This window comes from Astatotilapia calliptera, chromosome 17 (genome assembly GCF_964374335.1).
Source record: "Astatotilapia calliptera chromosome 17, fAstCal68.1, whole genome shotgun sequence".
Lineage (NCBI taxonomy): Eukaryota > Metazoa > Chordata > Actinopteri > Cichliformes > Cichlidae > Astatotilapia > Astatotilapia calliptera.
In genome coordinates, this window is record NC_137438.1 from 11163478 (window position 1) to 11233647 (window position 70170).

General features: G+C 39.4%; 5 protein-coding genes and 1 long non-coding RNA gene across 17 annotated transcripts in view; 2 read left to right on the plus strand and 4 right to left on the minus strand.

Moving 5' to 3' along the window:
* Positions 1-1660: 1660 nt before the first annotated feature.
* On the plus strand, positions 1661-8044 carry glrx2 (glutaredoxin 2). Of its 9 annotated transcripts, none has more exons than XM_080291935.1 (5): positions 1691-1733; positions 1884-1920; positions 2860-2926; positions 4225-4401; positions 7429-8044. In XM_080291935.1, the coding sequence occupies exons 3-5, from the start codon at positions 2861-2863 to the stop codon at positions 7591-7593; spliced, it is 408 nt and encodes a 135-aa protein (XP_080148061.1). In that variant the 5' UTR covers positions 1691-1733; positions 1884-1920; position 2860; the 3' UTR covers positions 7594-8044. The 9 variants fall into 9 exon arrangements, with proteins under 9 accessions (XP_026004037.1, XP_026004034.1, XP_080148061.1 ...); XM_080291934.1 differs by having other exon boundaries at positions 1698-1733; positions 1824-1920; XM_080291933.1 differs by having other exon boundaries at positions 1706-1733; positions 1824-2015.
* Positions 8045-8777: 733 nt separating this feature from the next.
* On the plus strand, positions 8778-21317 carry uchl5 (ubiquitin carboxyl-terminal hydrolase L5). Its single transcript, XM_026147234.2, has 11 exons — positions 8778-8983; positions 9392-9455; positions 9532-9637; positions 10184-10309; positions 11597-11658; positions 11857-11987; positions 12241-12304; positions 12393-12495; positions 19966-20079; positions 20218-20316; positions 20943-21317. Exons 1-11 carry the CDS (start codon positions 8908-8910, stop codon positions 20985-20987), a joined length of 990 nt encoding a protein of 329 aa, XP_026003019.2. The 5' UTR covers positions 8778-8907; the 3' UTR covers positions 20988-21317.
* Positions 21318-25059: 3742 nt separating this feature from the next.
* On the minus strand, positions 25060-27228 carry rgs2 (regulator of G protein signaling 2). Its single transcript, XM_026147235.2, has 5 exons — positions 27073-27228; positions 26881-26958; positions 26456-26517; positions 26090-26256; positions 25060-25946 (listed from the first exon to the last, which is right to left on the minus strand). The coding sequence occupies exons 1-5, from the start codon at positions 27162-27164 to the stop codon at positions 25752-25754; spliced, it is 594 nt and encodes a 197-aa protein (XP_026003020.2). The 5' UTR covers positions 27165-27228; the 3' UTR covers positions 25060-25751.
* Positions 27229-36777: 9549 nt separating this feature from the next.
* Positions 36778-39328, minus strand: LOC113009307 (regulator of G-protein signaling 21-like). Of its 3 annotated transcripts, none has more exons than XM_026147528.2 (6): positions 39190-39328; positions 38885-39081; positions 38528-38587; positions 38162-38223; positions 37842-38008; positions 36778-37674 (listed from the first exon to the last, which is right to left on the minus strand). In XM_026147528.2, the coding sequence occupies exons 2-6, from the start codon at positions 38962-38964 to the stop codon at positions 37486-37488; spliced, it is 558 nt and encodes a 185-aa protein (XP_026003313.1). In that variant the 5' UTR covers positions 38965-39081; positions 39190-39328; the 3' UTR covers positions 36778-37485. The 3 variants fall into 3 exon arrangements, with proteins under 3 accessions (XP_026003313.1, XP_026003312.1, XP_080147434.1); XM_026147527.2 differs by having other exon boundaries at positions 38162-38226; XM_080291308.1 differs by lacking the exon at positions 39190-39328 and having other exon boundaries at positions 38162-38226; positions 38885-39104.
* A 5910-nt stretch (positions 39329-45238) lies between these two features.
* On the minus strand, positions 45239-49017 carry LOC113009670 (regulator of G-protein signaling 21). 2 transcript variants are annotated; one of them, XM_026148129.2, is made up of 5 exons: positions 48850-49017; positions 48670-48765; positions 48533-48582; positions 48266-48432; positions 45239-46315 (listed from the first exon to the last, which is right to left on the minus strand). In XM_026148129.2, the coding sequence occupies exons 1-5, from the start codon at positions 48924-48926 to the stop codon at positions 46130-46132; spliced, it is 576 nt and encodes a 191-aa protein (XP_026003914.1). In that variant the 5' UTR covers positions 48927-49017; the 3' UTR covers positions 45239-46129. The 2 variants fall into 2 exon arrangements, with proteins under 2 accessions (XP_026003914.1, XP_026003915.1); XM_026148130.2 differs by having other exon boundaries at positions 48670-48741; positions 48850-49007.
* Positions 49018-65238: 16221 nt separating this feature from the next.
* Positions 65239-70170, minus strand: part of LOC113009589 (uncharacterized) — a 13385-nt gene continuing 8453 nt past the window's right edge. Inside the window, exons 3-4 of the long non-coding RNA XR_013902904.1 lie at positions 66946-67112; positions 65239-66713 (exon numbers count right to left, since the gene is read on the minus strand). This is a non-coding gene — a long non-coding RNA (uncharacterized LOC113009589). The remainder of the gene's footprint in view (positions 66714-66945; positions 67113-70170) is intronic.

The window sequence follows — 70170 nt, forward strand, 5'->3', positions numbered from 1 at the left end:
GGCATTTGCAGTATTTTAGAGAGAAGATCAATAATTCCTCTACATGCAAGCACCTTGTGACAGTGGGGAGGAAACCCAGTGATGATGGTTCTCTGCTTCAGCAGGTTAAGGTAGTGAGGAGTAGAAATGGGTAGAGAGGAGAGCAAAGGGAAAGCTGTGCATTTAAGGTAGCCACACTATTGGATGAGCATCTCTGACAGTGCTGTGTTGCTGTTGTTCCGACATCATAAATGATGTCGTTCTGGAAACAAGGTTATTAGAGTTCACTTAGACTAAATGAAAAACAAATGCAACATTGTTCAAAGCTTCTTCAGACTGACATATACCACCCTGGTCATTCTACCTATAACAAACACATTTTTAGCAAGTGAATCAAATAGATAAAAATCAAATGCAATTTAAAAAAAAGAAGAAAAAAAAAGGCAAACCCACACTAAATGACACTAAAGTAAAATGAAAACAGCAGATTTCCAGGAAGAGCACAGCAACTGACCAATCATGCTTTCATGATGTAATCACTTTGAGACTAAGTTTTCCTACATGGCCCTGGAGTAAGATCAGACTGCAGCACACAGTTAATGACTATATTTTCGTCATGGTTGTTATTAACAATATTACATTTTACCACTTCTGTCAGAATATGCTGCTGTTCTTTTAAGCTGAATACAAACGCCTGTGCTTTTGAGCACTATCATGTTCAGTGGGGTTTGAAAGCGTGCGACCAACATGGCACTAAAGCTACACTACAATTATCAGGAGACAAGGGAGCAAAAACTAACATAACAAATACAAAGCAAAACTTTTTGCTACAAAAATAGTATGTTACGCCTTCCCAACTGATTCAACTAAAGACATTGAAACAAATGATGTGTTTTTGCAACAGGATGTTAGTAACAAAGTGCCTAAAGATTAAATTTAAAATTAGTTCTTCGCTAAGTTGTGTGTTCTGTCAAGAAAACATTGGTTCATCTCTTGATGCTAGAATGAGTCATAGGTCAGTCATAGGTTAAATCAGTGTGTTTTTCTGAAACAACAGAGCATAGTAAAGCATCCCAAAAAATACATGTTGCAAAATGTAATAAATTCCTTCTTCAGAAAGCTAAAGTTATAAATGTAAATGGTATTGTAATAAAAAAACATATTTATATTAAGCAGGGCTGTCAAACTCATTTAAAATTGTGGTTCAGGCACAGCCCACTCTCATCTTAAGTGGACCTGACCAGTGAAACTTCATGACAAATGTGTAAAATTACAAAAAATTGTTCTAACAGTTCATTATACAGACTGTCCTATAATAAACTTAAAGTTTTTGTTTATTTACCATGGACTCACTAGTAATGGAAAAACGGGGAACTTTCCTGTAATTTAATTGTTTATCTGTTAGTTGCAGTGGGACAGGCAGTTAAAAAAAAAATCTATGCACGCCTCCACATTTTTTTAAAGCTGTCCATTGGTCCAGATTTGGAGCCTTTGCCCGATCAATTCTGGCCCCTGAGCCTTACATTTGCCCTAAAGCTCAAATGACATATAATGTAATTTAATTTACCAAATGATGTATTCTTTATGAAAAAATGATACCGCCATTAAAGGATTACACTGCTATTTTAACTGTACTTAAAGACTGCTTTATAGTTTGTTTGTGTTTTTTTAATTCGAGCGTTACATTCACGCTGCGACTTGCGTCAGAAACTACTTCCGGTGTCCACGTAAGGTAGGCATCAGGCGTAAACAGTGTAAGTATCGTGCTATAGTAAGTGTATAGCATCTGGCAGGGCTAGTGTAGCCTCAGAACGGCTCCTACACTAATCTTATGTTTTATCCAGGGCAAAGACGTAATTGTTTTGTTGCGGTGTGCTCTGTCTTCGCCATGTTTTTTCACGCAGGATGTCTTCGTAGTTTGCTATGGACCGGCTGTCGAAGGTCATTCTCACTTGTTTGACTATAGCAACTAGCTGTCGATCTGAAAAATCACCCCCACACCAAATTTATAAAGAAATATTCCTCTGCTTGGTAACGTAAGCAAATAATACTACATGGGTGGACAACATTGCCCGCTCCCAGGAGCTCATAATTCTTGTTAATTCACTCCCGCATGCTGCATGCTTTACCGTCTGTCATCATAACTTCCCGTGATTTAACATGAAATTAATTTTAAATGACTTTCTCATTAACAAATACACCTATTCGCGGCCTCTTGATCAAAAGGATCCTTCTGAAAAATTCGGCATACTTAATATAAATTAACTTTACATTATTGCTTTAAATATCAGTCTTTATCCCCGGCGTGCCGGCTGTTATCAGCGTTAGCAAACGCTACCTATACAGTCTTAACTCGATTAAGCGGTGGTAGCTAGGCATAAGAAACGATAAAAATGGCACTAAAAGATATGCCGATTATAAAAGAAGGCGGTCACTTTTCATTTAACATACAGAGCCACGTTTTATGGAGCGTTGTTAGTTTGTTATTGCCGTGCCGCCGGCTCAGTGTTGCCAGATCCTGATGGTGTTTGGCTTGTCTTGCCCAGTGCCAATGAGAAGCGAGTGCAGTGCTAATCCTGGATTACCAAGCGCACGAACCTTACTGCAGTTTAAGACCAGCGGCACAAGTGAATATTAAAATTGACCTACAGTAAACATGGTTATAATCAGAGCAGCAGTTATCCTTCAGTTAGATCTTATTTTGATGGCTCTGATATGTCCTCTCTTCGTCTCTTCCTTTCATATCTTCAGCTTCGTCTATGGACCTCTGCCTGCTTCTTGTGTGTCAGTTAATTCCACTTGATTCACAAGATCAGCACTGGACCAGTTGCCTCAAACACTGCATTTTATAATCATGTGAGTGTGATTTTTCTTTTCCAGAATGGGGAATTTAACCTCCTCCCATCCAAGGGGTCTGTCCAGCACTGCCTGTTTACAGTACGTTCAGGTAAGACCTGCTACATACAAGCAGTTTGTTACTTTGCTGGGTATGGTAGCGTGCAGTGGGTCTTTGTGTAACTTGTTTTCAGTTGTGCAGGTCTCACAGGCTTATGTATTTTTTTATGGATACACAACCATGACATATTCTGTCTGATTCAATACATGTTTTACCTGAAGACTTTTGAATTAAACATATGTCATGCAGCACACCTAGAAGTGACATGTGTGAATACACGTGTTCACAAACAAATATAAATAAATCTGTGACAAGGCCCTGTAATGTTTCAGGGGTATGCCCATCTACTGTAGACTGCATGAAAATGGGTGTAAGGTCTGGGTCTGAAAAGTGAAGCCTTAAATCTGCATTCTTTTTAAGTGCCACCAGGGGGCGGTATGCGTGGCTACAGAAACTGAAGGTACTGCAGAAATTTATGAGGAAAACTGGCTCTAATTTAGTAAATTATGGTCATTCATCTTGTGCGGCTGCATTTTACATACTTGCCTCTAGTATAGGTGTTATATCGGTCCATTACACAGTAGTCAGTCAACAAATCTTTCCATTAAATGACCTGAGTGTGATTACAAAGTGCACAACTGCATGCATCAAGATGCCTTGAGGTTTTCTTGTGCACATCAGTTTTACACTTCTCCAGATCAGTCGCTCTGTGGTATCAGAGCATGTCATCTTGTCAGTGGCATGTTTAACTTTGAAGGCGGTCTGCTTATGAGTGGAGGTGACATCCTAAAATCCATTAAGACACCACCGACTCATCAATAATTAGAAATGTGTTTTAGCCACATGAAGAATGAGCAATCTTTTAGAAACTTCTTAACTTTAAAACAAAGTCTTGTGCATTCAAATTGACTGCATCCTTAAACTTAAAGGCCTTTGCATTCAGGTGTTCCAAACAGGCAAAAATTCAAATAAAACTGGTGGTTAATCAGAATTCTTTCTACATCTGTTGACTATATTCCAGCTAAAGCTATAGATCTGTGGTTACTGACGTTACCTCCTTTACCAGCTTACCCTAAAGTGAGTAGAGCAGACAACACTCTGGTGATGAATCATCAATCTGCTAGAAAGAATGCAAAGAGGAGGAGCCGTCGTCATGCTGGTGTAGAAATGTGCTTGTTGCCCTCAAAAAGGAAGCCGTGAAACTTCCACCATAATTCTGCAATTGGGTCTCTGCCCGAAGTGGAGATAAAATCCTTCTCGCCCTTCACCAACTTGATTCCTGCTATGCTGAAGCTGTTTCTGGACTCCACACTCATAACTAAGTATTCTAATTGTGTCTGCCCTTTCAGGATGTGGTGTCACAGAACTGTGTTGTGATATTTTCCAAGACCACCTGCCCATATTGTAAAATGGCCAAAAACGTCTTCAACGAAATTGGCGCAACCTACAAAGTGATCGAACTGGATGAGCACAATGATGGGCGGAGTCTGCAAGAGGCCCTAGCTCAGATGACTGGTGCCAGGACGGTAAGAAGGACCTCACCTTCGTGTGCTTTTTTTTTTTTTTTAAGTAGAAGAAGAATCAAAACACACATCTCTGACAGCTTGTTTGTTCTGGCAGCTCTGCCTTCAAGTTAAATTTAGGTGGAGTTAACAAGCATCTTTGTTGGGGTTGCAGCCAAGATTGAGGACTTTATAGGCGCTCAGAATAGCTGACTCTGAGTCAGGATGAATCCCCATAGCAAGTCCCATCTTTTTACATCATAGCCTTTGCTCTGTTGCTCTTTAGTCACTTTCCAATATGCGAGAGTTCTGAAAACATGGAAACGAGGAAGGCTGTCCGCACATGAACACTGTGCATTAAAACAATGAAGCTGAAAAACACATACATAGGCCGTCTGCTTTACCTTCAGGTGTATGCCACTGCAGCCTTGCTCATGTTCCCTGGCCTCAGCTTGAAAGCTGTGAAAGTTGATAATGAATTTTATAATTCAAAATAGGAGCATCTCGACTCAGGGTCGCTGTTAGGGTATGTATTTGTTTTGTTTTTTATCAGAGAAGCCACGCATGTCCTTGTGCTCGTACACGTTATCTGTGAAGTGTTATCGAACCAGATGTTTCAAAGCCCATGTAACTAATAAAGAACAGCACGTAATTTAAATCACCTTGATACTTTTATAGTCTAAATATTTAATCATTACATTTTCATGGCAAATTGAACAACATCTTGCTGCCCACCATCCACAAGGGGGCAGCAGCCCACATTTAGGGGCTCATCGATTTCAACAACTATGTCAAACTTGCAGCCCCTTGGCGTGAACTAGCACCTCCAAAAAGGCCAGTCTGGACCACTGGATCCAGTATTGCTGAGCATGAGGATGTATGCTGTCTTTTTCCTTTTAATTACAAAGTATCTACTCTTTCTGTAATTCCATCCATTTTCTGCTACTTGTCCAGGTCTGGGTTGTGGGGGCAGCAGTCTAAGCACAGATGCCCAGGCCACCATCTCCCCAGCCATCTCCTTCAGCTCTTGCAGCTGAGGCATTCCCAAGCCAGCCTAGAGAGATCTAATTTCTCAAGCATTGCCCAGGTCTGCCCCAGGGCCTCCTCCCGCTTGAAAAATGCCAAACAAACTCACTTAGAAGGCATTATAGTCAGGTGTCTGAACCACCTCAGGAGTAGTGGCTGTACTGTTAGTCCTTCCTGAATAACCAGGCTCCTCACCAGGGTCAGCGATAGGGCTGAACGATATATCGCATTTGCGATAATATCGCGACATGATCAAGTGCAATTTTCTAACCGCAAAGGCTGCGATTATACTCTGGACATGTCCAAATTCATGGGCTGCATCCTCCTGAGGCCGCATTTGTAGACCGATTACGACACAGCGACGCGCCGAAGGCTGTCCAAATTACTACCATATCCCAGAATTCATAGCGCGGCCCAGCCAAACTCCAGTTTCCAGCAATGGCGGCCGCTACTAAGTTTTAAAATTACTCATACTAATCTTTCTGGGTCACAAAATAAACTTTTAACATATTTTCAGGCGAGAAAGTAGTTGTGTAAACATCAAATATCTGCTCGGTTTATCAAGATATCCCATATTTGCAAAAGTGCTTCGACGTTTTCAGAGGCGTCTGCTACCCACCAGCTCGACAGCTAGCCGGGAGCTCGAGGGTTACTGATGCGGCCGAGAACGGCACAACTCCCGGCACATCATTTTCAGATCACCGCGGAGTTTTGCTGCTCGGGTTAAACGTAATATATAAGTCACTTAGACAACCTAAAAATGTTATTGTTGGGCTTTTTTCAGTGTTTTGTTTGTTCGTGAGTAAATCGGTTTGGCTGAGATTAAAGTTATTAGATTAGATAAAATAAAACTTTATTAATCCCCCGGGTGGGTTCCTCCTTGGTTTTCACACAGCTGACTAAACATCAAACAGAAAACTTATTAAACAGAAGTATGAGACAGTCGAGAATTTACACCAGTGTCTGGTTATATTTTAGATAGCAAGAAGCAGACGGCCGAGTTTATTAAACTCCACCGAGACAGCGGTGACGCTAATCAGAACTAGCCTTCTGATTAGCTAATCAGAAGGCTAGACCGTCCAATTTCACGCCTTTAAACTTTAAAGGCGTGTTTGTGTGTGTGTTTATACAATTGCTATTATGTTTGCACTTTATGTGTAATGTTACTGACTGCAGAGATCAGTAAGATGTGTGTATTTTTTATTTATTAGTTTTATTTATTTAATATTATTTTTTAATTGAATGACTGTCTAGTAGTTCACAGATGTCGAAAAACTGAGTGTGGTAAAGCCACTGATTTTGTTTATGTATATTTCTGCAATCTGCACATTGTACTGACTTTCATTTTAATGTTTACACCAGGGTTCCTTGCCAGCACTTTATGCTCAGATGTTTGTAAGCTAAAAATAAACTATTGTGTATGTTCAAATATACTGTTGTGATTGAAGAAGTTAAATAAAAATGTCAGTCATCAATTCATGCATCACCTCATGTCATCATAACAGAGGTCTGTCTTCCAGGAAAGAACAGTTTAAAATTAATGTAATATAGTATTGGCCATACTATATGATGTATTGCTTGTCTTTGTTTAATAATACAGAAGACAAAGACCTTAAAAAATAATCGCATATCGCATCGCAATCGCAATATTGGGGCAAAAAATCGCAATTAGATTATTTTCCATAATCGTTCAGCCCTAGTCAGCGAGCCCTTGGAGGTGGCCCATTTCCTCTACTTGTATTCTTTAGATCACTAGCTGCTCCTACTTTAAGTTGTAAAAATTCATTAACAGCTCACACAGCTGTCAAGTTGGGGCCAAGAAAGAACACAAACAAACCTGGAGCTACAAATAGACTGTGTGTGGGTCTTGAATGCAAGGACAGATTGGAGATGTGAGATGGCACATGAAACTTGGGGGAAAAAACCTAACCTAATCTGAAATCGTTGATCATTAGCAACTCATTCATAGCATGCTAAAGTCTGTATCCCCCTGACACCCTCCCCCCTCTTTTTTTCTCTGTTTAGGTCCCAAGAGTCTTTGTCAATGGCCATTGCATTGGGGGCGGGTCTGATACCAAACAGCTCCATCAGCAAGGAAAGCTGGTGCCTCTGATCGAGCAGTGTGCTTCCTGCTGTGCTGCCACAGGCTCTGAAGGCTCAGGCGCCAGACAGTTTGAGGCGGCCAAATGACTAACCGTTCTTACGGTTTTTATCAATGCACCACTTATCACATGTTTGCTTGAGCTCATGGTACAAGGTGTACATTGCTTGAGCATGACTATAGTATTTATGCATCAAAGTGCGGTGGATACTTGATGTAAAAATACATTTTCATCCAGGGATGTACATTATTATGATAATGATGATGATATTGTTTTTAATATTATTGTTATGGCCTCTGTGTAAAGCGTGGGATTGCTGTATTACTCGTACAGCACTTGTACATGTTTGTTTTATTGAACAATATTACACTTCACTGAACTGTGAACATCTTGATGTATTGATTCTACCTTAGCCGTTGGTTTTTATTTCAGGTAACTTTTCATATTTTGCAAGAGCAAAAGAGGTACACTTTGTAAAAATATGCAGAGTATTGTGCTGTTATTTGCATAAAATGTGAATAAATTTAGTAATTTGTGTATTTTTTTTGCAGTTGTCCTATTGCTTTCTACCACCCCTAAGCAGTCGCGGGGGATTGCTGCCCGTTCCTGGTTCTGCCAGGGGTTTCTTCCTGTTAAAAGGTTTTTTTTTCCTTCCTACTGTCCCCAAGTACTTGCTAAAAGAGGGGGTAATTGATTTTTGAGGTTTTCACTGTATTATTGTAGGGTATTTTCCTTATAGTAGAAAGTGCCTTGAGGCGACTGCTCTTATGATTTTTGCTATTTAAATAAAACACAATTGAACTGAAGTAGACTGATAAGAAATCCTGTTACAAATATACGCATTATGGACAATCTTTAGGTCACGCCAACATTAAGAAGTTCCTGAATCTTTGACTTTAGAGCTAGACATTGAATTCATTAAATTAGTAAATAATAATTACTACAAAAAATAGAGTGAATAATGATTTTCACATATTAAATATGAAGGAAATTCCGTTATAAAGTCGCAATGTGTCCCTTCTACAAAGGGCGCTCCATATGTCAATGCTTCACCTCACATGAGGGCGGGTACTGGTTGCCTTGCCGGGAGAAAGAGATTGTTTTTATTATTTCTATATTTGTTTTTATGCATTTATTTTTTTTAAACAATGTAGTCACGGATGTTGTTAATAGGATGTTAGTAATCGAATTTTTTTTTCTTCTTTGCCATTTACACCATTCCCGTGCGTTGTACGCTGTGAAACAAAACGCGCGCAACCATCGCGTCCACATTGCGCCGCATCACGGTGAGGTCATTGTCGTGCTGCGGTTAAATTAGCCTGGCTAACGGGAGCAGTGCACTGCTAAGCTATTAGCATTTCGTTTATGTGTGCTGTAGGCTGAATAAGTAACAGTGTGAAGGATGTCTGGAAGTGCAGGAGAGTGGTGTCTCATGGAGAGCGACCCCGGGGTTTTCACGGAGCTCATAAAAGGTTTCGGTGAGTGACTCGTAGGGTGACGCTAGCGGCTCATTGAATGTAACGTGGCTGTCTCGACAAGCTAGCTAGGTGGTTAACTGGATACAATAAAGCTAACAATAGCTTCCAAATTGCTACTTCTTACTTTTGTATTGCAACAGGAAAATTTTTTTACATACTGTGCATCTTTATTACACCTTAATGTTGAATGATTTGCTTGTAATAATTGGGTCGCTACTTTAATTGGGCGAGCTAAATAGCTAGCATTACTCAGCGTTCAAAACAACGCGCGTGAAAGCAACCCCTTTGACATGTGTCGTGCATTCTCAGCTGTCAGACTACAAATGCTTTCTCTCCGTTAGTTAATGGTTACTTGAACGGTAATTAGCAATGTAAATAAATGTTCGCTGCTTCACTTGTCATTGTCAGGCTACAGAGGAGCCCAGGTTGAAGAGATATGGAGTATGGAGCCAGAGAACTTTGAAAACTTGAAGTATGTTCATCTACACCTCTTATCTTGCATGCCTCTGCTAAAGACAGGTCTTTTTAATGTATGTGTTTTGTTACAGACCCGTTCACGGGTTGATTTTCCTGTTTAAGTGGCAGCCTGGTGAAGAGCCAGCAGGATCAATTGTCCAGGATTCAAGACTTGATCACATCTTCTTTGCCAAGCAGGTACTCTTAGCATTACAATTAATGTCCCTGTGTTCATTTAGATGCATTTGACTCACTATCTTCACTGCAGAAGCAATGCATTTTCCAGTTAGTTAGTGTTGGTGGCGCTTACCAGACGAGAAATGAAGTGGCTCTGCAAAAGGCTCTAGTTCATTCACATTGGAAAATGAGTGAGATAATAAATTGCAGCACATCTTACTTGGCTGGATAAATCTCACTAAGCCCACACCAAAGGATGCTGCTCCTCAGTGTAAAAAAAAAAAAAAAAAAAAAAAAAAAAAAAATATATATATATATATATATATATATATATATATATATATATATATATATATATATATATATATATATATATATATATATATATATATATCTATCTATCTTGAGATACCTGATCTGCAGAAAATGTTTAAAGTTATATTTTTTTGTTAAATGTTTATGTTCATTATGTTTATGATCAACATGCAGATCCCACTTCCAGTCTCGTGTCATAGTGTTTTTAATTGGTCTATTTATTTTGTGCCTCTCTGATCTGTGTGTTTCCAGGTCATTAACAACGCTTGTGCCACCCAGGCCATCATCAGTGTTTTGCTCAACTGCTCTCATCCTGACATGTTGCTCGGCGATACGCTGACGGAGTTCAGAGAGTTTTCACAGAGTTTTGATGCAGCTGTACGTCAATGGTATTTTTGTCTCAAATCCAAATTTAAAAAATAAATAAAAAAGGAAGGGGAAAAATCTAACCGAAAAATAGATTTCAAGACATTTTATTATTTTATACATTTTATGAGATGACTCAGCCATCTGTCCTTCAGATTGTCATGAGAACCATACTGACTCAGTATAGTTTGGTTTTTTTGTTGTTGTTTTAGGGTTGGTTTTTTTTATCGCATAAAGAGGAAAAAAGAAAACATTTTCAGCAGCATTGTAGTGTAGCGGTTAGCACTGTTGCCTCACAGCAAGCTAGTCCTAGGTTTGAACAGCCATCGTGCACCCAGGGCTTTTTGGTGTGGAGCTCTTTTTTCTGTGCAAGTTCTCCCCTGGCGCCCTGGTTTCCTCCCACAGTTCAAAGGCATGTGTGGGTTTGGGTCATGTGTGATTCTAAATTGGCAGTAAGTGGGAATGTGAGCGTAAATGATTGTCAGTCTTGTGACAGTCTGGTGACCTGTCCTGGGCATAGATAGCTTTTTAGCTAGCCTTTCACACTATGAGAGCCGGGATAAGCAAATATTTTTGTTGGGAAGCCTTAGCTACTCGAAGCACTTAAGACTACAAGCCACATTTTACCCATGTATACATCGGTTTGCACTCTAGACTCTGAGCGCTCACACCCATGCATGTCTGTGGATTGTGGGGGGAAAATGAATACCCAACCACACTGAGAAGATGCAGACTCCACAAAGAGAAATCCCAGCTAATCCACAGACTAGATTAGGAGTTATTCATGGACCACAGCAGTATTCTTGGGCAAGATTCATTTATTGGAGTCTTAGTGTTGGATAGAAAGAACATAGACAAGGGAAAGAAACACTTGTAGAATGAGACATGTTGTATAAAACACTCAAGTTGAGTATAAAAGTGCTACATAAGAACCAGTCCATTTACCATTTTAAAGATGTTAACTCATTAGCCTGTATCATTGTCAAAGTTCATGCATTTGTAACAAAGATCAGTTCAAAATTCAACGAGATCTGAGGATTATGTTTTTAATTGTATACGGACCTCGACCTCTATAGACAGACATGGGAAGGCTCGGCGGCTCCGCAATCATGTTGACACATTGTTCTAATGAACAGTAGCATCAGTCGGTTTATTATATGTACTATACGTTGGTAGCAGTCAGTAATATAATAATTTACTGTAATGACTTGTTAACAAGCTATTTAAACACATGATGAGAAAAGAATTAAGTGGTGTCTTGTGACGACCCGTAAAATCAGCATCTTCTCCTCTCCTCAGATGAAAGGTTTGGCTCTCAGCAACTCAGAAGTGATCCGACAAGTTCACAACAGCTTTGCCAGGTGAGGCTCTGCTCCTGTCATTTCCAGCTGGGGAAGATGAAAAATAAAAGAGATTGGTCGATTTGTTTGTCAGTGGACGAGTGTGCCTTTTTTGTAAGACGGGCAAATGTGAGAGTCACTTCTGTTCTGTCCTGCATCCTCGCTTGCTCGATAATTTGTGTATGAGGTTTTTTGTAATTGTGTTTTTTGCGTTTGCAGACAGCAAATGTTTGAATTTGATGCAAAGTCTTCGGCGAAGGACGAGGACGCATTCCACTTTGTGAGCTACGTTCCTGTAAATGGCAGGCTATATGAGCTGGACGGGCTTCGAGAGGGGCCGATCGACCTGGGTAAGCAGAAAAATGTCCTTTGTTATTTTTTTCATTATGGTTTTAATAGCTTAGTACAAACTGACAGTTTAATGTTTAAAGTCCCTCGGTGTGCAGCCCTGCTGTGCACAGCTGATTTTTGTCTTCTTGGCTGTGCTCCATTCCTCATAAAGCTGCCTGTTTTTTATGATGATGTAGAGTGCGTGCTTGGGGTTAGTGCAGGTGTCAGTGTATGCGCTATTATTATTATTTTTTTCCTGTTTTTTGTCACCAGGTGCATGCAACCAGGATGACTGGATCAGCGCAGTCCGCCCTGTGATTGAGAAAAGAATACAGAAGTAAACATTGTGTGTTGTACATGTATTTCACGAACGGCTTGCGTTAACCAGATACTTTGTAATTACACGTCATTGTTTCCTTCTTCAGGTACAGTGAGGGAGAGATCCGGTTCAACCTAATGGCCATCGTGTCTGACAGAAAAATGATATATGAGAGGAAAATTGCGGAGCTCCAGGCCCAGCTTACTGAGGTGAGAGGCAGTGAAAGGGGTTGAATCCAGTGAAGATGTGACAGAGAATCATTTTTTATTCTGTTGCTTTCTGCCTCTGAGGCAACCTGTATAATGCGTCAGCAGCTTTCAAAAGTTGGAGATCATAAAGCTCTGCTACACTGGAAGTGAAGAGAAAGAAAGAAATGAGGCAAGAAATGTTTTGTGGACTTCATCTATTCCTTTTTTCTTTTTTTTTCCCCATAAGTAATACGATGGGTCAGAGAGGGACTCGGTTGTCTGTCATGTTGATGGACAGGGTTGTAAAAATTCTGTTATCTCATTTAACTTAATAACATTGCAATTTCAAACCCAGCTGAACCAAAATAACATGTAGAACAGAGTCCGTTTATGGGGATATGTAACTGAAACAGACTGCACATGTGTCATGTTGTCAATACAACAGGCAAAAATGGACTGAAGCACGGTGCTTGCTTGAATATAAACAAATATAGCAGGGATGTTGCTGCAGAGGAAATTAGGGGTTGGCGGTATAAACGGTATACGGTAGAAACGATATAAATTTGGCCAATGGTAGAGATTTTTACTATACCACTCTACCGCGATTAGGGATGGGTATTGATAAGATTTTAACGATTCCGATTCCATTTTCGATTCTGTTTAACGATTCGATTCCTTATCGATTCTCTTATCGATTCTTTTTTTTTTTTTAAAGGAGAACACTAAAGTCGATTAGCTTAGAACTGTGTTTTATATCTTCTCTTTGAACAAGATAGAAATTTAGGAGTAACATGGCCTTACAAACCCAACAGTGAGATCTTAAGAGATCCAGCCTACGGCTCTTCAATGGGGTGTCACAGGGTCCCCAGGAAAAAAAATGTATATGTAAAATAATAAAATAAATATTCTCCTGTAGCAATAACAAAGTTTAACATAAATTATTCTGTAGCAATTACACAAGAATATCCAGTAATGTCCTGCCTACAATTAAACACATTCACTTACCAAAGTGAAATCGGGGGCATCTGCTGTGGCAAATGGGTGCAAGCCTTTGACCACAAACTTGGTCACTGCTCGGTGACATTCGTCTACGCTACCGTAGCAGTCTACGCTACCGGTAGACTGCAGCGAGAACTGCCAGCATCTGAGCCAGACTCTGTCTCTCTCATCATGGTTATCTAAATGCAACGCACAGTAATAGCAGGTTTTGTAATAAGGTAAATCGCGCTAGCATAATATGCAATGCTAATTGATTAGTTACCTGCAGTATTAACGGGAGAGGACGTGGAAACGCTACCGCTGCTGCTGGGTTGAGCTTCGCTAGTCCGGAGCGGATCAAAAACACGACATTCGTTGAAAGCAATCGCGTGTTTTTTGAGCAAATGCTTTTGCATGTTCGTAGTGTTTCCTCCCTTTGATGAAATCTCTACTTTGCAAGTATTGCACGTTGCCCTCTTGTCATCCTTTCTCATAAAGTGTAACCAAACTTTTGAGCGTTTGTGCCGCTCAGGCGCCGTGTTTCCTACTGGGTAAAAGACGCTACTCAACGTGATGACGTCATTCGGGGCGAATCGTTTTTAAAAGTGGCAAACGATTCCAAGGAATTGAAACAGTGGGAACCGGTTCTCAACAAGAACCGGTTTTCGATACCCATCCCTAACCGCGATAGCGCATGTTGATGGTGTCATCAAGCTGCGCCTGTTTTGGTCGAAAGCATCGCAGCGGCTGCAAACAACATCATCTGCAAATTATGCCGGGCGACAGTCATAGCAAAGACACAAAGCACTTTTGGAATATGAGGAAAGCCAAAAACTGCGCTTCCTCCACTTCCCTACCATTGATTCATTAATGCTGAATTCTCTTGCAGCCGCTCTATTCCCGTGTTGTTGCAGTATATTAATGACTAACCTCGTTTTTTTGGATGGATTATCTCAGTTGTTCTCCTGACTGAAGTTTGGTCCGTTTATAGCCCCTAACCACCAGAAACCCTCACGTTTACTTTTATCGAGTGGAAAAAACTTAGCGTTCATCCTCCAGCTTCACTGTGCTAATGTTATGCTAACATAGCTGTGTCGCTAGCGATCACGTAGGACATCATTATATACCATCTAGCCCAACTTCAGTAACCCTACAAATGTCACTGCTTAGTTTTCTGTCTTCATTTATGTTGGAAGTGATAGCAGAGCTGTACGTCTTAATTTTTTCAAATATCTCTCAGTCAGAACATGGCATACAGTGGGGCAAAAAAGTATTTAGTCAGCCACCGATTGTGCAAGTTCCCCCACTTAAAATGATGACAGAGGTCAGTAATTTGCACCAGAGGTACACGTCAACTGTGAGAGACAGAATGTGAAAAAAAAATCCATGAATCCACATGGTAGGATTTGTAAAGAATTTATTCGTAAATTAGGGTGGAAAATAAGTATTTGGTTACCTCAAACAAGGAAAATCTCTGGCTCTCACAGACCTGTAACGTCTTCTGTAAGAAGCTTTTCTGCCCCCCACTCGTTACCTGTATGAATGGCACCTGTTTGAACTCATCATCTGTATAAAAGACACCTGTCCACAGCCTCAAACAGTCAGACTCCAAACGCCGCCATGGCCAAGACCAAAGAGCTTTCGAAGGACACCAGGAAAAGTATTGTAGACCTGCACCAGACTGGGAAGAGTGAATCTACAATAGGCAAGCAGCTTGGTGTGAAAAAATCAACTGTGGGAGCAATCATCAGAAAATGGAAGACATACAAGACCACTGATAATCTCCCTCGATCTGGGGCTCCACGCAAGATCTCATCCCGTGGGGTCAAAATGATCATGAGAACGGTGAGCAAAGATCCCAGAACCACACGGGGGGACCTGGTGAATGACCTGCAGAGAGCTGGGACCAAAGTAACAAAGGTCACCATCAGTAACACACTACAACGGCAGGGAACCAAATCCCGCAGTGCCAGACGTGTTCCGCTGCTGAAGCCAGTGCATGTCCAGGCCCGTCTGAAGTTTGCCAGAGAGCACATGGATGATACAGCAGAGGATTGGGAGAATGTCATGTGGTCAGATGAAACCAAAGTAGAACTTTTTGGTATAAACTCAACTCGTCGTGTTTGGAGGAAGAAGAATACTGAGTTGCATCCCAAGAACACCATACCTACTGTGAAGCATGGGGGTGGAAACATCATGCTATGTGGCTGTTTTTCTGCCAAGGGGACAGGACGACTGAGCCGTGTTAAGGACAGAATGAATGGGGCCATGTATCGTGAGATTTTGAGCCAAAACCTCCTTCCATCAGTGAGAACTTTGAAGATGAAACGAGGCTGGGTCTTCCAACATGACAGTGATCCAAAACACACCGCCCGGGCAACAAAGGAGTGGCTCCGTAAGAAGCATTTGAAAGTCCTGGAGTGGCCTAGCCAGTCTCCAGACCTCAACCCCATAGAAAATCTGTGGCGGGAGTTGAAAGTCCGTGTTGCTCGGCGACAGCCCCAAAACATCACTGCTCTCGAGAAGATCTGCATGGAGGAATGGGCCAAAATACCAGCTACTGTGTGTGCAAACCTGGTAAAGACCTATAGTAAACGTTTGACCTCTGTTATTGCCAACAAAGGTTATGTTACAAAGTATTGAGTTGTATTTTTGTTATTGACCAAATACTTATTTTCCACCCTGATTTACGAATAAATTCTTTACAAATCCTACCATGTGGATTCATGGATTTTTTTTTCACATTCTGTCTCTCACAGTTGAAGTGTACCTCTGGTGCAAATTACTGACCTCTGTCATCATTTTAGGTGGGGGAACTTGCACAATCGGTGGCTGACTAAATACTTTTTTGCCCCACTGTATCATGTTTAGGTGGAAACTAGCGAGCTAACTTCTAACTCCGTTGAATTGAATAAATTCTGTTTTCATGGATGCCTGGATGTTAAACTTAATTGTTACACCTGGTAAAGCAGCAACGCTGATAATTTGATTAAAGATGAAATAATTTAGACAGTTTTTAACTCTCATTGATGCCCCAGTGTTCGTTTTACTGTGGGACCTGAAGCAGATGGAGTTTTGGACCCAGATTACTTCACAAGGCTCCTGACAACGACAGCCATAATGCTCCGACAATCCATCAGGTGGTGCAGCTTCGTAGCTTACCAAAGTTGTACTAAAACATTTTTGACAGATTTTTGAGTGCTGTGTACCACATAAAATCAGTTTGAGGTCAGTAAGAACAACCAGAATTCACACATAAGGCACACTGTCGATTTTTGAGAAAATTAAAGGATTTTAAATGTGCCTTATAGTGTGTAAAATACGTTATAGAGAAGAAAATAATATATCGCGATATATATCGTTACCGCACATGCTTCAAATTATACCATGATAGGGGTTTTAGGCCATATCCCCCAGCCCTAGAGGAAATTCATTTGTCCCTCTTGTTTCAAAACAGCTGCCAAATGACCTCGAGAGAGGTTCCGAGCTCCATCTGAACCAACTTTCAAATGTACACTTCAAGTTTGAACTACAAAACATTCAAAGCAGGGTATACTTTATTATTATTATTATTATTAGTCCTTTATTTATACAGGTAAAAAATGTCATTGAGATTAAAAATCTCCTTTTCAAGAGAGACCTGGCTTCATGGCAACGAAAGTCAAAATACACATACCACATAAGTATATAACATTTAAAACAAATACAATATCCCATACCCATTTATATTCTTAATGCGGGAACGTTCTATAGATGTCCAAACGTTTGTATGGGCTAGCAACTACCTGTGAAACAAACGTAAATTCTCAGTCTTCTCAAACAGGAAACAGACTTTTGTTGCTCCGCCTCGGTGGAAAAGCTACATGTTTAAAAGCTTTTTAAAAAACTCACTTTTTATATGAACAAATAAATTGAGATAAATGTGTAACTGTACATACTTGTGATTAATTTCAAACTGAATTTCTGTTATTACTGTGGCCGACCTGCAGTACCATCATGTCCCACCAGGGGCCCCCAACGCACACCTTAAATCAGTGCTGAAATGATGGGAGTGAAGTACTGAAAACGTTTTACCTTTTGAATGAATATACAAGCAGAACGGCTGTAGAGGGGGAGAAACAACCCTGTTAGGGTTACTGTGAAACAGAAGCTCTGCGGGCCACTTTGAGGCCCATCTATGTATTAGTACATAACGACAGCCTAACAGCTTTTTAAAATGGTAAAAGGAAAAGAAGCAAGCCGCTCTGAATTAAATTTAGGCTAAAGTCCGGCTGCGGATCTCTCCGTTCACTGCTAAGTTCTCCCTTCTTCTGTGTCACTTTTCCTTTTTTGGATGTGGAGCCCAAAGCTTGGGGAACGGAGCTTTTTGCCATTTATGTGTATACAGCTGTGCTCCCCACCACTGTCGAGGTTCAGGAAAGTTGAGACGATAAGGCAGGTGATGCAAACATTCACTTTTGTATCTATATAAGCTCGACATCAGTCATCATCAATGATGAATAAAAATGAAATGCCCACTGTTCATTTTCATATTCGTCTATTTTTTTTTTTCTTTGCCCCCCATTATTAATTCAAAACCACAGTGAGCCACTGAAGATGAGCAGAGAGCACCATGTGGCTCTGGCTGTGGTTCAAGACTCCTTTTAGCTGTCAGTATTTATGCTCATTGGTTCAGGATCAGAGATTGCATCAAAAAGACAAGCGTGGAAAAGTTTTACATCGGCTGCTGGCTTACACGAGTAAAAACTAAAAGTTAACCCAACTTTTCAAACAACACAAGAACTGCATATCATCTTACAGTAATGGATACTCTGCTGAACATAACTGGCCTTTTCTCATTCCTTCTGTTTAATAGTGAGACAGTTCCTTTTTTTTAGTCTCTCTGCACAGAAATTTATTTTCTTAAAGCTTTTGAAGGCAAACATTTGTAGGAACTTGTTTCAGAAAAGGAGTTTAAGACTGTCTACGGCTGATCTTTACGCTCTGACACTGGTTGAAATGTCAAACCTTATTCCACTGCTTGATAACGTATATTAGATAAAATATTGAGTTTACATGACCTGACATGAGTGAAAGATTTCATATTTATGAAATCAATGGGATTTCATGTATATGAAAGGGGCTGCACAGATACATGAGCCAAACATGGATATCAGCTTATCAGCAAATTGCCTGACATTTATTTATCTGTTCACATTCAGTTAATGATTGGAAGTTTCACAAAATCTGTGATTTGTAAATGGTTAAGGATTTTAAGTCCCCGCTCCCCCCTTTTTAAGAGAGAGAATCTTTGAACTTCAAATTAAAATGAAAGAGTTGGAACAAATACAACTTGGCACCTTTTGCACTGTTAGAAAGCGGCCTGTTTGTTGCTGTTTAGCTGACCGTTATTTAAATACATTTCAGGCTAGGGCTGTGGGATATGGCCAAAATCCCGATATAAGACATCTATCATCCCGATAACGATATAAATCACAAAAATTTAACATTTTCTGTAAATTCTGTGAATCTCGGGCAGCTCGACGTGTGTGAAGTGTTTCCAGCTGGGCGTCGTGTACCTGGAGTCGAGTGTTTTAACCGATGCATGAAACGATACATTTTTAGACACGTTTGAGTCTAAGGTTTATTTTTTTAGCACCTGACGGCTATTTTATGCTTCTCATCCGTAAACATTCTGCAAACTCTTTCACGTGATTCAGTTTATTTTGAAAAGTCTCAACAGGATCTTGAGCTTTATTGTGAAAGGTTTATGTGGAAAACAAACAAGCGGACACGCGATGATGGTTTTACCATCGTTGTTGCTAACGACAACGCATAAAAACAGGCGCTTGTCTGTCTGTAGTGTGGTTATATTAAATATAAGAGAAAGAGAGAACTTTAAGAAATTAATATAACCACTACAGTGACCATCAAAACAATGAAAAATATATTGCTGTAAACAGTTTATTTTGCGACACCACAAAACAAACGATGGCGTAAAATGAAACGATAGACGTTTTTATATCGTCATCCGATATATATCGTTATATGAACAGCCCTAGTTCAGGCTGGTCCTGCTGACTGATCAGAATAGCAGGGCGTAGGTTTGAGCTGTTTTTATTTGGGGTTTCAAAGTGGGGCCTGCCAGAGAAGAGCAGGTGTCTTAAGAGAGTGATGAAAGAAAGCTGGCCTCTCTCTGATTGAAAGCTTTAGGCCGTTGCCATGGTCCTGTGCACTGTTATGGGATGTTGCTGTAACTAACCACACCTAACATTCACAAAAGTTTTCTCAATGATGGGTGGAAGAATGTAAAAATGACTAAACATATTGTTCACTGCAGCTCATTATCTAGTGTCTTGCTTCTGTTAAGACTAATAAAATCGTTGCCTGTGTTATATTTCCATATCTTGGTGATTAAAGCCGTTTGCAGAGGTTTAGCTGCTGCGTGCGTTTCATCTACTTATCATCACCGTTTGTTCTGAGTGCAAGTATTCAGTGAGTGGACGGAAACCTTCTCCCGCCTTCTGTTTCCAGGATGAACCAATGGACACAGACCAGAGCAGCACGTTCCTCAGCTCCATCCAGTCAGAGATTGCCAAGTACCAGCTCCTTATTGAAGAAGAAAATCAGAAACTAAAAAGATATAAGGTGGGTCTCTTCTTCAGTAATAATTTCATAATGTTGCATGTGACGTGTCTTACAGAAAGCCGGTCCATGAAGAAGTAATTCTCCTTCCAGAAAGATTGGTGGATGCGGATTTTTTATTATTATTTTTCTTTCTTACAGATTGAAAATATTCGACGAAAGCACAACTACCTTCCTTTCATCATGGAGCTGTTGAAGACGCTGGCTGAGTACCAGCAGTTAATACCTTTGGTGGAGAAGGTAATTCCCCCCCCACTTTCTCCAGCTTTCCACAGCCCTGTTTACTTTGAGCAGGCGAGTGTTCTCAGAAGACTCGAGTACTTTGACATTTTAAAACATTGTTCTTTTAACAAGCACATTATTTTAATTAATAAGCCGAGTGCTGCCAGCAGGTAGCTTTTATGAGCATTGGAGGAGTGATAATGAAATACCTTTTCTTAATGTGAAGGGTCTCTGTGAATTAAGAATTCCCTTTTGAGATTTTGGTGAGGGCATTTCTTTAAGAACACGCTGATTAGTGAAACTGTGTAGAAAGCCAGACTGTAATTGGCTTTTGTGTCCACTAGGGGGCAAACTTGATTTGAAAAGTAGGCGCTGTCTTTGAGTGAAGTAATTTCTGTTTATTAATACAGGACCTTTTCATGGGAAATAACTTTTCATTTCATTAATTGATTCCAACTGGACAACAAAAACAGAAAATAAATGTGTTTATTAATCTATTTGTAACTAGAGCATATGAGTTTAATTGTTGTGACTATGATAGTTTAATGGGAAATAACCAGAGGAATTATACAAAGAAATTACATTTGAAATGAGAAGGTCCTCCGTTGCTATTAATAAAAATGTCTCTGGGTTTGTTTCCCCAGGCGAAAGAGAAACAGAGTGCCAAAAAAGCCCAGGAGGCCAAGTGAACAAGAGCACACTATGATTTATACACACACACGTCCATCCTAAACCCTACAGTCACCCCCCCCCCCCCCCCCCTCCCACACACACACACACACACACACACACACTGTACCTGTCACATATGTATTAATGACCGAAGATGGTCTGCAGCACACTCTCACCATGGCAACCCATTAAACCATCCAGGACTGCCCTTCGGGTGTAGCCAAAAGACTGTCTGGCAAGGAAAAAAAGAAAAATCATGTGTCCATCAGCTCTAATGCATGCTCGAAGGAAAGCTGTTATCAAATGATGTTCTGTCTTATTTTCATAATAAAAATGTCTAGATATTTGCGGACTGCTTGCTTTTATGGACCTGTATTATGCGTTCCCCTGATGTTTAGATGTGTCTGCAGATAGTTTACCCATCAGTGCTGTGTAGCTAAATTTCTACTAGTGGATCTTTGGCTCCATCTGGTGGTGTAGCGTTGAAATAGCAGGGCATGTATTTACTGTACTTCTTGAAGGCCGTGTATCAAGACTATTTTTTTCCAGGCTTTGTCATTTAATTAACATGGTGGCACACTCGTACTACAGCTGTTTTTCTAAAAGAGCTCCTACTTAAGCAATCAGACATTCAGATCTTTGTTTTAGAGCTGGACCTGATGGGAGGACACAATCAAGCCGCCAGGTCCTTATAAGTGCATCATCAACAATGGACTGGAAATTTAATGACGTCTGTGTGGCTTTTGGATACATTCCCATTGCAGTGTTTTGATGTTTTTTAACACTGAAGGCAAAGGATCTTCTCTTAATTTGTCAAGTAAATCAAATTCGAGACGGCGGTGTACAGAAATTGGCTGCTCTAGAACAGTGTGTGCGTCTAAAGGCCTGTGCAGACTGACGTATATGCAGAGTGCTGACCAAAGTAGGACGTGGCCCGTTTCTAAATTTGGATCCAGTATTTACACACCTTTTGAGTACTCCTTGGATCTGATCCCAGTAGTCTGTTGCCATGATCGTCCATAGCAACAAATGAGAACCCACAGGTTTTACTACCAGTTTAGAGAGAGAGAGGCAAAGACAGTTTTATTTTCTTGCATCAAGCCATGTGGATCAGCAAAGGTGTTCACTATGATGACATACCAGTTTTGCGTTTGTGAATACCAACACCCTGTGCTTTTTTTTGGACTATCTGCTGTTGTGCACACCAATTGCCATTGTTTTTTTTTCACGCCTATTGTATCCTTTATTTGGCTGTTGTCACAAAAATGAGTGTGATGATGTGGTAGATGGATGCAGATGTTAGATAAAAGAATTAAGATTCTAAAAATAGCCAGGCATCTACGTAATGGAATGTGTGCTGGGTAAGTCTACTTTAAAGGTCAAGGCAAGTTTATTTGCACAGCTCATTATCACATATGATTCCTCAAAGGTCTTCAGAGGCCTGAAGCGATGACGGTTCCATAATCAGACATGGAGAAAATGTGTGGCAGAATAACATCAGCACTAGGACACAATTCACTTTTTTGTATTCCCTTACTGTTAAATTTCTCGGTTGCTTTCTTTTTGTTCAGCCAGCATTTCAAAACCCAAAAGAACTCGATTTCACAGTGACGCACAAGCATTGAGAAACAGGAACCATCGAATGTTTGGCATTGTTTGTTGACTAAGATTAGGAAGATTCATAGGTTTTCATGATAAATCTTTGGGGGGCAAATAGACACTCTGGAAGAAATACTTCTTCTAGATGTCTTTTCTCCTTTGACAACTAGATGTGCAAACTGTATAAAAAGTCTAGCAGTGCTTTGGAGAGGTATCTATGGGCTAAACACAAAGCATTAGTTTACTTTGTTTTGGGGGGATTATTTGTTTTCATTGAGCATTAACCTTCAGCTCACTCTTCAAACCAAGTGAAAGAAAGCAGCTTTCATCTGTTGTGGTGAAGAGAGCTAAAAATGAAAGCCAAGCATTGAAATTAAAGCTATTTACTGTAAATTTGTGTTTCTACCCTCACGTATGTGGGCAGGAACTGTAGAAAGTCACCAACAGAAAACAGTCACAGATGCCAGAGGCGGAAATGGGCTTCTTCCGGAGGGTGTCGGGACATGCCCTTAGAAATAAGATAAGTCACTTGGGACGGACTTGGGGTAGAGTTGCTACTCCACGTTGAAAGGAACCAGGGGATTTGAGTAGACACGCCTTAGGCAAGGTGTTTCAGACATGTCCAGTCACTACGACATACTGGCTGGTTTCAAAGTACCTCAGTATCCCCCCCCCCCAAGGGAAGGGGGTCTCCAAGGCAATGGAGGTCTCGGCATTTGTTTAGACTGCTGCCACTGCAAACTGCACCTGAATCAGTTGAATAAAACATACATAGAAGCATGAAAGGTTTCCAGGTATAAATGAAAGGATCAAACAAATAAATATGACGTGACTAGAAGAAAGTTTCACCTAAATTACTGGTGTATCAAACATCTTTGGAGACTCCATATCCTAAACATCCCTCACCCCATAGATGTCCTGCAGTTTTATGGGAACATGAATCCAGCACAAAAACAAAGAAAGAGCAGAGTTAAACGCACTGGTATAAAATCGCTGGCTGATGGTGCTCACATCACAGAGAACAGCAGAACATATGGTTCTGGAGAGCAGCCGCTTTAAAAGATTATTCCGTCTCGTCACGACAGCAGGGCAGACATCTGACAGAGAGAGCAGAAGGGAAGGTCTGGGTGTCTGGCCACTGTCAGCCACCACTGTGAGTTCACAGAAGGGGACTCTCCCTGTCAGTCAGGTGGCCCTCTTCTCCTACACTTAGAAATTTAAACATAAGGGGTTACTGTTACAGTGTGCGAACTCAACTGTACAAAAAGGAATGCAATGTTCCAGAAAAGACGAGGAATGTTGTTGTTGGGCAACTGAACATGCTGCACGTTATCTAATAAGTCTGACTGCTCTGTTAAACATTGCGAGGCATTTATCTCAGTAATCATTTGTTATTTCTATTTTAAACAAAGAATTTGGGATTTTAAAGGTCCTCTAAAACTTTGTATTTGTACGTATTTTTTCAGCATTTCCACATACGTTCATTTGTATTTTGAATGTAACACTTTCCTCGAGCTCGCATTACTGTGCACAACCTCGACATGCTGCAGGAACTGGGAAACAACTCGTATGTAGAAAATGTATGGAAAGAAAATATAGAACAGCTAAGGACGTATTTCCCTTGAGGCCTGGTGGAGACCAAAATTTGAGTTTAAAGACTAGAAACTAACTTATTGTATTAGTATATTAGGTAACATGGCAGAAAGTAAAAAACCACCAGCAAATCTGATTTCAATACTGCTGGTGTTAGCTAGCTAGCTAACAACAGTATTTTTAGGCACAGGTGTTCAAGTATATGAAAATATCACCTTAGAGTAGAAGAATTTAGTATTATATGTGTTATATGTATATGATAATGTGTTCTGTCATGAACTCTGCAAATGCTGCATAAAAAGAGCTGGCGTGACAAAGGCAGTCATTATTTCCGTGAAGTCTTTCCTGTTTGAAACATTTGACGTTGGGTGTTGAGTCTGAGCCAAAAGTACTGTCAACACTTTGCAAAACGAGTACCTATGCTTTAATGTACATAGCGTAGTACATTCAGTTGTAAGTATGCAAACTCAGACAAACTATATTTGACTATATTTATTCTGTAGTGTGGTTTAAAGCAACGGTATACTAAACACTTCGCACATATTAGCTTTGTACCTTGAAAAGATGTCGACTATGTTTGAGTTTTTCTTACAGGCCCCAGTTACCCCAAAAAGTTAGCTTGGGCACAAGCTAGCCTCAGCTAGTTTATTTACGTCAGCTAGCTTTTTTCTTTTTTTAATTCATTATTTTAAAATTTACTGTTGAAGTGAGTTAAGAAAAACTCACTCTAGCAGTAATGTAGATTTTACATTTCCGAGTAGTCTGCTAAAAGAGGATCCAGCTAGGGAGCTACCTTAAATCCCTTTTTGCTGACGTACTACTTTTTCAGACAACTCGTGCATTCTTTAGTGCTACATATTTTGTGCATTAAACTGGTAAACAAACACATCCAGAACATTTCAGTGTTGAAGAAAACATTTTAATAACCAAACAGTCCAGCTGCTCAATGCTTAAATTCACATTAAACACATAGTGCAACATCACATATTTACAGTATCTTACAGTATCACAGTAATTTCAGGCCAAACATAGGCATTAGATGAAACTGTGTCATATAAATTACAATTGTAATTTTGTTTTAATGTAAACTGCTGCAACCAGCAGAGAAATGAAAACTAGAGGTACACGCGAGGTGTGTTTGACCATACAAAGCCTTCAAATGGATATTGTGACAGAAAACACTTCCTGTCACTGTGTTTGGTTTGATGTAAGGCAAGAGATGCAGGCAAGTGTTTTGACTTTGAATGCAGTGGAACTAGATCTGCATCATTGATCAAAATGTCTATTGGTATTGAAAAGAAGGTTCAGGTAATGGCTCAGTGATAAAAGCTTAGCATTAGTCCCATCTGCTTGAGACAGTCTGTGCACTGTCTGCAGCGACATACAGGATCTGGCCAAATCATTCCCGCTTCCTCGTTGAGAGCTCTTGACAGCACTTTGCATTTTCCACACTCGCCCGTTAATGTTTATGCTACGAATTTGCATTCAGCTGTATTATACCGAGGTAGCGCCTGGAATGAACACGGTGGACAGTCTATTTACAGTCACAGGGGTAAGCAAATGACTCCACAAGTGGGTGTCCAGTTATGCTAGGACTCAATGTCCATGTCCTCTCTTGCTGCAGCTGCATACAGTTCGTTGTAGAGGTCAGAGCTGATAAACCTGGGGTAAGAGTTGTTTTCCATCAGGTTGTAGATTTTCCTCTGAGCTACCAGGAAGCTAGTTGCAGTGGGCTTGTGGAGACTCTGTGCGATGGCATTTTTGGTGTGGAAATCCAAGTTGACCTGTGACCAAAGACAAAACATCCAGAATGAGCCTTTGACCCCCATTTTAACAAAGAATATCTTTATTATTAAAAGTGCGTGAATTCTGATTAAAATCAGCTTAAAAAGAACAAACAAATCCGAAGCCATCTGTTAGCCGTTACCTCCTTTGGCGCTTCACTTTTAATGAACTCCTCGTAAATGCGGTTTGCCTTGGACACCATTTCCTTCCGTGACTTGATCTTTTTGAACTCCTCGCAGGCTGACCAAAACTCAATGTTCTCATCGCAAAATTCGGACCTCAGAAAGATACAAAATGCAATTTTCCCATCTGCGTGAGAGATAGAGAGGGAGAAGAGAAAGATTAGAAAACTACTTCCGTCACACCTACTGGCTCTTTGCCCATTCATGTAGGTGAAAGGAGTGGCAGCTTTGTTTTACTGATGACTATAAAAAGATTTCATTCGGCTCACAGTAACCGTGTAACCTTAGTGACTCAATGTGCCAATAGAAGCGTGAATGATACTTACATTTATGACTGAGCAGCTTGTCAAGCGACTGCGCCCATTGGTTCACGTCATCTACACTTGGCCTGAGGGTAAAGAACGCAGCTCACGTAAGAGATAATTATAGTAGCGCTAACTACTACGTTAGTGAAGTGTCACTGTAAAGAATTGCTTATCAAAGTTGAAAGTCATATTGCATGATCGTGTTGCATGATTGTTTTGCAAACTGTTTGATGAATTATTTTACAGCCATTTGATGCTCTCATATCTTTTCCATTAAGAATTTAAGGACTTATATGAGCCGTGTACAGTTCTCACTTATATGCACAAGTGAAAAATATGCCAAATCTTAATTTACATAAAATGCAAATTAACTGAACACCTGAAATTTGAGACATTAAATCCACAGAAATCATTTTAAAACAACTTGTAAAACAAACAGGGCTTACCGGCAGAGTCTGTTTTTCACACGCTGTGTAGAATTTGTCTTCAGGAGAAGTCGTATTCTGTTCCTCCAGTTTTTCCTCCTTTATAAAAGAAAATTAAAAAAAGAGTTCACTCATCTGCTTTTAAAGATGTGCAATTCTTTTACAAGGACATAGTGACCAGGAACGTGCTCATTAAAGACTGCATCAACTTACTTGATCCCCTTGTCTGCGGCCAGCTCTGTTGGTTTCATGCAGTCCGTAAATGCCATGTTTGGGGATGACACACTAGCAAGGTTCTCTCTCATTGTTCAGTCCTCCTCTCCTTCTCCCTCTTGACTTGTCTGGCAACTTTATAGCTCAGAATCATGCGTCGCAGCAAGGCGGAACTAGAACGACGGGTCTGTAATGTGATTGGCTCTCCCTGAGTAAACAGCAGCTCGCCCCGCTGTGACTCTCAGCCCGAAGCAACGATAGGCTGTCGCTGCATAAATATTCCCTCCCTGAGTTGCCTGCGGGCTTCCATTTTTAAGAGTAAGGTCAAGACGTGACGTATATAGCACACTCAGTGCCCCTGTTCTTAAAATAAAGTTGTGTTGGGAGAGTAATGGAACTTTTCTCTTCTTTTTCTTCTTCCCCCCTGTGTTTATAGCCAGACACAATCACAATATCTTTAAGACTGTAATTGGTGAGTTGAAAACAAAATATATTTGAAATGAATAGATGAAACAGGTGAGTCGTTGCTACCTTCTGTGTTGATGTTTAATTAATTACTCATAGAGGGTGTGGATCAGTCACTTCGCATCCTGACTCCTGTCTTGATGGCATGTTAGATATGGGCAAGTTGGAACAAACGTGATGATGTAATATCCTCTTACCTCTCTAGGTAAAAATGTAGGAACAATGTTTTCATTCCTCACATTTTATCCTAATAAAAAAAGCTTTAATTGAGTCCACCAGTAAACTTTAGGTGGTTACCTCCAGTATTGTTATAAAGCTCAAAAAAGGTTTACTTGTTTTTAAAGCATAACCTTATCTAGAGGGGAGTACTACCTGCTTTACTTGAAGTGTGTTTTAGTCAGTTAGAAACACAGTAGTTAAGGAACTGACCATTTATAGCAGAAGGTTATGGAGGCGAGATTTAGTGGATAAGGCCGTGCCTTTTGAGGGAGCTCTCAGAGGGATCTGAGCTGCAGTAAGCTGCTGCTAAAGAACTGATCCGCCTTCACCAAACACATGCTCAAACATGAGATTTTATTAAAGCGAAGACAGCCAAAAACTTTCAACACCAGAGGCAGAGATCTGAGTAGCACTCCAGCCCAATTATGTTAGCACGAAGGTATCAGCAGTCACCTGCGAGAGATTCAACTTATCAAAGCTTTCTCAGGCACCACTATGAATACCAAAGAATAATGCTGGTGACTGATCAGACACGAGATTACAAAGTATGACTGAGGTATCTGATACTGATCACGCTGAGTTTCCTGTCTGGAGTCTTCCACTGATACTCGATTAGATTTTATATAAAACATGGATACAGCCACCATGAGCCCACACACACGAATGGCATGCTGATTTGACTAGCAAGACACAGGCTTGTTTACTGGAAAAACTAAACAGACTCTTTAGAACTGTTGCTCAGTAAGAAAAAAATGACATCCGTGTCACCCAGAGCCTCAAGGCCTTAATTATTCATAACTTTAACATGTAAAACAATTTAAATGTGTAATTTACATAAAAATACATTCCCTTACAAATGTCAGGAAAGGAAAATGAGGGGCAAAGACCACTGTTTTTACCAGGAAAGATGTTTGTTTCTGATATAAATGTGAGCATTTGAACATGAAAGTCTGTGAAGATTGAATTGAATTTGAATCAAACCAATAGTGGTCGAACGTTTCAAGCCCTACTATGTTCACTTTGTTTTGAACCATGGAGTGTGCTACTTGACTAAAATCTACACAATTAGAACATCTTAAAATATTATCAAGCAATTAATACCTTTAGTAAGCATATATATATATACATATAACCAATACTTGTAAATGTTAATGTTATCAGCATTAATTTGCGCTTGTAGGCTGTCTGTGAGATGTATGCATGTAACTCAAGCATATAGCTCTTAACCGCTAACGTTTTATTTTCTACCCAGTATTTAAATGTTTTCTCTTAGGGTAAAGCCTATTCTTTTTCTTTGGTCTTTTTTACACTTTGCTTTCTGTCTTTTAATCATTTTCTTCAAGCAGCCACGAGCTAGCACTAGAAACTGAATTGATATGAGCTCACTTTTGAGCCAGAAAAAAATTCAATGTTGCTGGCAACATAGGGCTAGGTTTTGACTACGTTACTGATATTATTGAAAGGACATTGTGTTCTTGTTACCAAACGTGCCAGTCACGTTTAAACCTGCGTATCCTTGCACACAAATTCTATTGATTTCCATATTTTGGCACAAGTAGCCAGGTGTCATGTAAAGAAGATGAGTAACTGTTTTGCTAAACCTGCAGGCCCGGTTTTTATATACAGTCAAAGAGTAACCCATACCACCTTCCCGTGGCACTAACCCTGCCATCTTTCCACTAGCTTGGTGTTTTTACCTAAAATAGCATGACAACATTTTCATGAACGCAGTTTTGAATGCAGAGTCTGCACGGCTTTGTGGAGATAAAGGAAGACTAAAAATATTACTGCAGAGCTTCCATTCATAAAAAATACTACTCTATGTAATGACATATACCTGAGCGGCGATCAAGTAGGAGAAGTAATGTGATGGTCCACTTGGTTCAACCATCTGGACAACATCTATCACATTTTAAAAACGGCTGCTTGTAAAGGTCACCTGTTCAGCTTAGTGAACCCTTTGTTCTGGGAACTTGAGTTGAAAGTGACGTCACATCCCAGAAAGCCTAAAAGAACGTTTCTGCCATTGAATGGGATGCCCGTATGTAAAAATCCTCACATTTTGTCCCCCAGTATTGGCAGCATTTGCAACTGCGTCACCTGCTGTGTACTGTTGTGATAGTCGCTGTCCTCCCTCCTTCTCTCTCAGCTCGGAGCTCTGCAGGGTGAAAACACTGGTGTTCGCCTCACATGTTTATTATGATGTGCAGACAGTGTATAAGCAGCTGTCTGTCTAGAAGTGGATGAAGCGCAGGGCCAAGTTTCCATTAAGGCACGAGTTGTGTCCAAAGAGGGCTTACGCAGAAGAAGGTGATTCCCAGCACCGGTTTGCAGAGTTTGTCCTCTTTGTGTTTGGACTTTACAGCTGCACTCATTAACCCTTCCAGGTGATTTTCTTTCGTGCTTTATGGCTGTCGGCACCGAGCCAAGTGCCGACAGCCATCCTAAAGTTAGCATGGAGCTCCAAACCCTTAATGAAAGATTTGCTCTAGACCATAGGGGGGAAAAAAATCCCTAAGAGCAATTCTGGCTGCTTCACACGCACTCGTTCCAAAACAAATAGGTGCTAAAAATAAATTAAAGAAAAGCTTTGGATAGTGTTTGCTTAGAAATTGACTTTCTATATTTTAGCACCAATGTGTGCTACTTGTCTAAAGTTCATCTCATAAACACAAGACAAAATCCCAAGTGGGCAGCTGCAGACACATTCTGCAAACTAACACAAGCTACTATCACCTTTATTTCAAAGCTAGTTTGTCTGCTCTGAAGCACCTGATACTGGTTATTCCTACGTGCTAGGAGAAGCTGATTAATTATTGAAATGAATCGTCAAAAAAAATTATATCATTAGTAAATTGCAGGCTATTTATCATGAATCAGGACACAAAGAAAACACAGATAAATATATATATATGTATTTGTACGAGAGACTCTCCTTTATTCTTCACTGGACATGAGGATACATACATTGTTGAGCACTATTCACAAGTAAGTGCCATTTCTCCTAGTTACGTAATCTAAAGAGGCAGCTTTAGTATCTCAGATGAGGAATTGATAAATCTTTTTTTTTTCTTCAGGCTGATGCCTCCGCAGAGCCAGTTCCGCTTTACTGACTTTTAACAGTCAGCCCATATAACAGAGAACCAATCATTCAAGCGTTGGAGTTACGTAGCACAAGTGTTGTAATTTCCACAGGACACAAGGCATTTGCTTTGGGATTATGGGTGTAGCTAACACCAGTATCAGCAAATATTAGCCTTCTAAACCATCGGGCTATTTTCGTGATGTAAAATGGACAAGAAATAAACAAAAGGTCCTGGACTTGCTTTGGTATTGAGTTTACCATCCTTGTGTCAAAGACTACATGAAAATGTCTGGTGGCACGAGCTTTCTATCATTTTCTGCATGTACCAAGAACTGCCAGTGTGCTTACCCATGGGGGTATGTACTGTGGAACTGGGGTACTGTGACACAAGAGATCCCAAGGTAAAAAAAAAGTGCCCCCTATAGCATGACTGGTGGAGTGTGTTATCTGCGGAGCATCCTGTGAGTGTCTGTCTATGCCCTTGTTTAGACATTGGATGTGTAATATTGCTGGCTTAAATCCCACTGATGTCATCCTGTCTTTTAAACAGGTACATTTTATGTTAATGTTCCCTGTGGATTCCGAGAGACAGATGCATGAAAATTTCGGAGTCCAAGAATGGAAAGTACATAAAATGGCACATGAGGTCATCACAGTGTATGCTCACTGAGTGCTCATTGAACACATAATGTAGCAATGTGTGCTATCCTTTGTGCAGCCAGACCTGAGCTGGGTGATTTGAATACTTTATTGGCATTTGGTGTGACAAAGTAAGACTATTGCCGCAACTTTTTACTAAGACGGGTTAAGATGCCATCAGATTAACAGAAAGGAGAGGTAATGGCCATGTGAAGTCCCCAACTTTAGGCCTCATCTTGAGTATACAAGTGAAAGCGAAAGGTTCTGCATTGTCACTTATCTCTGACCCCTATTTCCTGTATTTTTCTGTATCAGCAAAGCTAAGATGAGAATAGTATATACTGTCTATTTATGCTTAGTCTGCTGGGCCCTGGGATAGCAAAAACCTCTCCATGGCAACTGATTCTGCTATGTTGTTGTTTTGGCATATTAACAGGAAGTACAGGTTGCTGGCTTACTCATAACAGTGATCCTGTCCAAGTGAAAAAAATAAACAGTGGTGCATACTGGCAGCCTGTTTCATTAGCTCAAGCATTTTGCTCTAAATTTGCCTCCATAATTGCTAACTCGGTGGCTTGAGACTCAGGTCCTGGCACATCTTACACAAAGGCTCGAAAGGTTTTGTGTCAGGTGGGCTGACAGAGGATGCCATTTTCAGCACATTCTACTATGGAAAGCTGCTCATTGTATTTTTATCGTCATTATTTATTCATTTGTTTATCATGTGGACATATTTAATTCTCGGAGTCATAAAAGTCGTAGCTGGTCACTGGCAGCAGAGGATGATAAATTTCATGGGTCCACAGGGGCAGTACGGGCAGTCAACAACATAGAGGACAACACTAACCCATAAAAACTCTGAAAGAAATACAAGAGGACATGATATTGCTCAAGAGGCAGACAGAGCCAGCAACAATTCATTGTGGCACCAATAAAATAAACACAAAAGCCGTTTGTTTATATAGTGGAGGCCAGTACAGAGTCAGGGAAAATGGGTAAAAACTACACCTAATCTAATCTGCATCTACAACAAATACCCACATATGCAGATGATGTCACCTACATAGTAACAACTTTTATTTTGCATCTTCAATTGTTCAGTCAATCACTTTTCTCTCAACACCACAGTAATAACCATAAAGTATGAAGCTGAAACATGAAAACCACCAGTTTGTTTTCTTCAACTTTTAGCTGTTAGTTACAGCGTGTAACTCTGGAGCTTTCTTCGATTTCATGTTGGTTATGATTATAGGCACTATAAAAGGCACAATAAGTCACAGATGTCAAAAGACCTCTAAAAAGATGCCATACTAGAATGTGGATTGCCCTTTACACTAAATTTTAGTGTCTTTACACAAGAAACGCTTTAGTCAGTTTGTCAGAAATGGCATCTTTCTTCTAGTCATGTATAAAATCCTTAGAGGCTTAAGTCAAAGGCGTCACTGCCAACTTAAAGCTCACATTTACTCACATAAGCTTACATTTATTTCTGACTTAATGCAAAACACACAAATTAGTTTTTACTAAGTTGGATTTAGTTTTGGTTCTAAATATCAAAAATTGTTGGTATGAACTAAGCTGTCTCACATCTGCAATCCTTAGCAGTGGTACTGTACAGATTGCACTCTAAGCAAATGCATATTAGGACATGCAGTAGCAAAAATATAAGTGACTCTTAATTTAAGTGAAAACAGTCCTGATGCTTCCAAGTAAATATTGGCAGGGTTTCTCTCAGAGGTTTTACAGTACTATGTTCTTTGTCCACTTAAGACTAATGAAGAAATGACTGATGTATTATTTTCTTCGGTCCTCAAACAGCCAGCATTCACAAGCATTTGTAGATATGGCCAATTTTTATTTATTTATTTTTACCTTGTTTGTAATAGGTTTCCCAGTAAATTCTAAACCTTTTCAAATTTCATGCCAAGCTTTTGCATATTAGAAAATATGTCATGTCAAGGGGAAGCTCAAAAGCAACCAATATCTAACACAATAAAATCCATAATATATGCACATGTGACTGTGACGGGAATATGCCTTATTTCACTGTTATTGACCAACCATTCTTGACCTGAGTGGCACTCTTTTATTCAGGGAAACTCAATATTTGCAGCGTGAACTGTGTGACTAGCTGTTGTCAATGAGAAAACATTAAATAGTTACATTACCCATTTGACAATTTCTTTAAAATCTTTTTTTTTATTGTGTGCTGTATTTAGCTGAAATCCTAGCTACAGCAATGCTCATCAATACTTACATCTTTTAGCTACGTTTTCAAAATTAAATTTTCACTGTGGGCTAATTTAGCTGGTTTTCAATCCTTTTATTGGAAACTACAAACAACATTGATCGGTAGTGTTTTGGATGTGAAATGTAAGATGTGGCCAAAGTTGTGTAATGAATTCATACTCTGCAATGGCAGACATGTACTGTACTGTATTGGGAAGTCAGACAGAGAGTGCATGCAAAATGCACTGTGTGTACAAATGAAGGCTGCACCCTTAGCATTGATGTTAGTCAAAAGTTACAAGAAATTATTAACACATGCTGCACAGTACCGATATTTTTGGACCACGTTACTGAAAAAAAATTTCCCCCCATTGTGAGGCACTGTCCTTATAGTGTTGACATGCCCACATGAAGGTGCACTTTGCCAGCTGAGCCCAGTCCAACAGTGTATTTGTGAAACAAGCACATAATTAAGTTGACAACAGTGTTGATGGGGGTGCATTTTAATCAAAGACTGTACCACAGCAAATCACCTGCTGCTGTGTTGACAAGCGTCCTGTCCTCAACCACGCAAACCCTGTTGCTGCTTGTGTTTAAGCATGCAGATGATCTTCAAAGGAGACCAAAACAGTTAGCATTGCTTTGGCGGCCTTCTCTGCTTTAGTGTACAACTGCTCTCCAAAAGGTGTTTTAATTGTTACTTTGTAAACTTTGTAGAGCAGGTAATAATTTAAATTCCATTGGCTAATGTGGTAACATGCCACATGTGAGCTTTATAATGCATTACTGCCTGTTCATTAGACCTTGGCGGAATGAAACACAGAGAGAAACTTGACGTAAGGCACTGCCAACATTAGATTTTGCACCTTTAAGTGGTGCAAACATACCACATAATAATCCAGGACTGAAAAAAATCAAGCGCTGCAAGTCCTTGAAGGGCCACTTGATGTTGGCCTATAAGCCTGTATAGAAAAGACTGACGTAGATTCCAGTTCTGAAAAGTGAACCCAGTGTGGAAATACTTGAAACTGTGATGGTTTCAAATAGCCAGCAGAGAGCAAATCCTGTATAGAATTTTTTCTTTTTTTTAATCAAAGTTCATTTGTGTAGAAATCTATAATATGATATCTTGCTCTGCAGTAACTAAAAACTATCAAGAAACCTGATGAGATTGCGGTCTTTTGGATTGTCTCAAGTCATAATCAATAAAACATGAGGTTAATTTTGTATATTATAATCAGAAAATCATAAAAGGGCTAATTAGACCATTAAATCATCAGAAAAAGTAGTTACAGTGGTCACAGGGAGCTGGTTTTTAAGGGCTTCCTCAGGGCCATTAAAAACCACTTGTCATCTAGTTTCACTTATCATGCCTGCACGCTACATCAGTCATTTTATTTACAGTCTATGGGCTGCCTCCAAACAATCCACATAGACTTGCATGGAAATTTTTTACAGCTCAGCTCTTTACATTTTATTACTTAAAACCTAAAACTTAAAGTTTGCATTATTATGGGTTCACTTTCTCACCCTATTATGGTCTCTTTTTGCTGTAAAAAAAAAAAAATCAAGATAGCGATGGCCATAAAGCTAAAATTGAGTATATTAAATGCCTACGTTACATTTTATCGAGTCTGTGCATCAAGCCCAGTGTGAAGATACTGAAAAATTATAATTTTGGCACAGAATTCTTTAAAATTACCACAAAAAAAAGTTTGTAATGATTGTGTATTTTATTGTGTATTGTGTGAATATCATGTCACATCTTCAGCCTTTGTGAGCCTTGTTAATCTGCTCCAGTGACGCCTGTTCAGCTGCACTACGTTCCAGGAAGGAACAGAGAAGGTACAAAGTCAGGCAGAGAAAATCTCATTTCTCACAATGTCTGATTTCACAAGAAACTGGAAGTTCGTGCCTTCCTTTTTCTGAAACAGCACATATCTGTTACGAGCTTAATTTTCAAGACACCAGATGCCTTTCAGTGATTGAAAAAAAAGAGGATAGCAAGAAACTGCGAGAAATCAATATATTGGTCCGATATCTTTAGAGATTTTTTTTTTCTAATGTCATTTCATAAACTGAAATTAAAACTAGAAGTTAACACTCTTTGTGATCTTTGAAAGGATTTTGTTAAGTGAATGAGCTTAATCTGTACTTAGGTACATACATTCCCATGCATACATGTTTGCATGCAAATGTTTGCATATGTCTGTTATAACATAAAACCCACAACCACGTGCAAACATCCCATTTCTTTTTGAATGAAATGCGTTAAGAACTGTTTCACTCTAAGCGTCTTGAAGCCTTCTATAAATAGACCACAAAACTGTAATCAGAATTCTAAAAGTGACATTGTGAGTGAGAAGGACCTACACCGCAGGGTGGTGCACAACACTGAAAAGTTCACTTAGTTGCAGGTCGGCAAATAAAATAATGTAAATGTGGTTCAATGTAATAATTTAATGTAATTCAAATCCCTAACAAGTTTAACAAGTACTTAAACACTGCAGCAAACTTTGTACTCAAATGGTGACAATGAAAAATAAATAACACAACATTGAACTTTTTAAGTTAACTTAACTATCAGCTCCCTAAGAGTACATTCACACAGTGCGCTTTGGACATCAGCAATCGGGCCTATTCTCATGGTATAAAAGGAGTTTTGACATCCCGGCATGCAATGTGAGACATCCTATTTCTATAATCATTCCACGCCAGAAAACTTAAATAAACAAAATCACAACTCATGACATTTCAGCGTTGTAAGGTTTCTGCTTAGATTTTAGTCTTTACACGCTGCGTCACTAGGCTAGACGTCAGCGGCTAGAAACGGCAAGTTCAGATCCCACACAAAAAATATACATGATTAGGCTTCTTGCAATCACAAAACTATACCATTAATAGTTATTTTTATTGAAACAAACTATTTTTACTTTTTGTAGTTTCAAAACAACCCTAAAGGATATTAAATATCGGCACAAAATAACGCCTATAGACAGCTTAAACTAAAAAAAACCTAAATCATCAGTTTTTCAAACCCCATATCGGTGCAATCTACATTATTTAAAAAAAAAACCAGAAAGTGTCCATGAGTGGCTCTTGCTAGGTGGCCTTCTGCATGCTTTTACTGATGATTGCTTATCAGTGTTAAATCTATAGATTTGTTGTCTTCCTTGGTGCTGTCATCCCGTAACTGGGCGGCTCTTTTCATGACAGCTTATTCTGAATCAGTGACGGTTAAAAACACTACATCTAAAATGCTCGCTCTCTTTCCCTCTTTACACACGCATACACACAGTTTCTCAAGTGTGACCGTGACATGTTACATCCTCTATCCTTATCTGCATAGGAAACACGTCTCCAAAAAAGGCCAAAGGGCGTCTACTGAATGGTTTGCTTACGCAGCTCTACAGTCAGACCGAGAGGCAACCAGCCCGCTGATTCATTCACTGTCAAAAGTGCGCACACAAACTCATGATCCAGTGCGAAAATGCACACTACATGCTTGATATTGAGAAATCTGCCTGTGCTTCTCATTCTTATATAGTCCTCATGTGTGTGATGCTAAGTGTGAGGTGGCAGGGAGTCGGGGGGAGATACTTCCGTGACGGGGCTTGAGGGCTGATTCTGGACACTGAGGAACAAGTCCTCTGCACGCGTGTGCTGCGCCGGTTGGCCCTTCTTCCATCTTTGTTGTCAGTCCTTCCACCTGAAGGAGCTCAAACATTCCAGTTATGGGTTTTATGTCCTTTCTCTCCCCTCCTCTTGCCGTGCTTTCATCCCTTCATGGCGTCGGCGGCGAGGCTCTCCAGAAGAGTTCTATAAATGTCCGAGCGGAGGAACCGCGGGTACGAGTCTCTTTCCATCAACCCGTAAACGATCTTCTGAGCGTCGTCAAAGCAGTGCATGGTGGGAGTCTTGACGTTCCTTTTGATCTGCTCTCGGGTGTGATAGTCGATGTTGATCTGGAATGAAGCACAAAGGTAGGAATGAGGGGATTTGAGCCAAGAGCAAAAGATGTGAGATTCAACATTTCAGCTGGCACTTCTCTCCTCTTTCAGAGGACTGCTTGCACTGACATATAAAGACAATATGTAAGGGAAACGGTGTCTGTGTGTGACTCTGAAGTTACCTCTTTAGGCGATTCTGCTTTAATGAACTGCTCATAAATCTTCTTGGCTCTTGAGGACATTCGGAATGAAGACTTGATCTTTTTGTAGTCCTCACACGTGAGCCAGAACTCAATGTTCTCGTCGCTGTATTCGGACTTGAGAAAGTTGCGAAAAGTAGCCAGTCCATCTGAGGTGAAGCAAATAAAACAAGCCCATTTTCAGCTTTTATTTAAAACAAAAAAAGAAGAAAAAACCCAAATCAGTCTGCCCAAACTGTCATTCTTACAAACACAATATTGTTTTAGCAGCATTCTCACTCTCAGGGGGAAAAGGAACCTACATTTAGACTCGAGAAGCTTTTCCAGTGACTGTGACCATTGTTGGGTATCTTCTAAACTTAGCCTGCTGGGAGAGAATGCAAGTTGGATTACTTAACAGAATCAAATTTGAGCAAAGCGAAGCTGTAAAGGGTGCGAGTCACACAGAAGCACACTCATTAAGAAAGCATAGCAGATGGGCTTATCGAATTCAGACAAAAATGCCGAACCCTGGGATATGCCGGGTTGGTGTGCGTGCTGTGCCAAAGCAAACATGGTGTCTCAGGATCATTTGAATCCTTTCAATGATGCCATAGATGGAAATCATAGGCGCAGGCTGGCTATTTTAAAACTGAAATGTATGCAAAACACTCCATAAGTCTCCTTACCTCTCAGAGCTGGAGGAGTGAGAGAACATGCACTGGAGTCGGCACATAAAGTTCTTTCCACTGTGTAGGGAATAAAAAATATATGAATATATCCCTGTTGCGTTTATTGCTGTTCGATTAGCTTCCAATGAATGTGTCAAAGAATGTTAGGAGGGCTGGTGTTTAGAAAAGACAGTGACTCGTGCCGTTATATAAGATGAATGGCTATTTTCAGAGATAGTATGAAGTATTTTTAACATATTTTTTATGTCACCACACTATTTGCTATTAAACAGCTCGAGATTTTCTCGTCAAGCTCCAAGTCAGCACATTTACTGGAAACTCCAGCTCAGCGTTAAAGTCAAAAGTTTCACTCACATGTTTTTGTTTCTCTTCCTGTCATCTCTGTCCATGATGAAGCGCTGTGTGTTGGGTGGTTCGACGATTAAGCTTGGCATTGTTTTATTAAGTCCACTCTCTCGGGCTCTCGGTCCTGGTCATGCTGTGGCTGAGAGACACTTAGGAGGATTCCCCCTGCAATGCAGCTTTTTATACCAAGGTTTCCTGTTGACGGTCTGGGGTTGATGGGATACACCAGAAGCTTAAACTAAAGAGGAAGCACCCCTTCCTTCCCTCCCTCTCCTCCTCCTTCTACCTCACAGTTAGAAACAACACATACTCACTCGGTGCTTTGCATGCATGTCTCCCTCCCTCGCCTTGATGCCTTACTCCCTATTATGTCTCTGCTTCTTTTCCTTCCCTTCTGCTGTTGCTGCTCCTTCCCGCCTCCTAACCGGACTAGCCAAACAAACAGCACTCTCTGTGGCTGAAAGCTTGCTGTGTTCCCATTATTTTTAGTCTGCCAGCACAGATGCAAATGACAGCAACAGTGACTTTGATAGGCAAATCGTGACCTTCGCACGCTGTTTGTGTAGTGAGTCCATTAAATGGGATGTAAAAGAGAAGGCGGTTGAAACCAAATATTGGGATTGTCCTTCTGTCTTTCATATTTAACATTTTTTGATCCCAAAAAAGGGAAATTCGTCAAGATGTGGTAGAAATGTGCACAACACAAGGCTACAGTCATGAGTGAGAAAGAGGAAACAGCAAATTGATTGCAACAGAGAGGCTCCGCAAGGCAGGAAGCCAGAAAGACTGTCAGAACATCATATCCTGACCACTCTCATCTTTCAGCTGCAGAGTTATTACTTTATTATTGAAGCCTTCCACCATCGTCAAACTGCAGGCGGAAATCCTTATATGGTGGCTAAAACTAGTGTAAAAGGCGGGAAAAAAAAAAGTTGCAGCTTTAATCCAATGCCAAATATCTCCAGAAAATATAGAAGGGTTTGGAAGTGCCTCAAAAAACAGAGGGTATTCTGTCAGCCCTCACATCAAGCACGATTTGTAAACTACAGAAAAAATTACAAAAGAAAAGAAAGAAAAGAAACGTACAGTTAAATTTTAGGCAGATTTTACCGTTAAAATGAAGAAAGTGTAACATCAACCCACACAAAAGGTAGACATCCAGCAAAGTCAAGTACTATGATAATGAGCATGATGTCATTGCCAATGTCAGAGACCCATACATATTTGAAGGGCCCCAATGTTTTACATTTGAGCCTGTTATTTATTTAAGGGACAGGGGAACAGACGAGAAGTGAGGAGAACCAACCGAGGTCAGCCAGAACTTGTGGCTGTGGCCAAAGAACCTTTAATGAACTGGATGGGGTCTTGGCAAGAACTAGCATTAGCTGAAATTAGCATTAGTTGTGGTGACCCTTCACATTTCACGTTCCTTTCAGTTTTGCGGTGATCTACAACAGATATTTTCTCTGGCATTTAAGTAGACGTTTCTGCTGATAATTGTAGCACAGAAAAGAACTGTGGGAATTCAAATCCCAAACTCTTATCTTAAAGATAAACTAATTTATGTGTTTGTCTTTCGGCTACATCTGAAGGTTTCAAGTAAACTGTTTGGAGCAAATGGTTGGATGAGAACAGTGTGCTCTTTAGTAGAGTAAATGTCAGAAGGCATTCTTGGTCTCATGCTCATAAACTTTGAAACTTCTAAATGTGCTAACGATATTGCCAGAGAAAGCCCCTGGTTTAAGGTGTTGTCAGTCAAGGTTTCAAATGATGATTGTTGAGCGAAGGTCTTTGTTTGAAACCCACCTTAAGATGGAAGCGATTTGTCTATTTGGATAGACAAATGGATGCTGGGCTTATACAGGTGTGGTCAGAAGTTTACATACATTTATTGGAATGGATATAATTGGAATTTGGGGCTTTTCTGGATTTTTCTTAGCTGTTCTTTTTCTGGTGTGAAATAACTGTACAGCATACTTTTAAATACTTAAATAGTCTTTAATCACTTTAAAAAACAAGAACTGGGTATACAACTTTGAATTTATTATGGATATTTTCCTAATCCACACAGGGTGAAAAGTATATACACAGGCTCAAACAGCCTGTGTATATACAGTCCAAGCAGGTTAGCGAATACCTAAGAGGGAAAATGGTAGATGTACACAAATTGAGAAGTCTTCTTTGGAGCCATTTCTAAACAATTGCAGATCCCAAGATCAAGATCATCATAACATAAGTAGAATTTTTATAGATGTGACACAACTTTGTCAAGCTATAGAAGAAGACCCAGGACATCATTCTTAGAAAAGCAGAAACTGGTTAGGATGTTTGGGAACAAACAGGGACTGCCATTTATTGGAAAAAGCAGGAACACCAGTCTCACTGTCTATTATGAAGCAAGTTTTACATCACTACAAACTGAAAGAGCGCCAACCATGAAACAAGCCCCTGTTTCAAAACCAACCATGCCTTACTGAAACATGCAGTCAATCTTGACAAGCCAAATGCCTCACGAAGAAATTCTTATGTTCATGCAAGATAAAGATTGACCTATTTGGCCACAATGACGCTATGTTTGGAAGAGTAAAGGTGAGGGATTCAAACCTAAGAACACTGTACCAGCTGTCGAGCATGGTGGTGGTAGCTTCATGGGTGGGTCTGTTTTGATGCCAGGAAAGTGGATGCAGTAATGAAGGAAGAATACTTCCAAACTCTTCCAACTTCCGCTCAGATGAACAGCTAGATTGTTGAAACTTGAGCACAAGTTGGAACTGCCTTCTTAAATGGCCTTGTCAAACCCCCGACTTCAACCCTGATTAAAATTTGTGTACTACACTTAAAAGCCAGGTCCATTCCAGGGAACCAACCAATTTATGAGGAAATGTGCCAAGAAAAGTGGTTAAACATACAGCCAAAATTACACCAGAACCTTTTTGATTGCTACAAAAAGCGTCAGGTCAAGAGCAACTTGTTAAGAGACATTTAACCAAGTAATAATATTTGAGCCTGTGTGGATTTGAGAAAATCCAAAAATAAATTCAGTTGTGCACCGAATTCTTGTTTTTGTTTTTTTTTTTTAGAATGATTAAAGATGTATGCTGCACAATTGTTACACAATGGAAAAAAAAATCATAGAAATTGTTAGAAGCCCAAAATTACCATGATATTTATGACCATGAAGAGTTTAAGTAAACTTTTAACCACAGCTTCATTATTATTGTTTTTGGAGTCCACCTATAACAAAATTTGAAAAGAAAAAAACATCCCTGATTTGAATTTTATCATTTGTACAGCACAGGAACTCTTCCAGGAAGTTCCTATTTGACTAGAGCGCTTATAGGTCTAGTTTGCATATGGGACCTCCTCCTGTCTGTCAAGATGAAGGGGCTACAACTGGGCTAAAACACATTGTACTGGCATATGCTCGCAATTCGGGTAGTTTGCAGCAAATCTTCATATATGCCTCAGTTTGTATATAGTAGCCTGTTTGATTTTGATACCCTTTGGGCTTCAACACTCTGGTGGTCAGTTTGGCACAAGTTGAAGTTTGCATGTAATTTGCAATGGCTTTTGATCTGCAGAGTTGCAGAACTTTTCAACAGCATTGCTTTCACTGCAATGTATCGCCCAGTGTAGGAAAACACAATTATGGGACATTAAACAAGCAAGGCCGCTCTGGGTTATCACTCATTGGTTACAACTCTAATCAATGTACTGACAATAGTCACTATGGTCAGTTTACATTTAAAGCAAAAATAGATCAGGTTATTATCAAATGTAGCCCATAGCCTTGCACTTCCATGTAGACCCTAGCTGGGAGTGTGACAGTACTGAGTCACACCATCTGCCTCTGCCTTCACATGTTGCAGAAGATTTCCTACTCATTTTGTATAGAGAGAGGATGTTGGTGCTTTATTCATTCTCATCCTTGACCACATAGCACAGAAATGTATGTTCACCCCCCCCCCCCCCCCCAAATCAATAGAAACAGCTTTGCATTGACATTGTAGCAAATACACAAAACCAGACAAAAATAGCAACTCTGCAATCTTATTAATATTTGGTAGTGTGAATAGATTTACTGTTAGAGGTGTGAAAGCCCAAAGCAAGTGCATTTCACAGATCTAAGATGCGAACTTTGGTTCCTAACTGGGGAATTTGAAGTCTTTAAAGCTTTTTGAAAGCTTCCACTCGAAACCTGATGCCATAGGCTACCCTGTTATAATCTACCCTTAGGCTTTGCCTCACTGAGGCTTCCCTTTTTTGCCCAAACACGGTTATAAGTACTGAGGCGTTGCGATAGTCACCAAACACTGAGAGGTGAAAGCTGCATTCCCTGTCTGAAGTTAAAATGTGGACAAGCACATCAGTGTATAAGATTTAACATTCAGCATCCAGCTCTTATAGGAAAGTTCCTCCCGACCGTAACCGTCTTGACTAACACTGTGCCAGCAGCAGTACTCACTTCCTTTTCGCTACCATGGTAACGGTTGTGGGCTATGAGAAAACAGTGACAGATTGTGTGCCATGTGATGGAGGAGATGTGAGACCTCTGTCGTTTATCAGGAACAACCCGTGACACTCTGTGTACTGAGAGTTTTCTGACGTACGACTGTACACCTGCAAATAGTTTCAGCCCAAAATTACAATCAAAACCAAGTCAACCATAACATTTCCTACAGTATCCACATAAAATTAGAGTGAGCACTTTCAACCTTTTCATAGCACACATGGATTTTGTCCTGCTTTAAAACTAATTTTAACCTTTTAACTTAATTGTAATGCTTTCAGAGTTTACATTCAAAAAATTATTCCACAAAATACTGACTTTATTAAGCAATTTGCTTACATGTAAATTTTCCATGTAATTTGCTACATATGTAATAATAATGTAAAACATTAAATTTAATGGAATCTGTTGATTGGTGTACATTCGGTTTATACCAAGAATATTTTTTAATGCTTAATTATTTGATTAATTATACCTTTAAATTGAACATTTCAGTTGCATTTTACACAAAATTATTGCTTTATGTTCATGAGGGAAAAGTATTTTTTTCTTTTTTTGTGTGTAATTATGAGATTAAGGATCCAAAATAAACTTTCCAACAGCTATATCTCTGAAACACAAGTGGCCCTGGATATAATAAATAAAAATAATAATATTGTTATTAAAAGAAAGAGTTGTGGTTACTAGTCCATAGAAAAATAGTATGAGTGGGTGTGTCTCTATAAAGATATTTCTCCCTGCAGTAGGTTGGTGTCTGAAGCTTTCTGGTTTCTCTCTGCGACTATGAAACATGGATTTTGGGACATGACTAATTGTAGGTTCAGTTGCAAAGTTTTAAAGTTTGCATTTTCGCTGTAGTCAGCTCGGCAACTTAAAACTGGAAGAGCGAGCGGCTAATTTGACTGAGACTTTATCATCCTTTTTTCAATCTAATGGCAACCATAGTTTACAAAATGAACATGATATAGAAAACACTTCAGTCTAGAGACTGATACCATAGAAAGTCTTTATTGAGGTCATACATCGAGGAAGCCAAGGGGTCATGTTCCCATAGAACCATAAAGGATGTTCTGCTGTTATACTGAGTGTATGATTTCTGTTTCTATTTCCCTCAATGTCCAAATAGCATTAGAGCAACCTTTCTCACATCAAAGTAAATAGTTTGCATGGAAAGCAATAGCCAAAACCTTTGGCTTTTGTCTGAAAACGTAAATCTACCATCGGTTTTTAAAATCCATATGCATTTCTATCTAATGACTAGTAACTAGAACAGGCAAACTCAAACTGAATATACACCTAAAGGCCCAATCTGTCGTCCCTATAATGGCAGCTGACTAACAGACTGGGATGTGTTTAGACTCAACTGCCATGACACAAATATTTGTGTCATGCTGAAGTGGATGTTGATTGTAAACTAGCTAACATGGGGAAACAATATAGCAACATAGTTTCAAAGCCTTCTTCACTTGTGTTGGAACTACAAAAAAGTGAGCTTCATAGTTTGTTTTCATACCTTTCATTGGTGTTCTCTTTCATATGGTAGTACATGAACTCTGGACTTTCACCTTTATGTTAAAAACAGAGCAAATGCCTCAATATAGTATTTTAAAAATAGGATTTTCAGTCATAAAGCTATTAGTCTTTGACCAGATAGGGTTCAAATATCCTTTTGAGTAATGGTATGAGGCGCTTACTGTTGTAAAAAATATAAGCTACTGTCCTTTTATTATCAAGTCTGATAAGTGATGAAGCAGATTCTCTATGACCACGTCCTCTTTTTTTGCCCCACAGTACTCATCATGGTTGGAAAAACTGCTTAAATTTGTTAACAACATCAGGCCATGAGTACAAACCGATGTGACAAAAACCTTTATTAACGTGGAACTGTTTAACATACACAGTCTCTCTATTTTCATTTGAAAAAACCTTTCCCAGACTCCTCTTTTTGTAGTATTTTCCCCAGTCATTGTCTGTGGGTGATGAGATTATTCCCCTAACAAGGCAGCACATTGAGGGCTGATCTGTTACGCATCAGGTTGTCTGATGACTCCTGTGTTGTCATTTAAGCCCTTGAGTTATTATTAGCTGCCTCAGTACTCCTTTTTAAGGCACAATCTTTAGGAATAAGGCCGTTTACAGAACAGAGCGGGATCGAGGGTTAGAGTGGGGGGTTACTTTTTTCCAGTTTAGTAAACCCTGATGTTGGTGTACAGAGTCAGGCCCACACCTAATTAAAGGATATATTAGACATGTGACTGAAAACAGAATCCCTTTGCTGGGTAAGCTGTGGAAACTGTTATCCTTTATTTTGACTCATGCCCTTCCTCATGTCTCAGTTAGTCAGTCAGATAAATATAATTCTGACTATATTGGAATAAAAAGAATACTTATAGATGATGAATGACTACAGTTACTGACTGAATTAGCCAAATTTGGGCAAGAAGTCCTAACATTTCACATCAGAAACAAGCTTAACTTACCTAGACTTTCAGTTAACACATACAGTATTTCAAAGAACCTTGAACTCCTCTAAAGTACTAACACATACCAACATTCTTTATACGTACATATCTCCACACTCACATTACTTTTCTGTCATTGTGTTTGCCTTGCTGTACTAAAGTCCACGGCATTTTATCAGTACAAAAAGAAAAAATGATATTGCACACTGTTAAAAAATATTTTTTTATGTTTGGGTTTAGAGTGAAACAGTAAATTAGTTGATCCAGGGATGGTAGCTCTCTTTAAAGGTACCACAGAGTCCTGGATTTGCGCTTTAGACTCAGGTAGGCATCTGAGTGCAGGAATCTTGGGCAAGAGTCTCTTTCCATCAGCAGGTAAACATGTTTCTGGGCCTCGTCAAAGCAGGAAAGGTTGGGTTTCTCAAGTGCCTGCTTGATCTTCTCTCTAACACGCTGGTCTACATTGATCTGAGAAGGAAACAAATGTGACAAGTCAACATATCATCATGTAATGGGTTCTCAAATTGGCTGTGTTTGTTTTCAATTTGTAAAAAGGTGCTTGAAAAACGTTAAATCCAAAATAATTAAAATGCCACCACCAAGATGTGCAAAATACACCCCTGGAAGGAGGTAAGAAAATACCTCTGAATCCTAGGGTTACATTTTTGAGAAAAAAAAAAAGTCTATTTTGTGGTCAATTTTATTACTGGTACAATAAAAAAAAAACATTAAATCAAACATTAACTTGCTAGCTCTCTTGTATGCTTTTCAACTCAGATGAAACTCCATGAAATTCAGAATTCTAGCTGCTGAGACAGATCACACACACACACACACACACACACACACACACACACACACACACACACACACACACACACACACTACTTGTCCCTAAAGAGTTTCCTGTCCTGTTTTGTTTTTTTAACTATGTTATTTCTTGCTCCATTTGTATTTGGATTCTGCTTTTTCTTTGTAATTGAAATACTTCATTCTTTCAAAGAAACATTGAAGAATATATAAAACATTTGGCTTGCCATTTAGCTGAATGATTACTATTGTATTGGTCTTGCTTCACTTCAAGTTGCAACTAATTAAATAAGAAACCATTGTGGAAGTTCCTTGAATGGCTACATAAATCAGTTCCCCATAGACTTTTATATTTCCACGAAATACAGCATTAAAAACATTTTAACAGCCTGCTTCAAAAAAAAAAAAAAAAAAACCCTAACATTATTCTCTGTGGGTAAAATCCCTCTTTAAGACAATGGTTTTTTTTAAAAATACCTTATTCATGTGGATGTTGGAGGTAGGAGTGTGACTGCTTATCCTGTCACAGGCAGCTGGTGGCCTTAGTTCTCCAACTCCAGTTATTAAAGTGGACTTCTTCCTCTTCCCTTTGTCTATTGTGTTATTGCCTTTTAGAGGACTTTAATTAAATTACCTAACAAATAATATAGCATGCTGTGAGGTACAACCTGTATTAGAAGTTTGTGTTTCAATTTATGATTGCAGGTTGCTAACCTAGCACGCTAGCTATAGCTCATAACTTAAGACTCCAAACTCCAAATATGGCCACATCTGACTCCAAAAAACTAACACAAATATCTAATCCTATAATAATGTGTAGTAGAATTAGTATCCAAGTGTACGTTGCTTGACAACCCCACATGATACATGTGCTGCTTACTTGCCACCACTAAGTGATTTCTTACTAGGAATGTATATATTTTGTGTGCAGTCTGTGGTTCACAATGGGAAAATTCTGTGCCATATTTGAAATGAATAAAACACTACATAACCTCCCTCCATACTCTTCTACTTTAACTTGTTTGTTGGTATTTTTACGTGTTCGGTATTGTTCTTACTGTCTTGTACGGAAGAGGATTAGGGCCACTGGAAAAAAAAAAAAAAGAAAAAAAAAAGAAGTGGGCACGTCTTTTTTTTTCTTCTTCTTTTCCTAAATTCTGAGAATAAAGTCAGAATTCTGAGATTAAAGTCAGAATTCTGACTTTTTTCTCAGATTTATTTTCCAGTGGCCCTAATCCTCTTCCGTAGTCTTGGAGCAACTGTGACAACATAATTATCTCTGGGATTTCTTAAAGTATTCTGATTCTGATTCAGTGCATCTTCCCTGAAAATATGGCACAGAAAATACTGTACTAAAAGCACCAGAAGCACTGGAAGTTATGAAATTTGGTAATCATCTGCATTGCTTCACTGAATTTGTAAAAGTTTTGTACAGTTTTTTCTCTGATGCAATCATACTTTCCTCTTTTCTGTAATGCCAGTTTGATAAAATGCAGTTTATATTTGGGCCTACTTTTAGTTTACAAAGTTACTCAGAAAGTCCAAGAAAGTAATTTCTTCTTTTAAGTATGAAATATGATTTAGCTCTGGTATAACAGACAAACTGACCTCTCTGCAGGCTGTAGGCTGGATGAACTCCCGGTAGATCTCCTCTGCTCTCCATTGAAGGTCTTCTGGTGAGGTAGTCAACCTGAACTCCTCACATGCGAGCCAGAACTCAATGTTTTCCTCACTGAACTCAGACTGCAGAAAAGAGTGGAATGCTGCTAAATACTCTGCAAAGAGGGAAAGGGTTAAACATACAGAATTATTCATTACGTGAAATTCATTTGTAGAATCACATGGCTCAGTTTTGTGAAGAGTAACACTTCTTACTTTTGTCTTTTAGCAGTTTTTCCAGGTGAAGTTCATGGTCAGTCTGACAACTATAAGGAAATGATATATGGCTATTATTTTCTTTATAATATACACCATGGAGATGAAAATAACTAACACTTCCAATCATATGATACCTTAGCTTTGAAGAGTACATCTCATCATTACATTTCTGTACACTGACACACTGGATATCCTTCTTACGCCTCCTGCAGTTCAGTACAATGTCAAACCTTAAAAACAAACTCAAGTTCAATATGTTTGTTAATGTAAAGTTTATAAATGTAAACTTAGTATCATTAGTGTGCTTGGCTTACCTTCGTGGCTGCTTCATGTTGGGCATTAAATCCTTAAATTCGTAAAGTCGAATCCTTGAAAATAAGAGTTTGGGCATTTTAATATCCCTGTAATTCCCTGTAGGGAGATACAATAGCCTGCTGTGATATGTGTAAAAGCACTGTTCCCTCCTGGGCTTGTCCTTAAACTGCCAGGAAAGGTATACCTATGACGCTGTGGGCCTGCTGGTACCTGTATCTAAACGCCAATTGGATACGAATACAAATGTCTGTTGTTAGACTGATCTACCCTTGTTACTGACTCACAGCTGTAAAATTCCTATGGGAGAATTTTTTTTTCCGTTACTCAGATTTCTGGAAAAAGGTATTTAGGTGACTGATTGACTGCGTGATGTATGTGTAGTCCATATAGGGCGATATGAGCGTTTGCCTTTTACTTGTCTGTATGGAGATTCTAGATGCACTACCTATGCCATATTTTAAATCAGTACTTCACAAATGGTGTGCCGAGACATGGGTGTGCCGTAAGGGAAGTCCAGGTGTGCTGTGGGATCTTGTGAGAATCATGATTCATTTTTACAATGAATGGCAGGGCAAAGTCACGAATTAGCAGTTAATTTACTGATCAGTTGTTTGCATGCATTCATGTCCCTGAAAAAAGGCATAACATTTGTTAAAGGCAACCGACTGACCGTGATTGACAAGATTTGCTTGTGTGAAAGAGGCTATGATTACTTAACCACCAGCAGAGATGACCCACGATCTTAAAAACCCAGGAAAAAAAAACAGCTGTATTGGGATGTAAACATGCAGTAAAACAGGGATTGGATATTGTATCTATGTCCATTTTTTGTTGCTATGTGATGACATGAAGAGAAAAATTATGGGAATTCAACCAATTGGTGAAGATGTGATAACACATACAGTGAGCCCAGAGGTACTAACAGGTCAAATAATCTTGAAAAGGAAGGGCGCCAAGGAGATGATGCCATCAGATAAAAACATAGCTGACAATGGCTGCAGTGAACAATGTCAATTGTTTTTAACACTGTTTCACTCAAACATTTTTGACACTGTTGTAGCAGTGATATGGTATAGAGCTGTTATATGTCGACAAAGCATCTACGGATTACCAAGACAATCCCATGCATCCACAAATTTTTTTTTCCCCCATCAAAAATACCTATGACCTCATCTTCTGATGCTTCTTGCACACACTTGTTGCCAGGTTACAAATAAACATTTTCCTTCCTAGTTCAATCCCCACTTTATTTTGATTAGTTGGCGAGAGACATTAAACATGGATGAGCGCAGAGAAGATTCAAAAGTTGAATCGTTTTGAGCTGAGTGCAGAAGCAAAAATGAACTTGGGGTTTTTATTTTTGCCGAGGACTCTGTGAACACGGAATTTCATTTGTCTAGATTTGTCTAGAACATTAGGCACTACAGGTCAGTTTGTATTTGTAGGCACAGGCCCTAAGCCACCCATTGGCAAACATTAGCTAATGCTATCACTGTGCACAGAAAATAAAGAGGAACCAACCATGCCTTCAGAGACAAACCTCACCTATTTCTGAATCAGAGTGCTGGATCTGAATCAGAGGGAGCAAAACTGTGAAACTGTCTACATGACAGTCTTGATTTTCAAAATATTAAAAGTATTTGATGAATTGGACAAACAGACTTGTACATTTTCTTGTGTAAAACAATAAAAGTAGAAACAAAGACAAGGCATAAAAAGGCTGGAATGTGCTTGAAAACTGCTAAAGTACCACACCCTTGAATCACTCTTTTTGCTAATTTGATTAAATGATAAGTTAAATATATTCTGCATACCAACAATAAATTGAACGTCATGGTAACAAGTGGCTTTCAAGTGAGAGCGGCATAACTCTAACACCCTAAATATTGGGTTGCAAGGCAATACATTGTAGAGCTAATGCCCTCTGATTTTAAGCAGGCTCCTGGACAATTGACCACCAAGTTGGGCCTTTGAAGGTATTGTTGAGGAATAGGGCCCAATAAGTCATTTGCAGGAAGCTCTTTAGATCAAAGACAGCATTATTTTTGTGCTGGCTATAAGAAGGACAACCAAAAAATGAAAAAGAATAACTCAAAAAAAGCTGTTTTGAAAACTGTGATGGCCCAAAAAACATGCGCACAGAAACCGAAACATGCACTGAGTCATACAAGGACAGAGTAGCAGCATTTTAAGGCACAGGATATTAGTAGGGAAGTTTCTATAAGTACTGAAACTCCTGACGCAAGTGACCCAGACAGTTCTGAGAACGACTCCTAAAACACAAATGTCCCCTCTTTACTGTCCCCATCAGCCTTAACATGCAAGCCTTAGACTATATGTGTAGACAAAGTTCCTCTTCTCTGATGACCCATATTGATATACTAATGGAAATTTTACAACACACAAAGTCGGTGCTTGTGTGCATTTTTGGGTGGGTGCGTTAAATCAGGTGTATCCATTTGGTGCTTTTCAAGATTCCCTCAGGGGTCTCGTTGTTGGGTATACTGCTGTGTTTGTGGTTAGGAGAATGTTGAAGTGGGTTTATTTCAAACTTTCCCCTCTAACACTACAGGAGCCGTAGTAGATGCACATGTGAAGCTGGAGATTTAAATTTTCAGTAGCCAACACCCTTAATATTGCATGCTTGATTGAACTGCACTTTCACACCAGGGCATGAGAAAATCCACAGAATACAGAACAGCTCTTTGTTAATCAATGTCTTCATCATGGGTCCATTGAGTTTGTGAAATTGCAACGTTGTGTCGCAAGTTCATTAAGTTGTAACAAATGGAAATGGCATTTTAATAGTCTATATAAAGTATTAGCATTATACAATACTGTACAATCTGGATTATCATTGTTACATTTATTAGCTTTGATATATTGCCCACTTCCAGGTTAATGTCTCTTGTACACCCAAATAGGTTGTTAATCTGCTAACTGTGCACAAGCTATAGATAATAGCATGGCTAGCTAACTAGATTCAACAATAATCTTGTAACATTCAAAAGAAATAAGAGCTTTTGATAATGCAGAGAAACATTCAGCGAGGTTATCAATCACATTTAAAAATCTATATCAAAATTGTAAGCCAACGATTATTAGATTTTTTTTCTATTGCTGTCCTAACTCCAGAAGCAGTGTATATTACCATGCCTAGCTACCTACTAGCTTCTGCAGTGACCTTGTAACCAGGTGTTTTTCAAAAGGACAAGATTTACATATAGTTATTTTGCGAGTCAATAAATTGAATATGTATGTAGAGATAATAGTTAAATAATGAACCAAGATGAAAATATAGAGTTGTCTAGAAAGAAAATATTATAGGGTCATTTAGACTAATTGCAATGGCATTTACTGAACAACTGGTTATACAAAGTATTTTTTCATCTGCATTCTATTGACAATAATTTAAATCAAACTTCATATTTTGAACAATCTCTTTCTATGTTAAAGTGTAGCTCTTGCCAGAAACAGAATGTGTTTCAGGTGTGATGCACGTAAAAGTTCTGTATTTGCAGCTGTTCAACATAAGTAGCAAACATGACTTTTAAAGTTTCTTTTAAGTTTAAAGTTCCTTTTAAAGTAAGTTTAAAGTGGAAGCATTATGTAGGCCTGTACATATGATAGAGGATACTACAGCATCTGCTGTGTTACAGGAGAATTATAGACTAAATGAAATACACTAAACAAGGGAAAGCCTCATGCTTTAACATATGCTGAAATCATTTCTTTAGTCAAATAAATGTAAATAATATGACCCGAATACAGGCTAAAATAAATTATGATAAGTTCATACAATTCAATTTCTAAACTGGAACTCTTTGGACCGTGGATAGAATTAGAAAGGCAAGGGTTGTATGACTATCCCAAGGATCAAACATACAGAAAGGACCATCACATTGTAGAAATGGTTCATTTTACTATAGGACTTGTATTCAGCATTCTTTTAAATAATAGACATTGAAACATGATTTTAAAGCAGCATTTAAGCTTCCCAGTGCATGAATTGACCTCAGCAATTAAGATAATTTCTAATAAAATAGTAATCCCAAGCATGCCTTTATCAAGTATGTGAAATATCTGAATTTGAATCCCACTGAAAGTCTCTGTGGGATCTACAGAAAAAAGCAGTTTAGGCATAGAAGAAAATTAGTAAGCTGGAAGCTTTACCTTAAGGAATAAGCTAAAATTGGAAGTTTAAATGTGTTTGAAGATTGAATCATTTTCCATTTTTTAACATTGTGTCTCAAAATACATCTCAAAAATGCTCTATTTAGTTATCTTTTTGAAATAGTTTATCATGACTGGCTGATATTTTTTCACTGAATTAAATTTGCATTAATATCTTGGTTAATTTATTTATCTCACCCTGCTTTGTTTTTATAGCCTTTAAAGTAAATGTTCATGTGTGCCTGGGCCGGCTTGAGATTTTGCAAATGGGCAACAACCTGCTACATGAATTATTTCCTGTTAGTATTTTTATACTTGATGCTGTTTCTAAATGAAAATGAAAGGCAAATGATAAGAGACCAGAAAGAAGAGCAACAGCTAGCCAGCTTATCTCAGTGATCCTGACACAGATTGTATTCCTTATAAGGTAAACTACACGGGACCCATTCAGTGGCCCAGGTGTCATTCAGGAGTCATTACAACAAAACCACTCCACAGCTTCATAAAAGTATGATTGGAGTCATAAAATATTCCAGAGATTACATTTTTTTCATGCAATTTACAAAAAAGTGGAAAAAACGGCTCTGTGCTAATTAGCTTGTGATGAGTGACGCTAGTAATGAGACGTCTTTAAGTTAACAAAACAGGTTTCAGTTGTGCCCTTTTTGTTCTCGAATTGTTTTCAATTTAAATATATAAAGTAATATGATTTTAATAGACTAAAATCTCAATTGTTTGTATATAGATGGTGAAAAATTTTAACTTCCGCAGTGAAACACTGGAGCTTACTCAGTCAAGAGGTGGGTTATCAATGAGAGTCAGCCTTTTGATTACAACACATTAAAAAAAACATGCAGGGCAGGGCACTTCCAGTTCTGCGGCTGCATGTGACACTTGCAAAACATTGTGGCTCTACAGCCTTGTCTTCTTCAGTCTAAAACATCAGCTAGCCTGACTGACAGTTTAATTAAAAACAAATGGAAACACACAGTGGGTTGATTTCCTCTTGTGTTGCACGGTCGTACAACAGAGCAACCGAACAACGTGCCTTTTTGCAGCAGTAACTTTATTGTAATTTTGCATCACAGGGCACTCGGGTGATTTTTGCCTATACTGTACATGAGTTTCATTCAGATTTTGTGGTAGTTAAAATGATTCCACATGCGTTTAAACTTCATTTACAAATGATCTAGAAATATGTGAAAATGCTTATTTTACTCAATTAATTATACCATCTTTAGTGACTCCTTTTTCTATTTTCTACTTTACTTACTGTGTCTGTTAACGTCATTCTAACATTATATCTTTGCTATTTTCCTGGTCAAGTGCAGTCCTTAGAAAATCAAGTAATGTTATCTGTAACAGACTGTTCTGAGGTGACAGCACAGAAGCACAAAACTACGTGTCATTTTTGCACTAACGAATTGAGTCAAATATTCCGCTGACGAATAGCAGTATAAAAACAACAAACACAGGCATCTGACTGAACAAAAAGCATGGTCGTGAACATTCTTTTCATATTTAGCCATTCAGAGGAGCTATTTTTAGACTACTAATATCTCTGTAGATCTTGTTGAACCTGACACATACTTTCCATCAAATCAAGTTCATTCCCACCTGCGTGTAAAAGAACATACAAAAAAAAAAAAAAAAGCTTTATGCATCAATCCGGTTTACCTCCTTTTTAGGGTTTTTCAGTTTAAATTTGTATTCTCCCATTAAATATCTAATGGTCTCAGTGTTATAACTTATTAAACTACATAATGGCTACTGGTAATGCAGTAGCAGTGGTTCTGCAGCTTTGGTTTTGGAAGTTAAGGAGAAACAAAAGTTTTTAGCAAGGTTTTAAATACCTAATGTAGATAGAGACAGTGCTAGCTAGTTGCTGTTTACCAGGAGCAGTGTTTTTACTCTTGTTCTGATTTAACCACTTATTTGCATTTTAAACACCGTGGTTCTTCTTTTCTTTGTGTCGTATGTTTTTTCCAAGTATGTTTACTGCATTAGAATTTCCCCAGATTTTCAATAATGTCCTTCTTTCTTAGTCTGCTGTATAAAACTACCTTTCAGAAGTGCGGTTGTGACATTAGCATTACATAATAATGGAAACTCATGAAACATTTCAACATATCAGGCCTGACTGACTGACAGGAAGTGGACTTGGTGAGACAATAACTCTAGCAGCTGTAATAATGTGGTGGAAACAAAAAAAAAACTGAAACAAAAAAAAAAACTAGAGACCATAAAAGGTTCTGTCACTTTCACTTAACTTTGTAGGAACAGCTTGCAATAATTATGTTTAATTAATTTATTACTAGGTAAAAAACAAAACAAAAACAAAGCGCCAGCATGTTTTCATTCTACGCAGATGACAGAGAGGTATTTAAGATTTTGCTGTGAGTACTGGGAACGCTGTTGTTACTCTTACACGGAATTCAAACAGCTCTTTGATTTCTACACTTTCACAGAAGAAGAACAAACTCTGTTTTCTTATAGATGCTTTCAGGTCATTACAGCTACCAGCACTAACCCTACTCTGAGCCCAACCCTATGTTTTGGAGAAACACATGAGTGTCAGATTGATTATTTTCCTTGTTCCCTTGTTACAAAAACATATGAAAAAGATGTCATAAAACAAAAATTACATCTTTTGATTGCCTACGATGATGGTGTTACGGTTGGGGACTTCACCACAGGTGATCTCAGAGGGTTTAGTGATACCCCTCACCACTGGAATCCTCTGAGTTATCAGTAACCCCTACCTCTAACTGAGCCTAAGCAATCAGAAATTGTAGTTTGGATATTGAATCAGGGATGGGGTTAATTCTCATCATCACCCAGTCACTTAAACCCTTCTCTGATCCTAAGCTTATGCTATCAAATTATGTATTTTTTTCATTAAATTATCTCAGCCGTCTTGGAAAAAAGACATTTCTGTGAATATACAGAAAGGCACTTTTTGCTTGTTTCCAGACCACAGGGGTAGTTTTCAGGGCTAGATTTGGGGCTGACGTAAGCCTCACAGTGATAAGAAGAAGAACAGCATTGATGTTGCCCACAGATCTGAACATATCCTCTCCTGTGCTTGCTTGCCCTGTGGGGAATAACAGCTTTTAACTAGATTTTATCTCATCAATCACAGGCAAGTTTAAATTGGCACCAAGCTTTGTTTGCATGCATGACTCAGACGGCTCAAGAAAAGACCCTTTACTATTTTAATCATCATACGACACAATCGTATCAACCCGAGGAGCTAGAAGAGAGAGAAAAAAGCCCTATCTTTGTTTTTGGAAATGATTTCTGCCAACCACATAAATGATTGCAAACCAAAAAAAAAAACTGTGGTCACTGTGACATGCCGTCCCACTGAGCCTCAGGGTCGCTCGTAAAAGTGCCGCATTGGGAGTCGGAAGAGACGCACAGAGCTGATCCTCCGTGCTGTCTGGAATGAGCTTTTCCATCATGTTGGACATGGTCATGTCTATATGAGGTACAAGTGTGAATGAATAACCAGCTCGCAAGAGGAAGTGAGGAATTCTAGTACTCTTTTCTACAACAAGGCTCTGTGTTTCAAATTTAAAAAGCCCAGAAAGGGATTTTTTGGGAGTCTCTTTTAGTTTCTTTCACCGAGTAAACAAAAAAATGTTTTGTGATATAATTTTTTGTTGGGTGGGCTTCACACAGAGACATGACTCACAGCTCAAAGGAAGCGCCTATGTAGGTTTTGTTTCTTGTGAAAGAGAGGTGGGATGAGGAGCCGGTCAGGTTTCATTTTCAACATCGTTACAGTTCGAGAAAGCTGTATGCAGCGTGATGTTAGCAGCGCACATTGCATTCAGCATGATCATATTCCTGCTTTTCCACCCACGATTAAAGATCAGCTACTGAGCTCTAAAGCTTTGCTATTAACCCAAGTCTAAATATGTAAACAACTGATGCTATTAAATATAATAGACAATATCACAAATTGCATGCTGAGTCTGCAAAGACCTTCACTCATAGTCCTGCTACATTTAAAATCATGTCTCTTGGTGTGCTGACCTTCAACTTGGTCACATTGAAAACCACCTCTGTCTCAGCAGCCTGACACTGTGAGGAATCGGTGTCGCAAGTGTTTCACCAGAACACTGTGTGGAAGTGAAACGGCTTTCTATAGCTGATGGACACGAGGCCGTTTTGGAGGGAAGTCAGACTGTCATTTTCTTATCATGTCATCTACATTCCCCAGACTTGAGCCTGTGCCGCAAGTGTCACTCTTTGTGTCAGCATGAATTTTTACCACATGACACTTTCCTGTTTTTAGAGCATAGCTAATGATGAAATCTCTCAAAAGTCTTGTGAACATACACAACCTGGTGCTCATTCGAGTCCTGCAGTGTTGTAAACACAAAAGTTGCTCATTCTATGTATGTAAAGTTTGACCTAAGGTTAGAGTTAGGCTTGATGGCAACTTATTCTCGGTTTATGGTGCAGTGGTTGTGTTCCTACAGGTTATGGAACTATTTGCACTCCAAAAACCGCTATAGCATGTAGTAATTTGACTATGTGTAGATCGAATAATGATTGGTTGAAAAGTGGGCTGGAGCAGGGAAGGGAATGCCACTAAAAGTCACTAAGAGTGGAAGAAGTGCAAAAGAAGTTATCAAAGATCAAAAAAGAGAGCAGGGAAAGAACAGAGATTGGCTGCAGTGGAGACTTTTCATTGTTTTTAAACACTCTGCCTCAGTTTGGCCCTTTTCTGTGGCTGCTTGAAGGACCAACAACGGCGCAAACAAGAGTGGCCCACACACTGGTTGTGCCTACTTAAGACTCTTTGGAGCACCCAGCAACCAAAGCTCCACAGCCAACAGAACCATGTTCCAGGATAGAAGCACCTCAGAGGGTTAAAAAGCTTGCTGCCTTTCCTCAAAATAAGATTTGGGAAAAAAAAACAAAAAACCCACAAAGCCTCCAGGTATAATTACACAACATGCTAAGCATAACATGTGGTCTCAAAGGTCCGAGAGACGCAAATGAAATAAAAAATAATAGTTAAAAATGTGCAGTATAGTTTACTCTGCCTGATCCATGTCATACCCGTCTCATATGAGGCTGAAATGATAAGAGCTGGCATTTGTCTCCATCTAGTGGTTGGGTGTGAATACTAATCTAAAAGAATATGCAGAGTGAGGCAAGACTTAATTACCCAAACAGTTGATACAAAAAAAGGAAACTACCCTCAGGCACAAACAGTACCTGGTCAGAGGGCCCGGTGGCGCCAGTGTCTGGCAGCCTCGCCTCTGTCAGTGCGCCCCAGGGTGGCTGTGGCTACAATGTAGCTTGCCATCACCAGTGTGTGAATGTGTGTGTGAATGTGTGTGCAAATGGGTGGATGACTGGATGTGTAAAGCACTTTGGGGTCCTTAGGGACTAGTATACAAATACAGGCCATTTACCATCTAGAGGCCACCTGCAGGTACTACTTTGTTTTCATTTGATTGGTTCTTAATCACAATACTCATAAAATGAAGGAAAATATTATTTTTTCCAAAATGATGCACTGTGTTGCCAAAAATACTCACTCACCCATCCAAATCATTGAATTCATGTGTCCCAATCACTTCCATGGCCACAGGTGTATAAATCTAAGCTCTCGGGAGCTGACATCACAGGGGGGGGGGTGTCGGTGGATGCTGAGGCACAGCACATTGTCGACACAAACAGAAATACGATTGCCTTTCAGTTATGGAAGGCATGCAGTGACGTGTTTGTCTGACTGCACTGTGCCAGAGTTTGGTGGAGTAGGGATTATGGTGTGGGGTTGTTGTTCAGGAGTTGGGCTTGGGCCCTTAGTTCCAGTGAAAGGAACTCTTAATGCTTCCGCACACCAAGACATTTTGGACAATGTCATTCTACCAACTTTATGTGAACAGTTTAGGGATGGTCCCTTCCTGTTCCAACATGACTGCACACCAATGCACAAAGCAAGATCCATAAAGACGTGGATGACTGTGCAAGCTAGCCGAGTTCTTCTCCACCAAAACACAGTCAGAGAGAGTCCTAACCTCAACCTTTTGGATGAATTGGACCGGGGACTGTGAGCCAGGCCTTCTGGTCCAACATCAGTGTCTGACCTCATGGTCAAAAGAATGGTCAAAATTTTCCATAAGCACTCATAAACCTTGTGGAAAGCCTTACCCGAAGAGTCAAAACTATTATAGCTGCAAAGGGTGGGCCGACATCCTATTAAACCCTATGGATTAAGACCAGGATGTCACTCGAGTTCATATGCGTGTGAAGTGTGTGAATATTTTGGCAGCGTAGTGTGCCTTAGTGTATCACTGAGGTTGAATGGACGTCTTGAGAGTACTTCCTTCCTCATGAAGCCTATAGCTATTATTAAATCCTTCCTCTTTCCTTCTCTCGCACATTGTATTCCCTCTTTGCACCCTATTACCACCGACAGCTGATAAACCAAAAAAACAACAACAGCGATAACTGTGTCAAATATTCTCTGTGAATGATACAGCGTGGTTTTCCCCACTTTGTTTTTTCCCCCCACACTAACACACCCGTTGGCACACTAGCTGGGAGAAAGCTACACGGGAAAAGTTGTTGCATCCTTAGATTACAAGCTAGCGTAGAAATAAAAGCACTCTTTCATCACTTGCCCCGTATCTCTAAAGCTTCTGTGCTAAAGCGCTGAAGGTCTGCCACAGGAGAAGTTAATCTGTGGGAGTGTGTGTTGAGACTGTGTAAAGTTGGGGGAGAAGGAACAGTTGGTGGGAGTCAGCAGAGACTCGGTTGCCTTATCTCCCACCCACTGTGAACTCTGCCACTCGTGCCCCTCCGAGTCCCAAATTCCCGGGGCATTATCTCTGCCTCGGCTGCTCACATTACATCGACCTGCTGGGGCTTCTCTGCCCCTGAGCCCTCCTTCTTTAACACAACCCCCATCTTTTTTCCTACCCTTCTTTTGCCCTGCCATGCTTCTCTTCTCAATCACTTCCTGCTTCCTCTTCCTCCCTGCATCCCACTGTTCTTTTCAGTTTTCTCCAGTGTTTGTGCTTTCACTTATTTCTTTCTCTATACCCTTCCTCCTCTCCTTAATGCCTCTCCTAATTCACCCCCCCCCCCCCATTTCATTGTAAACTCACCACAAATCCTTCTTTTTCTCATTACTTGTCTCCCCATCTTCCACTCTCCTCCCTATTCCTAATCCTTCTCTGCTTTCCTTTTTTTCCTTTTTCTAAATTACAGATTCTCTTTTCTTTTTGTCTCCTTCTCCTCCTACATTTTGACCTTCGCTGTCAAGCCCCTTTTCTCCCATCCCACCCTATCCTATCTTATCCCATCCTATCCTGTCTCTCCTGAGTATTAAGCCCATGCTGAGTTCCACTAGCACCAGAAATACAATCAGATAATGCCAGACCAATCAGACAGGCAGAAGCTAGCTCCCTGCAGGATTGCTTGCACAGAGCGACTACATTTTGCAGATGTCATGTGTGAGGTCCACAAAAGGTTTCCGTGCATGGCTCATTCAGGAAACACAACATAAGGTCAGAAAATATATGTCACAATCTCTTGTTTATATCATGCCGTCCTCATTTTGATACATCTTTTTTTTTCCCTTTTACTATAAATGACGGTAGTTGGGAATTAGATGCTAATTTCCGTCATGAGAAATGTGTGTTGTTACATTTTACTTTATACTTTTCTTGTCTTTTTTTGTTGTGCTATGAAAACAGATATTTTGCCTTTTAGGGAAAATAAATGACACATTTACATACTTTGCTGTTGTGTGGGATGCTTGTAACCACTAAAAGATTAATATCTGTAAGCTCTACTCTGCTGTTAAAGTAACACAATATAACAGAAGCCACTAAAAAGCGCATGACTGACTATGCTTAAGAAACACAGATATCCACAGAGAGTCGGTAGATTTGGAAAGATCATCATTTATTAACAAGTTTCATGCTAACTACTGGAGTTGTTAGCAACCCAAGGAGGACCTGTTCTGCTCATTTCCAACTTCATGTAGTTATTCTTGAACTCGTCTGTGGTAGCAGAATAGCTTTGCATAATTCACCGTTCAAAGTAGCAGATGCTGGGCCATCTTTGCACTCTGCACCATGACAGTGAATATCAATGAATGAAAGCTTTATTTGTCACAAGCAGGTTGCCCTGCAGTGAAATGGGAACCCTCCCCCCCCCCCCCCCCCCCCCCGACCTTACACACATAACACAGACATCACATGGGGTTACAAGTCGGAGATCGGTAGTGTGAGATTCTAATATTATTTTTATGCCATGTTAGACCCCTAATTAAAGATTGTGAATTATTATGTAGTTTTAGTTTGCATTATTCTCCTGAATTAGAAGAAGGTGATAATTATTGCATTTGTTAAACTGATTTGCATTACATTGTGAATGAAGGATATTGTTTTATGATGCATTATACTGCTGAGTTATAAGAAATACTGTTCGCAGAAAGTCATCGCCTTATTTGTCTGATTGGAATAGAACAGAACATACTGGAGTTTTCTGCTCCATCTCGGCAGGAGCAGATAAACAGGGAGCCAAGGTCGTAGCTTAGGCGCTGTGTGAGAGAAAGCATGTGAATGTTTAGGCTTTTATGATAAGGTGGGGGTTTGATCAATGCTCCACCATTTTGAGATCTGATGCTGTCTGCGTATGGTGTCCATCTCCCATGCGTGTGATCATTAAAATCATCGTTTGACTCAACCCGGCCGGACCAGTGTTGTTATTGTGGTTTTTCCTCTTGTATCCATCCCCAATATTTGAATCCGTAACAGTAGCGTTGCAGAAAAACACTGAAATGTACATATGTCTGTGAAGGTTCTCAGTCATCCAGGTCAGCTTCTTCAGTTCAGAACTGAAGCTTCTTCAGTTCTGAACTGAAGAAGCTTCTCGGATGAGAGGTGAAACATCTTCAAGCAACTTAAAGAAGTCCAGACGCTTTTCTTTGCAAGCTCCTTTGACTGAAATGTACACAACAACGGGAAGGTACAAGAGGAAAAAAAGAGACCTCCACTCATGCTGTGCTTCCATGGTAGGACAGCACGAGAACAGGAAACAAAAAAACTCCTCTGCACAAAAAAAGCACATGAATGTTCACAGCACAACATTGTGGAAGACATGACAAGCCACAGGGATGGGTAGGGGACGAGGAGTAACCCCAGGCAACACAGCAGCCATCCTGCAGATTATGCTATACATATTGTTATTGTCTGTGCCATGTTGTTATTGTCACTATTGTCTATTGTCTGTTCTGTTATGAACACTGGGACCAAAATAATAGCACGTTTCCTTGTATGTGTGCACATACTTGGCCAATAGAGATAATTCTGATTGTCAGTCCACCTTCTATAGCCAGGTAGCTGGTTTAGCTCCCCTCCCTCAGATCTGGATTCTTCTTGGAAGCAGCAAATCTGAAAGACGGATCATGGCTGTTTGCCTGACAGGACCATATTAAGGATATCCATATCTGTCATTTTGACATCTCTTTGGTAGCTGAAGCCTGAGTTTTTGGTTTAGAGGCATTACCTCTACATGCACCGTGCTTAATTTGAGCATTCTTCACTATAACGATATCTGTGCAATATATGTTCCATTGTAAAGGGCTATTTTATTCTATGTGCATGAGAGAACGTGATGGAAAGAATGAAAAATCCTCTCTAACCTTCACTAAGCACCCATTAACTGAACGCAGGACACGTGTGTGAGGGAAGCAGTCTTCTGAATGTTGGGTCCAATCGTCACTCTTACCTGAACTGAACCGAGAACCTCCTGCATCTCCATCAAAGGGACATGTTCAATCAGCATGGGCTGCAAACTTGAGAAATAAACTCACTTCTTCTTCTTTTTCTTTTTTTTTTTTTTAATTTTTTTAATTTTTATTTTTTTTTAGAAAAAGTCACTTCAGCTGGAATTTACTATATGCTTAAAAGCAAATGTTTTTAACCCATAACCCCCCTCCCCCACAAAAAATAAATAAAAAATAAACAAGTAAATAAATAACTATTTTAACCAGCATGGTGGTGTCAGCTTGCTTCACATATTGAAGTTACAAGAGTATGAAGAATGCTTCATTGCTTACATGGATGATGCAGTGGTGCTATGTGTTATGGAAAATTCATGTAAATCACTGATTCCCATTATGTAGACCGTGGCCCTCTGGTGGACCAAACGTATACTGCAAGTGTACAGTGTACAGAGGTATGTACAGTTTTCTTGATCTATCTATCAGATAGATAGATAGATAGATAGATAGATAGATAGATAGATAGATAGATAGATAGATAGATAGATAGATACTTCAGTTTCTCTTGTATTTGGATTCAACCGAACATTTATGGTCAGATGGGCCTCTGTGGGATTTTCTGCTTTTGAAGTGGGCTGCAGCACTTTGACTTTGAGAATGGCTGATGGAAATTATTCCAGTCTTATTCAGTGACATTAGCTCCCTATGAAAAAAAATCACTATGGAATTAAGTCTTAAATCACTTACAAATAGTGACTCCTTGCTGGAACATGTTACTTTCCATGTTTTTTACACTTGTTGTATAAAATCAGGCCCAGGACTCTTGATGTCCATTGTTGGATTTGTTTACTTTTCATAGCAGGCTGTGGTGTGCTGATTAGGAGAAGCATTCATATAGCTGAATCAGTAACTTTGGAGAGCACCTCGGTGTATGCTTTTCTTTTTTTCTCTTTGAAAGGCCTCTTACATTTTCAGTTTCATTCCAAAATTTCCAGAGTAAGCTTTTCATGACTCTTCAGCACTTGCAGTTCATCAGCTCTTCATGTATGGTTACAGTATCTCTTCTGCATTCTCAGTGACTGTCCTCCATAGAGGAAATCAAACCTCTTGTCAGGCTCTATTTGCACTTGAAAGCACTTGAGGTCATATCCTCAAAATGCTTTAAACCACTTATAAGGTGGCAGAAGACTTTTATATTTTTATAATGAACATCTTGAAAACTGACATTATCTTTAGTTAGCTTGGCTCTTAGATTTAAGCCTCTTTCACAGAGGCCATGGAAGTAACCATTAGTTGATATAAGTCATGTCACAAATATATGAACTTTTTTTTTTTTTACACATGTAATGCAGCCCTGAACATTTGTAGTATTATCACCGTCGTTAGGTCCCTGTTGTCCTTCTTTCACACCTCAGTAGCTACAGTATGGGTTGTACTTTAAACAACACTTTTGAGAAAGTTGTAGAAGCTTTTTTTCGTCCTCAAAAACACTTTTGCGAGTAATTTATTTTAATTCTTTTTTTTTTCTTTTTTTTTTTTTGCTTGAGAATAAAACAGCAGAGATTCTGTTTCTCTTAAAGCCTGTTTTTCAACGAGACCACACAAGGACACAATATGTCTTCATATGTCTTCAAAGTGGCTCAAACTAGGTGTTATTTACCTTACTTCTGAGGGGTGTACTATCTATGGAGCAAGCTTGACCTAGCCTTCATCAACAAATGTTATCTAGAGATGATGAGTTTAAACTTTATCTGTTAACTTAGGCTGTCTGCGTCAGGCTCGCTGTGACACGTGACATTTAACTCTCCATTTGTGCAAACACGGACCTGATTCAGGCAACTGGAGCAAGTCATTTACAGTTTTAGAGATTATAAGAAAAATATTTGGCAAGAGTGCAAACCTACCATAGACGGTATAAAATGGGTGTCAAACATCAGAGGCCAGAATTAACCTGGAAAAGACGACAGTTGAGCGCCCTAAATGTATATTTATAACAAAGTATACTATATACTATAGAGTCTTCTGTATTTTACAATGTGTCTACAATAAAATTAATAAATTAATAAAATAAATGTATTGTATAATTACAATACAATCATTGCAACAAGCTACCAGAACGTTTCCAGACATTTTTACATGTGTATTTCCTACAATTTCCTACAAAAAAGGCCAAAGAGTCGTGCTGACTGATTTCTTTCATTTACTGCAGCAGCATTTCTTTTTGAAATGGTCCACGTAAGTCCTCAGGTTGAGTGTTTTTACCTTCACCATCTTGAAACGGAACATGACAAGCAGGAGGCATGCCTGACTGTGAAACCTCATGCTCATAGGCCAATTATTAATCCTCAGCTCTGGCTTTTAGAATAACTCTAATTTAGAAAATTGACTATGTTTTTTTTGTTTGTTTCTTTTTGTTAAATATGATCTGAAATTAGTGACTGGAGCCATAAACTCATCTGTAAAGTATTTATTGAGGTCAAATCATTTTCTTACAGACTTCTAGAGTTTGCCCCCTACTGGCAGTTAAACAGAACGCAAGTTTAAGGCATTTTCCTTCTGTCTAACCTTTTTAGGCCTGGAATCTAAGTCCATCTTTGATAATGTCCACATGCTACACACAATTCTTATTCTTATAAGTGAATGTATTTATTTCACCACTCTATTTTAGCAAACCAGCTGAACTGTGCTGGTCCTAAACGCCAAACTTGATATTACAAAGCAAGTTTTATGTTAGCTGGTTTGTCAAATGCAAAAACTCCAGTCAGACATAACGGGTGTCACAATGGTGCTCATCAACTTTTTGCTGTTAACCCAGGCTTTGTGCTTCAGGCTCTGTGCATGCTCATATAGAAGAGGTGCTTGACACATCATTTGACAAAATGGCCACAGTGAAGGCCACACACACTCATTTGCGAACACACAGGCTCGTGCGTAGAACTATTTTTTAACCACTAATCAGCCACAGCAGCTGCAGGATTTATCCAACAAAAACAACAATACAGTGCTCTTTTAATACGATATTTACTGTCAATATTTTGACAGGGAGCGTACAATGGTCCGGTGGTATCACATTGTACAGTAATCAGATGATTGGCAGCCTGTTTCCAAGCTGTGCAGCAAACAAACTCTTTCCAGAGGCAGCAGGTTATGTACAGCCAGACTAAACTAAATCTAAGCCCGTGTGATTCACCGCTGCAACAATAGAACATTTTTGTACATTTCCTACTGCCATAAAAAAACACTTTTCAAATATACACAAAGAGAATTTCATCAGGCCAAAGAGATGACATCACCTGTTACATCCTATCATATTGCTTAGGTACTGTTCACATCTTATTAGTTTGTGTGATTGGATACCAAAAGACAGTGTAATGAAAAATTAACTTTCCCAAAACATATTCTAAATCATTTAAGGAGGAGTGTTTACAAATGACAGAATTTACCCTTGATGTTCATCCAAACAAATGTCAACTTTTCAAGGCGTGATATCTTTTTTTTTTTTTTTTTTTGAATTACAGGCGTTTTGTGCACCATCAAATCCAAAACAAAAATTGACTTCAAAAGCAGCTTAATACATTATTTAGATCATGTTTGGCTTTTAGATCCTGTCAGTCTCCATACCAACAGCTCTGTATGTCCTTTCACTCCTCCTTCGTCTGACAGGCAGCCCTGTCTTCTGAGGTGCAAAATCAATCATTCAAAGAGGTGTCAGCCATGTTTTTTTTTGTCTTCTTCTTCTTCATCTTACTTTCATTGCTGTTCAGCCGGCTCCAGGAGATCTTGGTAGATTTCTGATTTCAGAAATCGTGGGTAACAGTCGTTTTCCATCAGGCCATATATCAGTTTCTGCGCCCCGTCGAAGCAATTTGGCCCCGGCTGAGAGATATTTTTACTGATTTCTTCTCTGGTCACACAGTCAATGTTTATCTAGGTTCAGAAAACAGCAGCTTTTATTTCACCCTTTCTTTCTGAATATATTTTTACATCATGTGTTTAACTGTAAAAGATAAACTGTTTAGTACTGAATAACAGAGAGTGAAAGATTTCCTTTTATTTGAATGTTTTTTTAGTAAAAGTGAGTCAAATCACCTCCAACCGGGGGTGATTTGTAGAGACACAGGTCTGACTTTGTTTACTCCTCAATTCACAAAAGCCATACCTGTCTAGGTGCACCAACTTGGACAAACTCAGTGTATATCCGTTTGGCAGCAATGGTCATTTCTGTCACTCTGGTTATTTTCTTGTACTTTTTGCAGGCCAGCCAGAAAAGAAGGTTCTCGTCACTGTACTCTGTCCTCAAGAAGTCCTCAAACACCAGCTGGCCAGCTGTGCAAAAACAACAAAAGCACTTTGAAATACAGACAGTTTCATTTCAAACCCTGAAGAAGTAAAGACTTGAATTTTTAAGGACCTGTGTGTTCAACTGCTACAGTTTTATAACTTCACAGGTTGGATTTTTTTTTTCCTCATCTGTATTACACCACAAAACTCAATCAGTCGCTTCCAGAGCTCAGGTAGCTGACATTTGTGATGCTAACAACTGCATATATAAAACAGTATATCTGGTAACACCCTAAACATACAGTAAAGGCACTTTAGCCTATTATTTGTGAATCATAACATGTCATAGGCCGTTACATGATTATATTTTCTTTTAAAAGTGTCTTATAGTGTTATATAAATTATTCCAAATTGTCTAAATTTGCTAGTGGTTTTGTGTCCATCAAAAAGTCTAGATTTTCAATTCCATAAATTATTAAAAAAAAACAAACCCTTATATTCCTCAAAAGCATGTTTGCTGGAATTATTATTAACTATGTAAGCTGTGGAAAAATTATGCTTAAATCATTGGTTTCACTTGTGCTTACTGATAGTTGTTACTTTGATGTCTTGGAAAAAAAGATTATTGATTAGACAGCTGTTTAAAAAGAAATATATTTGAACCATGGTTTGATTATTGCTGTGTGCTTTCACATTTATGCTATCAAGTGAAGTGTTTTTTCTAAAGGTTCAAAATTGTTCCAAAACAGCGGTGGGGTAGTGGAGGAGGGAGCCACGTAAACTTTCTTGCCTGAGAGTTTTACAAATATCATTTGATTGATAAATACATTGTTCACTACAAATACAGTATGTCACTGTTATCATGGTTTGGGTTCAAATACAGCTGCTGCCAGATGCTGTTTTCTTAGTTACCATGGTGACACAAATTTGAAATGCATCACTACAAATACATGTTGTTCAGAGACAGGAAAAGCGTAATAATTTATGCCCACAAAGACCACAAAATATTTATTTTTTAAAGTTTTTATATGACTGTTTCACAAAATGCCATGAGACCTGACAGAGCCAAAATAGGATCATTTTTAAACCATAACCACATATGGCAAGGTACAAGATAGAAAAAAAATCAGCTTGTTGAATAGTTAAATTAAAAATGATCTTGTTGAACATTACATTACTTTTGGCAGCCTTCCTAATCATGCTGCATCTGTAAGCTACTTTGCAACCCACCTAAACCTCAGCTCATCTATTTCACGCTATTAACTTTATTTTTGACTTCATCAGTGTCATGTCATTGATGACAATTGCTCTCTGTACTGAGTAGGGATGGGTACCGGTTCTGACATAAACGGTAGTAACCAGACCGAAAAGCAGTGCACATTTCGGCGCTTTATTTCGGTGCTTTTTTTTTTCCTGAGCTGTGATACACTTTAGATTCTAGCCAATCATTTTACGTTTCCGAGGATAGTAGGTGGGTCCAGGTATGTACGTTCTTTTAGAGCAGAGCTACAGATTAAAAATGCCCAAGGCGAAGCGGTCAAAAGTCTGGTTGTACTTCACAGCAAAAGATGCAAACTCAGCAGCCTGCAACAAGTGCTTTAAGCTGATACTGTGATACTGTCAAAGGAGGTAACACCTCAAATCCGATGAAACACCTGGCGACGCATAGCGTTTTTTTTAAAAGCCGAGAAATGTGCCGTATTTGATAGCTTGCTGCGAGACCTCACACCGAGCACATCTACTGCGGGTGTGGTGCCTATTGTCGGAACCAGAATTTGCAACATCCCCAAAAACCCGAAGAGTAGAGTCCTGGCCCCTAGCCCTGTCAGGGTAGCAGAAATGATGACGGATGATGATGGCAGCAGCAGCAGCTTCTCTGCGTGAGTAGCTTAATGTTGTTCGTGTGTAATTTACGTTGAGTACGCTAACCACGTTATTAAATTAACGCATGTAAGGTGAACTAGCAAACACAGCTGAACATGAGAGGTTTTTGGACCAATTTTGTGTTCTCCATTCTTTAAGCACCGGTTTGAGCACCGTTTAAGCACCGGCACCGTTTCAAAAGTAGCGGTTTGGCACCGGTATCGGATAAAACCTAAACGATACCCATCCCTAGTACTGAGGGAAGCTACTACTGCTCTCCCGACTGGGGAGGACTCAGAGCAGAACCAAATCGCCAATTATACAAGTCAATGAGTTCTTTTAGACTGAAGGTCTGAAACTTATGCTCTACCATTCCTGGGACTCTATCCACCTCTTTAGATGATCATTTCAGAGTGAATTAGCTTATTAGATGGCTATTTTACATCCATGCGCATCGTCATGATTCATCGCAGTCATTGCGGCTGATTTCAGTGCAAATAAATGAAAGATCCAAGATGGTAGCATGGACGTAAACTTGAAAATAACTTTTTACACTGATTTGAAGGATTCACATATCTAATCTACAGGAAACAGCAGCTCATTTGGACTTTTCTGCTATTTCAATTTCACTGTCTGTCACCAGAAACTTCTACCCTCTGCTCTTCAAAAGAGGCCTCTTTTGTTCACTGTAAACTGCTGTAAGCTCTTGAATCAGGAACAAGTTTTTCTGACGACAGGGACAAAATATTGGGTGAAAGCAAATTTAAACGAATCATTCACTTTCAAATTTATAAAGTATTTTAGGTAAATTTCATGAGAGCAACAAGCCTCCTCTGAAGGTTAAGCAATTCTGTATCTTTCTCTCACATTCTCCTTTCCTCCTAACAGTGCTCGTAAGCTCAAAGAAGGCAGTGAACAAAGAGACGATGCAGAAAACTGCCAGGCATTGTGGTGCATGTCTGGAGGCCCTTTTAACTTCAAAACCTTCAAAAACCGAACCCCGCGTGCTCTGCTTCTGCATCATATAATTGCACACACCAATATTTCTTGTTATCTGCTCCCCACACTCCTTACCTTTGTTATGGGCGTATTCATGGAGCTCTGATGCCAACGCAGGTGTTAAATACTCAGCTCGTCTTAGGGGAGCACAAACAAGCAGCTAACTGCGAGCACCAGTGTTATTCACAGAAATCGCTTTACATAAATCACAGCTGGCGCTCTGACAGTAATTGACAGGAAA

Coding starts and splice junctions, on each gene's coding strand:
- uchl5 (XM_026147234.2), top strand. CDS start 8,908: ATGTCTGGAAGTGCAGGAGAGTGGTGTCTCATGGAGAGCGACCCCGGG. Junction 11,659..11,856: donor GTTCACAACAGCTTTGCCAG/GTGAGGCTCTGC, acceptor TTGCGTTTGCAG/ACAGCAAATGTTTGAATTTG. Junction 20,080..20,217: donor AGAAACTAAAAAGATATAAG/GTGGGTCTCTTC, acceptor TCTTTCTTACAG/ATTGAAAATATTCGACGAAA.
- LOC113009307 (XM_026147527.2), bottom strand. CDS start 38,964: ATGCCAAGCTTAATCGTCGAACCACCCAACACACAGCGCTTCATCATG. Junction 38,227..38,527: donor CACTCCTCCAGCTCTGAGAG/GTAAGGAGACTT, acceptor ATTCTCTCCCAG/CAGGCTAAGTTTAGAAGATA. Junction 38,009..38,161: donor AAAGCTTCTCGAGTCTAAAT/GTAGGTTCCTTT, acceptor GCTTCACCTCAG/ATGGACTGGCTACTTTTCGC.
- LOC113009670 (XM_026148129.2), bottom strand. CDS start 48,926: ATGCCCAAACTCTTATTTTCAAGGATTCGACTTTACGAATTTAAGGAT. Junction 48,583..48,669: donor ATGTACTCTTCAAAGCTAAG/GTATCATATGAT, acceptor ATTTCCTTATAG/TTGTCAGACTGACCATGAAC. Junction 46,316..48,265: donor AGCCTACAGCCTGCAGAGAG/GTCAGTTTGTCT, acceptor TTTCCTTCTCAG/ATCAATGTAGACCAGCGTGT.
- glrx2 (XM_026148246.2), top strand. CDS start 2,636: ATGGTTATAATCAGAGCAGCAGTTATCCTTCAGTTAGATCTTATTTTG. Junction 2,927..4,224: donor CCTGTTTACAGTACGTTCAG/GTAAGACCTGCT, acceptor CTGCCCTTTCAG/GATGTGGTGTCACAGAACTG. Junction 4,402..7,428: donor AGATGACTGGTGCCAGGACG/GTAAGAAGGACC, acceptor TTCTCTGTTTAG/GTCCCAAGAGTCTTTGTCAA.
- rgs2 (XM_026147235.2), bottom strand. CDS start 27,164: ATGAGAGAGAACCTTGCTAGTGTGTCATCCCCAAACATGGCATTTACG. Junction 26,959..27,072: donor GCCGCAGACAAGGGGATCAA/GTAAGTTGATGC, acceptor TCTTTTATAAAG/GAGGAAAAACTGGAGGAACA. Junction 26,257..26,455: donor CAAGCTGCTCAGTCATAAAT/GTAAGTATCATT, acceptor TCTCTCACGCAG/ATGGGAAAATTGCATTTTGT.